Raw genomic sequence first — 69,207 nt, 5'->3', positions numbered from 1 at the left:
CAGATTCGTTATGGTCTTTCACAAATCGATCTTAAACGCATGGAATTTATGAAAGAGTAAAAAGCACCCAATGCCCAAATCGAAGAAAGAGACCAGTACCCAAATCCAATAATAAAAACCTTGAAATTTGAATGGAACGACTGAACTTCAGTAACCCAGATTAGAAAGTTGCTTTTTTTACTCCTCTGAAAAGATTTGTAACAGTATACTCCAAATACTTCAACAGAGAAATCCCCAGAACGACATGGAACTTGGGAGTTTAGATTTTAATAAATGTATGCGCAGCAGCCGAAAATCTCTGAGTAAAACAGGAAGGTCTAGATGCGAGAACAGCAGGAGGAGCAGGAGGGTTTTTGGAAAAATAGATTAAAAAGTAAACTCTCTATAATTGCTTCACGACTAAATGCTTCACTGAAACAGAGCTATAATTATTAACAAGAAACGCACAGACACGCATATTCACAAAATGATCCCTTCCCACCTTCCTCTTCTGCTTCTCCTCCCCTTTGAAACTATAATAAATTAAAAATTGTAGATGGGTGTTTAGATTTCAGAATCAAAACAGAGCTTGCATGAATCCAAGAATCTGCTTCATTTTCTTCTTCTTCTTTCTCTCTCTCTGTAACCTAAGCTCTTCTCTTCTAAGCCCACTTCTCTCTCTCTCTCTCCAAAGTAGATTCTTTCAATTTGCCCACGTCTTAAGTGTCAAGCTACCGCCAACTGGAATTAAATTAATCGCTCTCCTTCCCTCCAAGCATGGCTAGTAAAACCAGAGGTTCCTCTCGTCTTCTCACACAGGAAAAGAAATGAAACTGAACATGGGGATTTACCATATAGTTTACCATTTTGAATCCTGCCTTCTGAATGAAAAACAAGAGTTCATCATGCCTGGTTCTCTGTCTGTCGTAGCTCTCCAAAGGTTGAAGACGCAGTGCATCTCTCCGATGGTTCGTTTGGTCCATTAGCATAGGTTTGAGTCGCCTGAACCGTTTGGGTTAGGTGAAAAATTGATTTAGTCTCACTTAAGTTGGTGTTTGAAACACATGTTCATAATGAACAGTGGATATTTAATCTAAACATTAAAATTAAAATCTAACCGTTGGCTGCTTGGAGCAGTAGCACGTAGGCACCGCTCCCAAGCAAGATCCATGAAAAAACCGCATGAGACATAAACATAAAAAAGCTATCATTTCGATAGGGAATTAATGGTTTCAAAATATCCAGCTACTTTAACCTAGTTCAATTATGGATGTTCCAAAAATAATTATTGTCAAAGACAAATACTTCTAGAACCTCACAATTTGAAAATAAATAAGAAGTCATTTACTCAATCGTATTAAGTCAGATCCGGATACTTTCATTCCTCCCATCCCGGGATCCTTTCCGGTATTCTTCACACTAGAGTCACGGATATTACCTACCGGACTCACCAACCCTATTGGTCATCCACAAATAGTAGACGGGAAGCTCTCACGTCCTCTCACGGATATGACTCACCGGTCTCGAGCATCCGTGAGCCCAAGTCTAGCTATTTGCAACCCTACCAATAAATGGCCCCTTTTGGGTATCCGTAGCATGGTTTATGTCCTCTCATGGGTTGGTTACTAGTCTTGAGCGCTCATCAAATCATACACTACTACGGGTCGTTTGGTCTTAATGCCCTTCTGATTCGGGTCTGACATGACAAGGACATCCTAGCCACACAATTAGACAATCCTATGTATGTCATCCAATAACCCGGGAAAGTGTCGATGGGCACCTTCGGAGAACATCCCATACTATTCCCTCCGATGCCCAAGAACAGAAGTGTCAATAGGACACTCCCCAATCCCAGATTATACTTGAACAACCACATGCTTAAGTCCATTATACCATACACAATTGATACATCATCATAATAGAAGTTAAATCATAACATCGCAATGATTCATCATATATATAAGTAACAAATATGACTAATCATTATAACAAAGATATATGAAAGCACAATACTACTGTTCTAAAACATGTATAGCAGTCCTATGATATTCAAAAGTAATAAAGAGACTATGTTCACTAGGTTATGAACATCAAGATATAATCTCATAGCCTATGTATTTATGGCGATAACCGTCCTTACCTTACGCTGTGATGATGATGATCCAAAGGTCACACAAGAATGATCCAATGATGGTAATAAGACCCTAGACAAACATAAATGAAAGATTAGAGAAGAAATCGGGAAAATCAGAGGTCGAACGGGTCAAAACGGCGAAGGACACAGATCAGCAGCATGCTTGGTCGATGGGATCGACCAAGATAGTCTCCGGGCTGCATAGTGGATTTTGGGATTTTGGTCCGAAATCGATCTTCTAGGGCTTGGATCGATCCGAAACTTGGAGGGATGATTAATAACAGTATAAGAACACTACAAATCAAGAAATTAATACAATCTAAAGGTCTAATTAGAAAACCCCAAATTGGACTACTAAGTTCTATAGACAATAATCAAAGCATGGATTGAAATCAAATGCATTTGCATTGGAAAGGCATGAATTAGCTAAGGGAACTAATAGGAATTGGGTTAGAATCATATGCTAGTAATAAACATAGACATAGTACACTATATACTTCAGTTTAGGACAAGAATGCATGAAGTTAAGAAGAGAATCAAAGGAATGCATATGGAAGGCTTGAAATGAGAGCATAGCATCAATGGAAATGGGAGAGGATCATAGGTTAAGCAAGAGTGAATATTTGGAGTGATGGTTGCAAGGTTGCAGCATCAACTCCAAGGTTACAACAACAATAAAATGAATAGAAAATAATAGAATAGAGAGTGGGAGTGATGAATCATACCTTGTAGATGATGATGGAGACAAAGAACAATGATTGACAATGACTATAGTGGAATCTCCTTCACCAATATCAAGGAGGAGCTTTGGGGAACCTTCTCCACGTTCTCAGGTGTTGCAATGATTAGAATAGGGCTCGAAACACGAGGCTAGCATAAATAGGGTTGGAATATTCCAAAAAGCATCAAATTCTCGAATCTGGGCTGCCTTGGTCGATGCTCTTGGTCGATGGGATCGACCAAAGAGGTCAGAGAAAAATCAGTACTAGTTCAGCAACTTCGAACAAGGATTCGGAGGGCACATGGTCAAATTGAGTGAGGTTCTCTTCTACAAATCAATCAAGAAGTCTGGTTTCCGGGAATACCTTCGGATTGTGCACGGGAGTTCATTAGGTACTTCAACTAGTTCACCCCTCTTCGATGCGCAGATTTTCACTGAACACTGACAATGTACTCAAGTAAGGGGCATCATCGTCAATGTCCATGGGCTCAGACTCCGACACTAGATCATCAACTAGTAGGGTCCACAAGTCTCTTCTACCACCGCTTTGGGTCTTTGGACTTACAAACATCAAGGGTTCCGAGTCAAGGTAAGGATAGGGCTGGATTTCACATAATTGATCTCCTTTCACTCCATTCTCCTCCCTCAACTTTTGGAATGGATTAGATCCATCTCCTTTATGTTGGTGCTGAACTAATTATGATTGGTTCTATTCTTTATCTATGATTTTGAGAAGATCCTGTCCAAAAATGAATCCTTGCATTCGAATAAATGATGGATCTAATCAAGGGAGATGAATTGAGTTATGGATCTGTATTAATTTTAGGTTACTAATTTGCGCCTTTGTTATAGACTTATTAAGATTGAAATTTGGACTAAAATCATCCCAAAATTGGATTGAAATTGGATGGTTGGAAGTCAGAATTTCAGATCTTACAGACTATCTATAATAGGGGCGGTCGCTTGACCCAAGCGACTGGCTGGGTCCACAGTGGCTATGTGAAATTTGTTTTTGCTTTGATTTAACTCATGTCCTTAATATATTCTTGTAACCTTATGTTTAGGTTTTCTCTGAGTTTACTGGAAGTCTTGTGATTGAGGTTTATTTACACTCTAGTAAGTTTTTACATAATTACAGGTAAGGAGTTTATATGCAATGACATGTTATATGATGAATCAATTGTTTCTTACATTGTTCATTAATCATGTAACTTGTTGTAGTTGTATAAGTCATTGTTATATTGTTGAATACTTGTTGTATGTCATGTTTCAATATACTTTATCACTTTATGATATTGAACAAATGATTATGTTATGATGGTGAATGATGTGATGTAGTTGTGATGTAGTTGTGATGGAAAGGTATCCAATTGGGTATCCATTGCTTGGGATATCAAAGGGCTGTGGTATAGGACACATGTTCACTGATGCCCCCAGCACTATTATGACTGTTGGATGACATACCTAGGGAGTCTAGATTGCACGGCTAGGTACAGTACATGCTACTACCCTTTTGGTAGGGGAATCGAAGCCGAATGACCCATGATAATGGTGATGTGACTCTGTTTCATCCTACAGTAGTAACCAGTCTGTGCGGAGACTCAGTGGTCCATTGTTGATCATGCAATGATAGAGTTGCATATGTTAGGGTTGGGTTCATGGACTTCCAAGGAGCAGCCAAGGAGCAGCCAGGGAGTCGTGAGGGGTCATGAGAGCATCCGCCCAATAATATGTGGATGACCATAGGGTTAGGAAGTGGAGTCCAACAGTGGTTGCCAGTCTGTGAGGGTTCTCATTTCGATGTTGCAAAGAATACGAAACCGAGTTAGTTGGTGCCACAGGGGAAGTATCTGGACTTCATGTAGTATGTTACCAGTATGACCTTGCATTGGATTAGAAACCCCGACATGCACCAGTACTCATGCCAATGGTCGTGGTAAGAGAGTATTGACTTAAACCCCAGCCATAGACGACTGATGAGGACTTAACCCCTTTACCCAAGATCCCAATAGAGGTAACCAGTCTGTGAGGGATCAGAGTGACTAGACCTACCTAGATGAGGGCTGGTGTTATATCTTAAAGCATGTCAACTGTCTAGAGACTTGCATAGTTAGATCTTAGTAGCATTCATATTATTGCATATCATTCATTTCATATATGCATTGTTGATTGTGCTAACATATGTATGAGAAATGTGTTATCTTTACTGAGTTTGTCATAACTCATTTCTTTATTTGTTTGTTATATTATACTGTACATATGGTAGTACGTCGTAAAAAATCGGAGAAGTTCTATATGGGTCCAACTTCATCTATGAAGAGGATGTGGTTAGTGGGAAACGGAGATGTGGTCCATGAAGCCTCCTGCAGATGCTTGGAGTGCGCTTATAGCACCCATTGATGGCCGGAGAAGGCAGATCGTCAGGCATTTTGAGAAGTCCCTGGAGAAGAACTGGGGAATTCCCTATCTGGTTGTTTTAGAAGAGAAGTCCATAGCTTTAGAAAAGTCTACTGGAAAGAAAATAATTTAGTTTATTTTATTGCTTCCACTGAACTCGATATTTCTTTTGGGAACTTGATTACTTTGATTTGATTCTTTCTTTGATTCATTCTTGGAGTATTTGGACTCTTGTAATTCTTTTTGATTAATTATGTGAACTTGCTCTTGCTATTGATTATCTATTTCTTGCATTTATTATTATTGATGGGTAAGACCGTGGATCCTATGACGGATCGCACCCACGGGTTGTCGGGCATAACCGAGACTAATGGGTGGGGTGTGACAGAGGTGGTATTAGAGCCCTGATTTTACAAAGTCAATAATAGTTAATACAAGTACTATATGAACAATCTGAGTTAGATTCAGAAGTGACTCAAAATATTAGAAGTGAATAATAGGTATAATCTTTCGCTAGAAATGAACTAACAAAGTAAATGAATTTCTGTTTTTACATAACTTACTATAAATGAAGTGAAACATATTCTCACATTATGATTATCAAGAAGGGCATAAAAGACAATAAGTGAAAGTGCAACAAGCATTGCTTTATTTCATTAATAAGAAAAACCTTACATAATCTAAAGCATGACTCACGCTTTACAAGTCAAAATATGTAGGGAATGAACATGTGTGAAATAAAAATGACAATAACTATATCTAAATCCTTAAAGTTAGTTTGTATTGAGTGTAAAAAAAAAAAAAAAAAAAAAAAAGAAAAGAAAGAAAGAAAGAAAAGAAAAAGAAGCAAGCAAATCTAAAACTAAACTACTCCTGTGGTGGTGGTGGTAGTAGCCTCAGCTGGCGAAGAATATCTAAGCACTTTGACAACTGGTCCCTCACTACTACTTGATGCTGCTCTAGGTGTTCCACTCGAATGATCAGATCTGTAGCCCAAGTAGGTGTGGAAGTCTATGGCCCCTTTGGTGTACCCTGAGCCCATATGGACCCCCTACCTCGAACTGAGATGGTGGTAGTGAGTCTCCATGATCATCATCATCGAACTCTGCATCCATATCCTCTGGCTCTGACTCAGCTGGCATCTCCGGTGAGTTAGGTCTGTCTAATAAATGCATATGAGCTACCAACCTGTGACCTGTAGTGCCACTGAAGCCGACTGGTAAGGCCTCCTCACCCTTGAAGTTGACCCCGAAGTGCTTGAAGATCCGAGTCAACAGTCTCCCATATGCAAGGTTTGCTCCCCCCGGATGTGTCACTCTGTAGACCAAGGCATTCTGGATGATGTATGCCAAGTCTATTTGATAGCGTGAATACACAAAGTAAGTCATCAAAGCCTGCATAAGGGATATCTCACTTTAATGTCTTGCCTTAGGTAGCAAGTTCCTGGCAATAATCCTAGAGATGATTCGGCAAGATGGAAGCAGCTCGGTCACTAACTCACTCCGCTGCACTACTAGTAGCATATGGAAGAATAGATGAAAGCTCTCTCCTCCCAGTGGATGACATCATCAGACTCTGCCCCCGGCTCGAACCATCTCCGATCGCTATGAATGTATGGAATGTTAAGAATGTGAGCAAGATATCGAGTAGGGAAGCGTATGTTAGTAGTCTTCACCCTACTCTCGATGATGAGCCTAGTATCATTCTCCCCCACTGGCTCTTCATGAAAGGTCAGGTTGTTGTAGAACAACCTAACAAGCTTTGGGTAGGCAGGATCATTCAATGAAAGCATACTATCCCAACCTACCGCCGCAAATCTCTTTGCAATCTGAAACTGCTCAAGCTCAGAAGTCACAATAGGTCAACCCAACTCAACCCGGCGGTGATTGAAGTGACCAAAATAGATCTCCTAAGCCTTTGGTGATCTAAAGTAGTCTGGGTGTACTGGATCAAAGGCGTCACTTGGACCATGTCCATGACCTTGGCCGCGAATAAGAACTCTCCTACCTCCGCGAGCAGCCATCTAAAATAAAAATATGATTTTTGGGTGAAAAAGAGAGAAAAAGAGAGTTAGAATATGTCTATGAGTTACCCATAAGTGTAAAAATTCATAGTGAAAAGTAGATCTATGCCTAGACATGTTCTATAGAAGAAAAGAAGTGGTTAGCACCAAATAAAACTTAGAAAAATTTGTACATTGGTAAAACTCTCATCCAAACCATAGAAAATAGGGTTTTGAGAGAAGATTACCGGTGTAGCATAAATGGAAGGCGTGGGTAGTAGTTTCGAAGTCAACGGAGTCCCCAAATATTCTTCCTTGACCCAAGAATCAAATCCCCAGAGCTCTCTTGGTGTTTTGTGAAGTGAAATGGGACCCAAAACCCATATCTAAAGACGTTTTCATCGTGAAATAGGGGGCGGTCGCTTGTATCTGTCAATTGACCTAAGCGACCGGCCTAGTTTCTGTTGCTCAATTTTGTGGATTTTGGCCATGTTTTGATGATTTTTTATTTTTGTGCTAAATACAACTTTTGTATACTGATGTCTCTAAGGTTCGTTTGGGTTGTATGCTAATGCAGCATGGGAAGGTAGTAGCTTATGCATCTAGACAGGTGAAGAACTATGAGCATAGCAATCCTACTCATGATTTGGAATTGGCTACAGTAAATTCTGCTCTAAAGATATGGTGTCACTATTTGTATGGTGAGAACATAGCAATTTTCACTGACCACGAAAGAAAATACATCATATAATGGAAAATATAATTCTCCTAGAGAGGTTTGTTATATGTTTATTGTTTAATGTACTAGTGGGCCTTGTAGTTGTTACAAGATAAATCACCAGCACTTCCTTCCCCAAGTGGGTATTCTAATAGATAATTGGCCATTGAAAACCTTCTTCAAGAGCTAGCAGATGAAACCCAGTTTCCCAAATAAGTGAGAACTGAGTTCCCAATTGCAAATTTCTATCTAAAATTGTATTTTTACGGAACAATTTAGGTAGAGAAGGAATTGAAGCTCACAAGTTGTTCGAAATAAGGACTAAAGAGAATTAAAAGATGCTTCCTAGAACCAATACCCATATTAGCAGCTGGGTTTCACCAACTCCAAAGCTGTTTAGGGTGAACGTTAATGGCAGACAAGAATATTAACTTTATTGTTAATTCATTGAAGAAATCAAATATAGCAGCAAGCAATGCTAAACATGCACGTTGATGTAGTGAAGGCGCATATAAATTAGTTTAGGCATATCTCAAATTTAAAAGAAAAAAATTCCGTCATATCATAGCAGAGAAACTAAACGAGGTTCTGTGCAGAAATGGGGAAGAAAATTCTTCCCGGTTTTGAAAACAAACCGGTTTCTTCTAGTTCAGACCAACTCGGAAGTTATGTTAAGTTCAACTCGGTCCTTCGGTGGCCATAGGGACCAGCGCTTCTGTGACTGACCAGAAAAAGTGAGGGTGCGTAGTACGCTCCCAAGTTCCCGCCATACCTGAGCAACTGAAAGGCTTTCCACATTTCCTTGTATTTCCGTCTCAATTTCCCGCCACCAGTCAAATCTTATATTCTCATTTCGTTCGCCACAACTCGCAAGGCTACTGCTTCGATCTTCTGAAGCGACTTTTCTCATCTCAGCTTCCACAGTTCCACTTACACCAGAAAAAAGCTCCTCTCTGCTTACTGTCATCTGAATGGCTCCTTCACGTCGCCTCAGCAATGGCCGATCTCCTCTGGTTAATCAACAACGCCAAATCACCAATTTCTTCTCCCCCACCAAGACCTCCACTTCTCCTTCTTCGACCTCTCCTGCTATATCTAAGCAAAACCCTAAGCCTGACCCTGCTAACCCTAAACCTAGCCCTTCTCCTACCACTACTCCACAGACGAAGGAGAAGAAACCCCTTTTAATCATTGGTCCTTCTACTAATCTTTCCCCTCCTATGCCTCCGCCAGAGGTGGTGACGACGCCTGATTCCGGGAAAAGATTGTATGGTGATGAGGTTGTCGGAAAGAAACTCAAGGTTTATTGGCCATTGGACAAGTGCTGGTATGAAGGTTGTGTTAAGTCATTCGATATGCTATCTTGTAAACATTTGGTTCAGTATGAAGATGCTGAGGAGGAGGAATTGGATCTTCAGAAAGAAAAGATTGAGTGGGTAGAGGAAGTGCCAAGAAGCTTTCGCCGGTTGCGCCGAAACTCAGTTCCAGAAAATGTAGTATTGGATGCGGAGGAGAATTCGGAACGGATAAGCGTAGGGGAGGATTCTACCGATGAAGATTGGGGGAAGAATGCAGGGAAGGAGATGGTTGAAGATGATTCAGAAGAGATGGATTTTGTTGAAGAAGAAGAAGAAGATGGAGAAGTAAAGAGCTTGATAGTATCACACAGCAGGACTTTGGGGTCAACAAAGAGAAAAATGCTTAAACCGGAAAAGTTGGGTTCTGGTAAGAAGATTAAGGGTGGTGGGAATGTACAGAATAGTGCATCAAAACATTCTTTGGACGACAAGGGAACTAAATTAGCGGAGCCTGTGAATCGTAAGTGGGTTTGATTTGGTTAGGATTATTGGGATTAAGTTAGACCATCTTGGAGTTGATGTAACTGTAAATAAGGGTTTGCTTTAGGTCTATTCAAAACAATATTGACATAAGTTCTGATATGAATAATTTTAGCTTTCATACCCCTAAATTTGTTCATGGGCAGTACATGTCGTTTCATTGCTTATGGTCTATGATGACAGTTTAGTGGGCTTGTTGCATGTGCCATCTTTCTCCTGGTTCGGTGTTTTAACCCAGTTGTGTTTCAATGACTGGTGCTATATAATCAAAAACCATGATTAAGGCCAGTTGCTTCCCACTTGTATGTGTTAACTTGATTGTCTCATGTTGCACCTCCTTAACTTCTATGGTGAGGAGAAAACTCTTAAGGAGTCCCGAACAGTTCATTCTCTGAAGATGATATAGAGATTCTTGTACAATATCAGACTAGAGAAGTAGATTTGGTATCCCAGCTTAGCTGGGAGAAAGCTGCTCCTACTATTGAGAAAACAAAATTAAATTATGAAGAGATATTAGAAAATTTTAGCTTAAAAATTAGTGCATATCTTTTATACCTTGAGCTGAGAAGTCACTGAATTCCTATTCAGATATCTCTACTTGAATTAATGCATCCAATTAATTTGGTCATCCAAGTAACAAAATTTAATCTCTATGCTGTTGTTTTTTTGTACTTGCCATCCTACAAAGCAAAAGATCAAAAAATGTATGGTGTTAAGGATCATAAAATGTGGTTCACTTTTGTTTGCGATGCACAGAGTTTTACACATAGCATAATGAAAATACCTGCCTTCATGTTTTGGAGAGCCCTTTTGACATTGATAGAATGGGTGCACTTGCCCTCCGTTATTGGTCCACTTAATATGTAAATGTATCCATCCTTTTGGCATTGATGGAATGTGTGCACTCGGCATCCATCATTGGTCCATGTAATCGTCTTTCTCTGTGACTGATTTTTAAATGTTTTACTGCAGGGGAACACATGCCTGATATCATTGACAACAAGTTAATAGGTGACGTTGCAGATCGATTTGGTGCAAGGGAGGCAGAAAAATTTCACTTCCTAGGGAAGTAAGTTTTATTTATCTTAACTATCCTTCCTGCGCCCCTTCCATGTTCTAAGGCTCTTAGATTCCTTATCTTTTCCCCCCTTTTTGATATTTAATGTTTTCGTATTCTCATTTTTATGAAGGTTTTGAAATGGTAGTTAGACATCATTACTAGTCTATCAATTTAGCCCTAGGTTGCTTTGGTATTGCGGTAGCTTGAGGGCCATCAGTAGCAGTTATATCATTTGCTACCTGTCTGCAGAGGACGCCGAGATGCTAAAAGGAGACTTCCGGGGGATGTAAATTATGATCCAAGGACTCTTTACTTGCCTCCTGATTTCTTGAAAGGTTTATCAGGTGGACAGGTAATTGATTTCCATAGATTTTTTGTGGTTCTTTTTAAATTTTTTTCTTCTAGTGGGGGAGGAGGGTGAGGGGATGGCGGGATTTTTGCTTTCTATTTTAATTTACCGTTTAACTTGTAGAGGCAATGGTGGGAGTTCAAGTCAATGCATATGGACAAAGTTCTTTTTTTCAAGGTATTGCTGTGCTTCAAGCCTTCATGTAGCTTGAATTGGATATGTTGTTTAGTCTTAACATAAATTCTATTAAAATGGCAGTTATCTCTTAACTTTTCATCATTTTGGACCAGATGGGCAAATTTTATGAATTGTTTGAAATGGATGCACATATAGGAGCAAAAGAACTTGATTTGCAGTACATGAAGGTACACATGAGCATGATGACATGTCTTATTTGTTTCTGATGGTTTTCCCCAATGATCTCTTGGAGATGACAGTAATGTCTGGTAATTAGCTATTTATAGATGCTTTTCTATTTACAAATGTATTTGTTTTATTTGCTTCCATATGAAATATGACTCCAAAGACTCCCCCAGCTCTTTCTGTTTGGCTCTATCACTTTCATGTTGTACTTCTTTCCCTCCCTTTAGAAACAAATTCTGGTTAATGATTGGAAGTAGGGGTTTGGAATGAATTGTATGTAATTTAAAACCATCTAATGTTTTCAGCCCCCCCCCCCCCCCCCCCCCCCCAAAAAAAAAAAAAAAAAAAACCCACCTAATGTAGGTCTAGAACCAGAATAGTCATCCCAGGCAATATTGAACAGAAAACCAAAGGGATTACCAAAGGTAACATATGGGATTCTCAAAGAAACAGTGGGATCTCAAAAGGGATCTTTACTTCTGTCTTGAGAACTGATGTTGATTTGGTTACTGGAGATGTGACGTAGAATCTCTAAGAAATCAATAGATAATCTGTTGAGAAGGAATCCCAAAAAAGTTTAGCACCCTTGAACTCAATTTGACTGAATCTATGTAACCCAGGTTCTGGGCCATTCTTTGGGATCCTCTTAAATTGAATCAGCTATCAAATACATATCATTTTGAAGTTTTATTTCAAATTTTGGTAACCCATGGGGGAATGGAACGAAGAAAACTAGGTTATGGGATGGACTTTGGGAATTTTAGTACCTTGAATGTGGGGATAAGATTGGGAATTTGGGATTAGGGTTTTAGTTATAGCCAAGATGGGAAGGGTTTAGGAAGAAAATGGGGAAAGTTTAGGTTAATAAAAATTTGGATGGCTCGGAGAAAATCGTATCTTGGTTATGGAAGGGTTAGGTAGAATTAGGGTTTTAACAAAACCCAAGATGAATGAGATGGGAGACCAAGGCTTTAGTTAGATACATGGGATAGATTAGGGTTTTAACAATTTAGGAAAAGGGTTGGGAAAAGTTAGGATTTTAACAAAACCTGAACGGGAAGAGCTTGAGAGGTTTGTGGTGATGTGACCACGAGTCTTACCCCTGGCCGAAACCCTAAGTGGCACCCACTTGATAGCTTTTAGAAACCTCCATAGGCTGGCCGAACCCCTAGGAGGGGGTATTTTGGGCATTTTCAGCCCTATTTTATTGCTGGAATCAATTCCAGATTTAGTCCTAGAGTTCAATCTGGTTAATGCTTCTTAACTTGAGTTAGTAGTTAGTAGTTGAGTATCCTAAGGAGTTCTTTTTCAAGTGAACTTCCTTAGAGTTTTATCTAATCTTTCATTTTCAGCATGTGCGTTTTAGATATTTAGATTCTATTTCTAGGTTCAAGATTATGTGGTGGGGTCCTAATCTATAAAGGAATGCCACTTAAACTCTAGTTCTTTTAGTAGGCTATAAATAGCCTATTCTATCTTTGTAGATCTTCAAGTCTGATCGAATAAAATTAAAGTATTTGCAAGACATTGGGTCGTGGTTCTCTTCGGGCGGGTGAATGGCAGATTTTGAAGCATTCATCCCCTACAATCATGGTGGGAGATCTCGCGAGATATCTCAGTTTTTTCATAAACCGAGATCTGATAGAGATCGAGATCTACGAAATGGGATATCTTGCTCGAGATCTCACCATATCTCGCTATATCTCGCCCCAGATCTCGCCGTATCTCGCTGGAACTCTCAATTTTTGTCCTTTTTTGGGATTTTAGCCAAATTTTTACTTGCAACTACTTTTAGCATGTCTACAACATCAAAGGAAGCTCAATCATTCTCTACTTGTTTTATGAACTTATGCGTTGATGACTTATATAGAACTTCTAACAGTTGTATAATTTTATCATTCTATTCTCGAAAGTCAAGATTGTAATACTCATATGGATGGAATCTTGATGACATTTAAGTTATTTGCTGTATTTGATACACTTGCCTTCTTATTTATATGCCTTAATGGTTTTATATTACATGTTATATGACCTTGCATTCTCTAATTCTATAGCATTTCGGTTTCACATTATGGGTAGATTTAGAAATCATACTTAGGGCTGTTTTATCACAAATCCAAGGCCACTAGTGTGTTCAAAAGGTCTTAAATAGGGTAAATAACGAGTCTTAGCCCAACTGGGACCGTAAAATCCACCGAGATGGGCTACCGAGTTGACACCCAAAAAATGGCATATCTCAACCGAGATCTTGCCGAGATGGTCGAGATCTCGCTCGAGATCGAGATCTTCTACCATGCCTACAATCAGCAAGCATTCTTAAGTTCCAGCAGCTATTACACTATCACAGCAGCTCTCACCAAGTAAGTAAACACCCAGCCACTTTCCCCCCCTTCTGTACCCACACAAGGATCCCCTCTCCCCCTTGCTGCCACAACAGAGGAGCAGCCCCCGCACCCCCCTGCAACACCTCTTAGCCCCTGCCCCTGCCCCTCACCCCTCACCCCTACAACCCTCCCCAGTCTAATCCCCACTTCCCCTAGCATCTGCAAGCTTCCCCACGGCAGCACTAAACCCCCACTCCCTGCAATTTCCAATTCCTCAGCCCCTTGACCTTCTCCCTATAGGATCGTGCCAACCCCTAGGCCATAGTCCTACTGTTAGTTCCCTAAATAAACCATATTTCCCTAGGTCTGAAAAATTCCTGCAATTCATCTTCTTCCCTAAATTTCTGCAATTCATTTTCAACATCTAGAACTAACTCTAATCAATCTAAACCCTCACCAACACTCTAAATCCTTTAGGAATAAGTCTGAAAGTACAAAACTTAACAGTCCCTTTCCCCCATCCACCTGAAACCCTAAACCCTAATTTTCAAACTTAAAATTCAGATCTGGAATCAACATTACAGCAAGGTTTCAAGTCCTAAAACCCTCTCCCCTTTCACCCTAACCTAAACCTTTTAGAATATTAGTTTTCTTTGCTGGAAGATTCTGGGCAGCCCTTAGTTTTAGGGAAAATTCCACAAAATCCTAACCCTAAAACTGGGTTTACATCATGTGGTTAAGGGGAAAAGGATAGGGAAGCTTGCGGTTGGTCTGGGAATGGTATGGAGGCTTTCTTGGCTTTCATGATCTTTCTTTCTTGGGGGTGGTTGCACAAGGGTTAGGGGAGGGAATGAGAATAGGGAAGGGCCTGGGTTTTCACTTACTTTTTGATGGAGTGGACTGGTTCACTCTGAGTTTGCTGTGGGTGCTCTCACAAGGTTGCTGCTACAAGAAGAAGAAGCTTTAACACCCTCAGCTGTGGGGATCCCTCTTGGAACCCACTACTCCAATTCCTTTAATGCTCAAATTTTATTAATCCTGTCTAATTTTCATACAAGGTATGGGGGCTTTTATATAGCCTCTTACATAGAAGGAAGACACTTGGACTTGGATTCTAACTAACAAACTTGGATTCTAATTTAGGAAACCAATTTGGATTGGAAATCCCTTCACAACTCAGCAATTAATCAACAACTAACTAACAACTTGGAAAAATGGTCCTTTTAAGGACCCGCAAAGTAATCCAAAGTAGAAGGAATCTACTATAAAATTGATTCTAACTAGGTCTCCGACATAAACAAAAACTCTTTATTAACTTGACCATGACGAAATCATCTTAAAAGTTTGAAATAGGTTTTGGCTCTTGACACCACAAGGGAACTAATTGGACCCATGAGACCCCAAGGAGGGGGTGTGAAAATGACCAAAATATCCCTTGGGTCATTTGGTGCCCTTGCTACTGCATGCCAGACGGCTGTTTTGGGCCCAAATTTCGGGCTATCTTTGTCCTGCTGACCTTGGTTACGTCAGGGAGGAAGGTGCAGTTGGCCATCCAAGCCCAGGCATCTCACCCTGGGTCCCTATGACATCCTATCTCAGAATTTTCTCAAAGACTGAAGCCAATGTTTCATTAATCAGTTCGTGTACAATACTGGCCTACCTTACAAGGTTGTATGGAAGACTCAAGAATACACTTGAGATACTAAAAGGAAGGCCTAACCTTACCCTTAACTAATAAGGTAACCTATATTGACTAGGAAAGTGTAATAATAAAGGATATTTACTCAAACAGGACACTTAACTAAACTAATGAAGTAAGTCCCTTTTTCCTTCTTGTTTATTATACTAGTTAATTAAACCCATGGATCAAAAGCCCAAAATACATGTAACCCAACCCAAGGGTTATTTCTTTTGAAATAAAACTTCTAAGTATCTTATCTAGATCACTGTGATAATTGAATAAAGTTGGCACAGGACATGGTATTGATGTGCTGCTTAGGAATAAGAGTTCCTTAGTCACCTTTGGCGCCTTTTTGGTGTTTACCTTGCATCCAGGCCCCTCCAATGCCTTTGGTTGCCAAGAGACCGTGATAACTATGCTCTGGTCCCACCCTAAGAAATGTTGCCCGATATAAGGAGCAATCTGGTAACTAACCAGGAATTACAACAGACCACTTTGTGGGTTAGTAGAACAAGGATATGAGTGAGATTTGTAATTATTGAACAGGAATGAAGAGGGGTAAAAGTAGGAGGGGTTGGTAACTTGGTGGAGAAAAGAAGAAATAGTGCTTAGAAAACAACCTATGATTTGAGGTTGTCTTCAACCTTTCAAGTCCTTAACCTGCAGTGAGTAAGTACTGTGAGTTGATTTAAAAAAAACTGAAAGATTTCTCCTCATCTGATCATTTGAACGTTGTGAGATTTCTGTATTAGATTGCTGATCTGATGGACTCTAAAACTCAAGGAATGATACTTAGAAACAAATCTTTGGAGATTAGAAAACCAATTCTGAAACTAACTCAGGTGGACCAGATTGTGGGGTTTAGGATGCCTATTGAAAAAGGACTGCTGCCAAGCTATTGAACTGTAGTAACCAGTGATAGTGTGCTGGAAATCAAGTTTTTCAAGTGCAGCAGTTGCAAGTTGCAGGAAATAAAAAGAATGGTAATAGAAAGAAAATGTAGTATAAAGAACAGAGAATCAGAAGAGGGATTAAAGCAAGGAAAAGGGGAAGAGAGTGCAACGTGAGTTAGAATTGCACAGGAAGGGGAATTTTTTTTTTGGGGGGGGGGGGGGGGGGGGGGGGTGAGGGGACTCCACTGTCAACTGCCTGTTCTCTGGCCTTACAGGATTCAACTAAACAAATAAACTCAATTTCTTCCAATCTTCCTTTACGTAGAAGTTACTTATATTTATAAATGAACACAGAGAGTGTAGTAAAATCATTTCCTAGGTCCTAGTTTCTACCAACTTACCCAACTTCCTACCAAAATAACACAGAATTAAAATAATCTAAATACCCAACTCAACTGCTATAGCATCTAAAGTATGTTAATTTAACTAAAGTTTGACCTTTTGCTTGTTTCACATGCTTGTATTCCTCCTTCCTGATTATCTTTTGAATTACGTTTCCAGGGAGAGCAACCCCATTGCGGATTTCCAGAAAAAAACTTCGGAATGAATCTGGAGAAATTGGCTAGAAAGGTTTGTGTGGATAGCTTTCCTACTTTTGCATTTTGTTCTATTATTTTCCTATGGACACATTCTTATTAAGAATTTTCCTGGAGACCTAGCATTGCTTTTCAATTTGATGGGACAACTTTGTGGACTAAATTGTACTACTGGGGGAGTGCTTTTACTTGAGCTGTTTTGACAGAGCAGGGTTATCGAGTTCTTGTCATAGAGCAAACCGAAACGCCTGAACAGCTGGAACTCCGTCGCAAGGAAAAGGGTTCTAAAGATAAGGTCAGTTCATGGGGTTTTCTTTTCTTCATATTTTATCGTAAGGAATCTATAGATGCTTCCATGCACTGACCTTTCTCCAAAACATAAGTCGGCCATGCAGGTATATCTACGGTGTCCAATTAAAAGGTCTGTTACCCCCCCCCCCCCCAAAAAAAAAAAAAAAAAAATCACTATATCAGTTGATACATTATCTGAAGGTCACGGTTATTCATGATGTAAAGAATGTTGGATCACTATATGAGGTGATACATTATTCTAAGGTCACCATTATCCATCATTTAGAAAATGTTTAATCTGGATCATGTTTTGGTCGTGAATGGACCTTTGTGCAACGGTAATTGAGGTTCATTGTGATCCAGTAGCCAGAAGACAGCCTTTTGGCAAAGTGGGTGAGGCTAATGTATAGAGGACCCTCCGGACACCCTACAGTGCCTGGAACCTAGTGCACTGGCCATGCCTGTTGTATATGTCTTGGTTGTGCAGAAAGTGTCCATAATTGGATAATTAGGATCACCTGCACAGTTCTGCTGCTCCTTACCAGTAGATTCAATGGCATGTGTAGGCCCAAAGCCCCTAAGTAGCTTTTTCCTCAATCACCTATTAGTATCACTCCTAAGTTACTTCAAATTTGTTCATTTCTTATTTAATCTTTTTGGTTTTTGTTATTCATCCATCTCAATGCTGTTTGTCTTGATACTCATATTTCATTTATATGTGTCTTCATCATGTGCAATATGACCATAAGAAAGTTGAATGAAAAATCAGTTCAGCCAAACCATTTAGTTGGGCCTGGTTGAGTTGAGTTGTTTCTTTGTGAGCATTTTTTCTACTGCAACTGTAGGGGCTCAATTTATTTTTATAGTTGATTCATGACCTAGTGTTGAAATATCTTGCTTGTGAGAAAGTTAATGTTCTGTCGTCTTTAAAGGTTGTGAAACGTGAAATTTGTGCTGTGGTTACAAAAGGAACACTGACTGAAGGAGAGATGCTCTCAAACAGCCCTGATGCTTCTTACCTGATGGCAGTGACTGAAAGCCAAACTTTGGGGAACAAAGAGGGAATAGTTATTGGTGTCTGTTTGGTTGATGTTTCGACAAGCAGGATTATGATTGGACAGGTAGGCATTCTTCAGTTTTCTCTCATGTATTCCTTTTCTTACTCTTTTTCTATGACATATGGCATTCTTAACATGGAGTGGCAATATACTTATATGGTTCTGGAAACAAGAACTGCAGTGATGAGGTATGCTTGCCTGAAATAACAGATGCTATCTAAACCAGAATAATACTGAACCAGAGTCCTACATTTGACGGAGGTGAAACTAGTATAGAATAGATTCCCTGATGGGGATGACCATGGTCAAAAATGTCAATGCAAGATGATGGTGGGAGAACAAGCAAGGGCAGAAAATACAAACTATAAGTTCAAACTAAAATGAGCTCACAAGTGGCTTGTCGGATAAACACCAAACTTGGATTCAGCGTAGAGGGAAGGAAATCTAACAACAGATTAAAAGTTGAAGGTTTACCCATCATGGGTTAGAGAGAAGTGATTGTCTGAAGCAGGTTTTAAGGTATCTGCTGATATGATATGATACGGGCTGATGTGGTACGATATGACTGATGCATCTTGATAACATTGATACTTTCTATATGGGGTTCAGTTTCTGCATTATATGTATTGATAAGTACCGTCCTATACATGCTTAGTATAACTCAATACATGTCAATACTATTGATTCATTCTATCTAAAACCATTTTTACTCACATATTCATTGCAACTCCTGTGCTCATCGGGAAATGAAGAAAAGCTCGCAACCAAGAGTCTAAATGTTGCATTTAATCTTGGTTTCACAATTTTAGACTACAAAACTAATTAAGGAGCTCCAGAATATCATCTTATGCATGATTGGAGCTTGTGACTAAGCTGCTAGGCAGACGTTGTCAATCCTTCTTTTCTGTCGCCTTGCATAACGTAATGAAGACAGACTGTCACAAGGCCTAAGAGAGAGAAAGAAAAGCCAGTGACGGTAGAGGTTGAAGTCACTAGAGGCATTCTACTTCCCGGTTATTTTACCAGCCAGCCTATGGCACCTGAGCATCTGCACGATGTTCTTATATGATCCAACGACATTCTGTTGTACAGCTACATAATAGTACAATTCGTGCTGTACTACTTACCCAAGGATTTATGGTTCCCTTTGTTTGAATAAATGCTGCCTATTAGTTAGTTTACATTACAAAGTCAACCGTGAACTACAGCGCGCGCGCTTATTTCCCCTTTTGTAGGCTATAAACTATCACAGCATGTAAGAAATGTCCTCTTTTATAACAATATCAATTTAATGAACTAGTTTGGTTATACGTTAATCTTCATCTTGGTGTTTTTGCATGATACTTGTTATATGTTGTTTTTTGTTCCAAATGTGTATTTTTTTTTTATCATTTCCATGCGTTTTTTGCCCCATTCAATACATACTCTGATACGGTATGATATGACACGTCTCTTAAAAACACAGGATCGACACGATGCTCGATACCAATATTTCAAACCTTAGTCTGAAGTTCTCTGGAGAGAATGGATGGAAGAGAATTCGTATGATACTAAACTTAGATAAAACCTGCAGAATATTATGTGGAATTAAGCAACAGTATAATAACAGTGAAACACAAAAGAGAGATCAGAGTGGTCCAGAATAGGACTTGGTTTGACAAGGAAGCTTGCTGGAGAACTCTGCAGAACAATAAAGAAGGATCTGATTTGGTTGCACTTGCTTAATTAGAGAGCTACTCCTTTCTCTTTGTCTTTTTTTGGGGGGGGTGGGGAAGGGTTACGAGAACTGCTATTAGCATCACTACTAAAGAGAAACATTTAATTGAGCAATAACCAATATCTTTTGGGAGCATTGTGCCCCCCTTCTCCCTTTTATTACTATGATAGCAAATGAAGCAGCCACCTGAAATATACTCTAGTCGCTACTACGCTGCCAAGCAAACACTGAGATGGAATCTTTCTTGGAAGTATCCTTGGCTATAAGTAAAATAGAAATTAAAAAAACTATAAATATGGACAATATCCTTCTAGGGGATCGATCTATATTACATGCAACAAAAGAAATAAGGAAACTAGAACATTACATGTAATTAGAAACGAACTCCTTGTGGAATGGGTCCATTACAATTGGAAATTCAAAATCACTTGTTCAATGACAATATAATCCATTGGGGGACTTTTATTTGAGCACAACTTATTGATCTTGATTTCCAACTTGGCCCAAAAAGTGTACCAAAACCAAATCCTAAAAGTTCTTTTCCAAGGGACATGAATTGTATCATAACGATTAAACACCATTTGCACTATTGAGATAGTGTTAAGGCATGTCCCTCAATCCAATCTGATGTTCCAACACTTAGATTTTATAAGGTGGCTCTCATTTAGCTATGTAAACTTGTAAAGTATAATTTTTAATTGAATCTTGTTACCATATGTGTATTCGTTAACACATATTTTGGTTTGGATGGTTTTGTTTGTTACTTTCAATGAAGAAATGTTTGTATGTCTCTTCGTAGACAGGATGTGCTTTGACTAATTATCTTTTCTTTTCCAGTTTGGGGATGATTCAGAGCGCGGTTCCTTATCTTGTGTACTGTCTGAGCTAAGGCCTGTTGAAATTATAAAGCCTGCTAATTTTCTTAGTCCTGAGACTGAGACAGTTTTAATGAAACACACAAGGAGCCCCCTAGTCAACAATTTGGTGCCGATCGTGGAATTCTGGGATAGTGAGAAAACCATTGTAGAAGTCAGAAATACTTACAAGCAACTTAATGATCAAACAACATTGGGATCTGGTTCTGATGGTGTAGAGGCATCAGATTGTTTACCAGTTGTGTTATCTGAGTTAGTGAGTGCAGGCGAGAATGGGAGCTGTGCAATTTCTGCTTTTGGAGGGTGTGTTTTCTATCTTAGGCAGGCTTTTCTGGATGAGTCATTGCTTAGATTTGCGAAGTTTGAGCTACTTCCATGCTCTGGTTTTGGTGGTATTCTTCAAAAACCATATATGGTACTTGATGCAACTGCCCTTGAGAATCTTGAGATGTTTGAAAACAACCGAAATGGAGGTTCCTCAGGGTAACTTCTCTGTTCTTATGAATAATATTTCCCTCTCTCCCTCTCTCACACACTCCCTCTTGTATGACCTTCTAAGATGATTTTAATTGTCATGTAGGACACTTTATGCACAAATTAACCACTGTGTTACTGCATTTGGAAAACGGTTGCTCAAACATTGGCTTGCAAGGCCGCTGTATGATGCTGGCTCAATTAGGGATCGCCAGGATGCCATAGCAGGCCTAAAGGTGAGTTGCATAAAAATGCTTTTCTTTCAACTATTTAAGCCATGGTGAATGAGCCTTTTGCAACAAATGCTCGCAGTCCTAAAATTCTCGTTGACCCCTTCCTGTATAATCCACGATATGAAACTGATAAGCTTGAGCATAGCTATGGGTTCCTTCTACAAAAATTTATACAAAATGTGATGCTGGAAATGTTTTACTTTTTTTCTTCTTCTTATTACTATGTTAGGCTCCCATATAGAGACCATGCTGCTAGTGTGTTGGCCTGCATAGTTTGTTAGATCGCTCCTTCATGTAATTTTAGAGCGTTTAACCAAATTCTGTCCTGATTTTATGAATGAGGTACGATAATTTGTTTGATGTCTCATGCTTCAATGAATGACTTTTACCTACTTGTGAAAATTATGGCCTGGTATTTATATGAGTATTTGGATTGGATATTTGCATGATTTTCACAAACTAATGATTTTTTAACCTTGACGGTGCCTCCAAATGCCTCTTAAAAATTGTTAGACTCTTGATTTATGCTCATTTTATCTGTGTGTCGATGGGTAATAATTTACTGACTGTGATATCTGCTAGTTTTAGAATTTCCTGTTCAGTTATTGGATTTAGAATTTTGTAGAGCTTTAATGCTTGATATAACTGTACTAAATGAGTTACGCTATGCCGTGCAGGGAGTCAATTTGCCGTCTACGCTTGAATTTCGTAAAGAATTGTCTAAACTTCCAGATATGGAAAGGTTACTAGCACGCCTATTTGCTAGCAGGTAAATGGAGCAGAAAGACTGAAGGTCTTATTTGGACGGGCACCTAATTGAGTGGTTCAGTTAACCAGTTGCTCTAGATGGAAGAAATGAGTGGAGGCAAAATCAATTTACTCTCAAAATGGAATTGCGACTTTTTTGAAATATTGTTTTGATACAGTTAAATTTGTCCAAATGAGTCAATGGGGGTCCTAGAAGAGTTTATTTTGGCCCATGGTTGGATCCTACAGGACTTAGGCTTGTTGTTTTTGATTTTGTTAATGTAATGGGCCTTATTTATTGTTAGTACATGGGATTAGAGTTACGAAGATATAATTTTTACTGCTCTTGATCCATTCAAGCTGTTATTCAAAGAGTCTCTGCAACAACTATAAATTTACAACGTCCCTAGTCCCGTACTTTTCTTTCTAAACTGTAATTCCCGTTTTTAAATTATTGTTTTCTATAAACCCTAGCCACTAAAATCCTTCCACAGGCGTATTTCACTGGTAGAAACATTCAAATACAGACCGCAACCCTCCCACACCGACCCACTTGATCCACGTTACTGCTCATTTCTCTGTTAAAACCCTAGATTCCATCAACCTTAGCCTCAATTGGAAACTCAATTTTCTGCCCAATCTTAACCACCGGTCCAGATTTTCTATACAGCCCATAGGCTCCTCATCACTCAGACGAAGCCCCACCCAAATTCAATCTCAAACATTAGTTTCACCCAGATTCTTTTCCAAAACTCGAAACCCTGACCCTTGTTTGCTGAAAACTTAAAGTTCAGCATTTTGTAAATTTTCCATGGAAGTGTAAGTCTCATTGCTAGCCTACCCATCATCTAGTTGACTAGATATAACCTCCAAACACATATAATAACCTAGCCCTAGACAGTGGCACATGCCCTGCGTTGACCTACTTGAACTTGACTGCCTCATAGTAGATCCTGGATATCGGATCCTAGTTGGTGTCTACCAATCTAGTACTAGATCAGGTACTTTGGTCCAAATGAACTGAGTGGGGAGTGGATTCTATAATTGCTACTGCACTGAATATCAAATCTCAGTGGTAGCACATAAAAGGTCACAGTTGAATCCATTTGCATTAAGCCTAAACAGCAGTAATATTTTTTATAGATATATTTTCAGTAAGACGAGATATAAGTTGATGATGCCATTTTCTGATTATTTTTCTTCTTCTTTGGGATCATCATTTGAATTCGACGCAGTGAAGCTAATGGAAGGAATGCCAATAAAGTAATTCTTTATGAAGATGCAGCAAAGAAACAACTTCAAGAGTTCCTTGCTACTCTTCGTGGTTGTGAAGTGATGATAGAAGCATGCTCTTCTCTTAGTGTTGTATTGGAAAATGTCAAGTCTAGAGTACTCCATCATCTGTTAACACCTGGTATAGACATTTCTGTAGTCTTTATTTTTGGTATTTCTTCGATTGTGTATTTGTATCTTATGGTATTTGTCATTAAATGACAGGTAAAGGTCTTCCTGACCTGTATTCAGATCTAAAGCATTACAAAGATGCTTTTGATTGGGCAGAAGCTGATTGTTCTGGACGCATTATACCTCATGAAGGAGTTGATATGGAATATGATTCTGCTTGCAAGCAAATTAAGGATATTGAATCTTGTTTGACAAAGCACTTGAAAGAACAACGTAAAATACTTGGGGATGGTTCAGTAAGTACTGCTGGAGTAAAATGCATAATCTTATTACTGGGGTTCATGTGGCTCCAATGATAATATACCTCTGGTTCTTGTTATAGGTCGATTATGTTACAGTTGGAAAAGACTCATATCTTCTTGAGGTACCTGAGAGCTTGCGAGGGAATGTCCCTCGGGATTATGAGTTACGTTCATCCAAAAAGGTACCAGAATGTTAAGTGTGGATATGCCTTCTGCTTACTGGAAGACTTCTTTTTGTACTCCCATCTAGTAGAACAAAGTGGTAGACTTCCCTTGCTTTATATGTCCTTAAGCTAGGGATTGGAAATTTTCACCTGAATTTGGAACTGTAACTATGCAGCTGTCATTGTTTGGAAATGGTTGGGAATTATCTGGGTATTTGCCTCTGAATGTACTCAAATGCTTGTTCTATGTTACTTATTGTTTATTAAATGGGATCTCATGAAGATTCTGGTGAGATGTAACATGGGCATAAAGCATGTTTTGGTTGTTGGACTACTACTCTCAGTAGCTCGACATTTGTAAGGGAAGTGAGTCCAAGTGCAGAAGTTTTTTTTGGCATGGGTGAGTAAGGGAAATAAATCTTAATAGTTTTTAGGTTGTAGTTTGTAAGGGAAATGAATTGGTAATATCTCACTTTTTTTGTGATCCCAAGAATATCTTGGATTTCTTGGTCCTCTATGATTGCATGGGTCCCCCAAAACAGGGTTTTGATTTAACCATAAGAAAGTGCACCAGCTCGGCGAGATCTGGGTCCGATCTAGATATTTTGGCTGGCCAGGTTGGTTATCTAATCTGAGTTCTCAAACTATGAGTCTCTTGGTCTGTAGCTTAGAAGAGGGTTATTTGGTAGAGATGATTTAGGGATTGGTTGCATTTGAAGCTTTGGAAGGACCTAGCTTCTTGTCAACCTCTTCAATTTGGTCGTAGGACATTTGGATTTAATGTTGAAGTTACATAGTTACATATGCCGTATTTTTGTTTCTCTGTTAAATTAAAATGATATTTATTCTACCAATAGTCGTATGATTCTTTTCAAAACTATTGTGCTACTTGAAGCCATTGCACTTGTCTTTTGAAACTTCCATATTATAAACAATGTTTGGAGTTAGTGGGAAGCAAGAACATGTCTTTTGGTTGCCTCTTTGTTTCACATGATATTAGCCTCGTAAGGTACACTCATTTTTGCTCACTGTTACAAGAAAAAACTGAAATCTTCTCTGATTCACTGTGACTCAAGGATAACTTGCCATATTGTGTTTGCCGCTCTAAACAAATTTTCTTCTTCCTTATTATATGACTAATTTAATTTTAAGTGTGCATTCATGCTTATTCTTGCTGTCATTTAAATCTCAAGTGGTTTTCATTAGTTAATTTCTGTTTGTTGATATGTTTGTGTATTTGTGGGTCCAAAATGTGCACACCAACATTGGAAATGCAGGGATTCTTCAGGTACTGGACTCCAAAAATTAAGAAATTACTGGGAGAGCTTTCTCAAGCCGAAACTGAGAAGGATACTAAATTGAGAAGCATCCTACAGCAGCTAATTGGAAAATTCTGTGTGCATCATATACAGTGGAGGCAGTTGATTTCTGTAATTGCAGGTATCTCTATCCTGTCTTGCACATTCTGCAGTCCCAACCTGTTCTTACATTCATTTGGTATTCTCTTTGCTGACCATATAGCTACATCTGGTACAGTTTTGTAATAGGCAATTAGAATACTTTCTGTGTGTTTGTTGCAAGGCCTTGATCCTCAAATTTTGTATTGTTTTTCTAGTTCAGGTACTTCCTTGAGGCTTTGAAAAAAAATAAAAATAATAATCTCTGACCGTCACTATCTGCGTTCTCAGACCAGGGTTTCCCCTATTAATTTAACAATTCTATTTCAGAAAATTACAAGTTTGATGTGATGTTGAGAATGGAAAGTAATGTCTTGCATTTAAAATTCAATATTTCACTTTTACTGCTTTATTATATTGTTGCATCACGGTTTTTATCCCACATCGGTTGTTTCTGAAAGTTAATATATATTTTAAATTCTCCTGTTATACAACAGTTGTCTTGGCTGTATGGACAAGGAAGGTATATGTCACATAGGTGCTGTCTCTTTAGTGCTGGAGACTTTTGGTTTTATTTCCTTTTATCCCCATGCTTTTATGGCATGGAATTGTGTCACATGATGCTTTTGGTATTGCAACCTGTTGATTGCAGGTTTGAGACTCAGAAATAGCCTCTCCTTTATGCAGGGGGTAACTCTGCTAGAGTTCTGTTCCAGACCCTTCAACAGTTGGAGCCTCATGAACTGGGATGCTCTTTTTATTTCATTTTGGGATTATAAAAATAAAATAATATCTTGACCATGGTTTAGAGTATGAGTGTTGGTTATTATGTCATTTTGGTTTTTTAACAGACATATTATACCATATTGGAGAATATGTATTGAGCTCAATTGATATACCTAGGAATGGTCAATATACATGAAATACATTTTTGGAATAAAAAGCAATATAAATGGGCAATATTTAACAAATATAATGTATAAACACTAAATGAAGAGTAATGTACTACCAGGCAAGTGCATTAAATTGAAATCGTTATAAAGACTAGGTTTCTTACATGTAGTATCCTGTAGTCAGGAAAAGTGTTTGATTATGTTTTTGCTTTCCTTCATTCATTTTTGAATTTGAAGTGTAAAAATCAAGATTAAATTCAAGATTTTAGACTTTTGATTTGAAGTTCCCCTCCTCCATTTTTCTGCCAGAACAGTAGTTGTATTGAGTGATATAATCCATATTGAAGGAACTAGAAGAGCTAAGGGTAGACCTAAGATAACCTTAGGAGAAGTGGTGAGAAAGGATATGTATAGCTTAGGCCTTGTATCTAGCATGGCCTCGAACAGAATTGATTGGAGGGCAAAAATCCATGTAGCCGACCCCATTTAGTTGGGACAAGGCTTATTGTTGTTGTTGTAACAGTAGTTGTATTGAGTCTGATATAATTTTTTTTGCTTTCTCTCTCTCTCTCTCTCACTTGTCAGTGGTATCAATGGTTTCAGTATGTATCAATATTATCAAGCCATATCGGTTGATACATCTTTATTTCCAATAATGCACCCTCAAATCCATCTATCAATCATATCAAGGTATTGATGGCCAATGTGATCTGATACAATATAATTACATATACTTCTAAAAAGAGACGGATACTACTGATACGATTAGGTCTGATGTCATAAATGCTGATATTAACAGTATGTTCTTGTGAGGAAGGGAATCTACTGATTGAGTAGTCAGAGATATGGTATAATTTTTCGTGACTCCATTTCCTTTTTGTTGATGTACTTAGAAGATATATGTAGCTTGAAGTTTAGATGCACCAATTAAAAGAAATAACTGCTGATGCGGAAACCGGTTGTCCCTATCTACTTATCTTGGATGACTGACGTTGTATTGGCATTTTGTACAGAACTGGATGTTTTGATTAGTCTAGCTGTTGCAAGTGACTATTATGAAGGAAATGTTTGCCGGCCAGTTATTTTAGCTTCATCATGTTCAAGTCAGTCTCCAAGCTTGTCTGCAAAGAGTTTGGGACATCCTGTTCTTAGAAGTGATACTCTAGGCAAGGGTACATTTGTACCTAATGATGTTACTATTGGTGGTTCTGAACATGCTAGCTTTATCCTTCTCACGGGTCCTAACATGGGTGGAAAGTCAACTCTTCTTCGTCAAGTCTGCATGGCTGTGATATTGGCACAAGTAATGTTCTTTGATCTTCTGGAACAAAAGCAGAAATGGATTTCTCTGCATGAATCTGTATGGTTTATGTATCATCAATCATTTTCATACTTGGTTGTTCTATGACAGCTGGGAGCAGATGTCCCTGCAGAAAGCTTTCAACTGTCTCCTGCTGATCGAATCTTTGTTCGAATGGGTGCTAAAGACCATATTATGGCAGGACAAAGTACATTCTTTACAGAACTTTCAGAAACTGCTTCTATGCTGGTAAGTTTTGGAGGAACACATTTTTTAAAACCTATGGCTTTTGCTTTTTTTTTTTTTTTTTGGGGGGGGGGGTTGCTTCCTTGTTTGATTGGTCTGGCGTTGGTTCACTTACATTAAAAAAAAGAAGAAATTATGAGATTATGAGATATGTTAACGGAAACACTATTTGTAAGTATGATACATGCAGCTCCTATTGAACCAGGGTGCTTATTTTAATCCATCTTTAATGGATGGGTAGTTTTCTTTATAGCTTATTCAAGATGGCCCACCAAATGTTCATGTCCAAAATTTCAGGTGGGTCAAGATTTACACTACAAGGACACAACTTTTATCTTCATTTCAAAAATAGAGTTAGCAGTATATATTTAGTAGACCTATATGTCACAAACTTAGTAGGTGTAATCCAAGGGTGATTCCTCTGTTTTTTATCCATTGGGAAAGATGTAACATTGTTCTTATGTTATTGTTTTCCAATTTATGCAAGATGGAAATGCTTCTTTAAAAGACAAATTTACTGAAATAGAGTCTCCATTTCCGCATGGAATCAACTCTTCAATGGTCTCAACAATTGGATAAAAAAGAGGATTCAAATAGATTCAAAATGAGACAAACAAGGTGAAATGGAGATGGCTCAATAAATGAAATACCTAAGCATTTTCTTTCAGCTCTTTCAGAATTATCAAACTTGAGTTATGAGTACAAATGGTTTTTCTTTTCTTTTTCAGGAAGGAAGAATTAAAATAATAACTCAAAGCATTGTGGGCTCCTAATACTCTTCTCCTTTTTATACGTAACATAATCCTTATATATTACATAAATTATTTTTTCCTTGATTGCTTTTTGCATGTACCCCTCACATCTGTGTCTCGGATAGAATAAGTCTCTTAAAATCTCCCTTTTGATTTGATGACTGATATAATTACTTTACAAAACCCCCATTTTGTTATTGCTTGGATGAAAAATAATAATTAAAAAATAGTAAGAAATTTCTCATTTTGTTCAGTGTTATGAGCATCTTTTCCATTGATTACCACAGTCATCAGCAACCCGAGATTCACTAGTAGCATTGGATGAACTTGGACGTGGAACTTCAACTTCAGATGGGCAAGCCATTGCGTGAGTGTCATTGCTTGAGAACGTTCCTGAAATGCATTCATTTGTTTATTTTCATGGCCTCCTTCAAGTCCTCTCTTTTTTGATGCTTCTGTTTAGTTGTTTGTGAGCCCTGTCAGGAAATATCATGCTTATTCAAGCTATCCATCTCAGGGAATCGGTTCTGGAGCATTTCATCCATGGGGTAAATTGTAGAGGACTATTTTCCACTCATTATCATCGTTTGTCAGTGGACTATCAGAAAGATCCCAAGGTACTCCGCTACTTCTTGTTTTGCATAGTTGGTTATCTACTTGCATAGATGATATTAATGTCTGGGTGCATGCTGTCACACATTGCAATGTTTCAATGTTTGGAATGCATCTAATATCCCAAAGGGTTCAGAATATGGATCTATTCATAGCCTATTTCAGGGAATTAGATCTATAGTACAACTTTTGATAGGTCACTGTGTCTTGCTGGTAACATATGGGAACTAACATCCTCTTAGAGAGGGAATGACCATTAGTCCTAAGCTTGGTGTTGCTATGCAGTTTTAAATAGACTGTGTGGTCCCTCTCAAGTGAAGTCTGGTATTCTTTGATAATTTGGTGATGTTCTTTCTTTCTGCTGTGCGGGTTGTTATAATTGTAGGCCATGTCATGGTAAAGTGAGTTCTAGATTGTGACATGGCACCAAACTTTTATATGACCTCTAAGTTTGTGATTGTGGCTTGTGGATGACAACATACCAGAGATTATGATGTAGAGGGAACCCTAGGGACTAGGGATCCTACAAGGGCAGGTTAGGTGTACTCTAGGTGGGAGTAAGCCTTCATAAGAAAATTTCAAAGAGGAGAATTGCAGCAGCAAATAAAAGATTGACATGCAACTTGTAAGAAATCAGAATCTATAACCAGCCAACAGTAGAAAGCTCGAAGAAGAGAAAGCAAGAGATAAGAGAAGGAACAAAGTCACAGGTTTTTCCAGAAAAAGAAAATAGTCAACAGCAACTCACTAAACAATCTTCATGTTGAACGAACCATCCAACACTATGAATAATAGGTAGCAGTGAAGAGGAACCATATCCATTAGTATAGCAGCAACAATTAACATCAAGGGCATTATCCAAATAATGCCAGTATGGGGAAAATGCACCTCCTTCAAACTTGAAAGGCCAATTGTTGAGTAAGAGGGGGGGGGGGGGGTCAGGGGGGAGAAAAGAAGACCCGGGATTGAGAGGCCAGCCAGTTTAATCGGGAAATAGAGTAGGCAAAATAAGAGGAGTTGAGGCAGGAGGAGATCTTGGAGAATCCATAGCTGTATAAGAATCAAATGAGGAGTCCACTGCTAATCTCAAGGGAATCACGGGATGGTAGGAACACTCAGAGCTAGGGGTAGATAGGACTGGCCGCAGGTAAAATTGCAGCTCCAACATCTGCACTAGTAGGTAAAAAGTGCAGCTCCAATGTGCGTGCAAGTTGGTAGAAAATCCGGCTCCAATCTTTGCACAAGTTGGTAACAATGCTGCTTCAACATCTGCACAAGTAGGTAAAAATTGCAGCTCGAATGCTACACAAGAAATTTCATAGAAGTGTAGCTCCAATGACTACACAAAAGCCGAAGGCACTCCAACAATTCGACTCACTATTGACCCAAAAGATCTAGACAAAATCTCTTGCAGTAGACATCTTCAATCTCCAATCAGGGAAGACCAAAGAGATGGCAGAGGAGCCACTGAATGGGCCTAAGATAAAACCCAGGAAGGGTAATAGAGAAAGCCAAGCGAACCATTTTCCCAAATTTCGGTACAGCAAATTAGAAATTATAGAAGCAAATCAACCACTGTATCAAACCAGCAAACCAGAAGAATGCGAAGAAACCAGCAGTTAATACCTCATGAGAGAACTTTCTCATTCGGCTCACAATCAGCCAGATATTTAGGCGGCGAATCACAATCCAATACCATCTTGAATGTAAAAGACAATCAGCGGAATCAGCAAAGTATCGTTGAAAAAGAAAGCCCCGAAAGAAGAGCTCAGATATGTAGGCCAGATCTGGAACTCAAATAGGCATGTCTTCAACCACTGGACTGATGTGGAAACCAGTAGCAGATTAAATACTAAAAAGAAAAATCTTTCAGTTCAGAATCTTGATACGGCAAGTCAAAATCCAAATGGACAAACAACACATAAGAGCAGCCTTTGGGTCTGTAAGTTAGGATGAATCGATATCAGCCACTGTTCAATGTATAACTTCTTCGACCTTCTTCAAAACCCTAGTTCTTCTTATATGAACTAGGGTTTCACCACAAACAGAGGACCTTGAGACGACTCTCAAACTGGCAGGTGAAAAATAGAAACCCAGGAATCAGATTAATGCTCTGATACCATGTTAAAAATCAGGATTCTATAAATCTGCCAGTAATAGGAAGATCGAAGAAGATAAAGCAAGAGAGAACAGAAGGAAGAGAGTTGTAGTTTTTTTTTTTTTTTTCCAGAAAAAGAAGATCCCTGCAATTGTGTATGTCCCAACCACAGGTCTAGATTTTATAATTTTTTAGAATAATAAAAAATGATAGACATGCCCCTTATTGAACTGGCGGCAGAGCATACATGGTAAACAAAAAGGAAAAATCAGACAACCTAATGCGACACTAGGACAAAAGTACCCCTAGTGTTTCTACTATTTCTTAACACAGCTAAGGCAAAATAAAAGAGTAACACTCAATAACAGCCTAAACTAACATGCTAAGCCAAAATTGAATGGGGACACATGGGGCGGGGATCATAGCAAACTCCTAGTTGAGTGCAAATTTATCAAAAGTTCCAGAAGTGTATTTGCTGTCCTAGTCCAGAAGATCCTACAATTAATAATAAAAATCAGCAAATAACAATGTGAGAGGATCCTAGAATTTAATGCAAATAAATCTACTGCAAGAAGGGAGAGAAACAAGCTGCCTTAAGGTAGAAAAGTTAAATCTTTTAAACAGCAGCATGTGCAAGTTACCTAATCAAAACAGGGGCAGGGGTTTGGAAACAAAACAGAGAAATAAGGACCTGCTGGCCCTGGTATGGCTACATAACAGCAGTTAGAAAGATAACTGAAGAAGGAAACAAAGGGCGTGGTTAAAGGAACCACAACAACCAGGTGGGATTTTGGCTGTGAGAATAAGTAGAAAAAATTGCGGCAGACATTGTTGAACAGAAAAGAAAAGAGAGAAAAAAAGAAAGGGAAGAGGAGGGAGCAAGGAGCTGCCCCAAAGAATGCAGGGGATGTGCTTCTGCCAGGAAAAAGGCTTGGGAAATGGAGAAGAAGAGAAGAAGACGGACACCGGGGGGCTGTTGACAGGGAGAAGAAAAAAAATGAAAGGAAAAGAAAAGAAGGAAGAGGGTGGGTGGGTGGTTGGGGCAGCAAAGACTGCCGGACATTAGAGGAGAGGGCATAGGATTTAGTTTCACGGAAAGAAGAGAGAGGAGGAAGGAGGGAATGTCTTTTGCAGAGAAAAACCTTCACTTTTCATTCATTGTTTTCCATTACGAGTATAGTTCTTATAAGAAAATTCAAAATAAAAAACCTAAATAATCTTCCTACTAATATTCTAATACTAGGTTCAAACTGGAAATCCAAAACAGGTAAAGTTAAACAATCCATGCTATCAGCCCGAAGCCCATTTAATGTTAGGTAAGCCAAATAAGAACCCAAATGAACCAAATAAAACCCAAAAAAGACAAAATAAACGCAAATAAAAGACTATTAACCCAATAAAAGACATAAGCCATATTATTAGCAGTGCTTCTAGTCAAACGAATGGAATACGATAGTCTCTGAACTCGTTGTCTATCCATACAGTTGCTGCGGTAGGCTGACCTCTACACTGGTGCCGCTGGTAAACTTGAAATTGTCGCTCCATAAGAATAATGTCCTCATCAGATTAAGAGAAAACTGATGGGGCCATTGCATCTCTTTTCTTGTGAATCGAATGATCATAGGCATCCAATGGTTAGTTTTGATCTTGTCATTACATTGATTTTTACCTGACGAATCATTTTCTGTGACCTTTATTTATGAATTCATTTCCCTGGCATTTGATCTATGGTCATCTACATTTTTCCATTTCATACTCATCTGTTATGAATTTCTGAAATTCTTTCTGTTACCTTTGCTCTTCCAATTTTCTAGGTCTTCCTTTGCCATATGGCATGTCGAGTTGGAAAAAGAGATGGAGTTGAAGAAGTGACTTTTCTTTACAGGCTAGCCCCTGGAGCATGCCCTAAAAGTTATGGTGTCAATGTTGCACGGTTGGCAGGTTAGTCTCTTCATTATATTATGTTTTTCTTTAGGACAGAAACCAATTACTAACCCAGTGGTACTGAACCTGGTAACCTAATTGAGTTGGTAATGCAATTCTAGTCACCTAAAATCACTAGGTCACTGAAATCCAAGGAACAATTACAGAATTAGGACCCAGTATAAGAGAAGTTTGATATTAGAAATTCAAGGGCCCTGACTTGGTTAAAAGAATGGTTAGCTGCCTTATTCCAAGTGATGACTGTCCTTATAAATCCAGATGGAATTTGACGGTTGGATTGGAAGGTATGAAGATTTCTGACTTGAAGTAGGAAACTAAAATTCTGCACTAAATGCAGCATCCAATGGCTGATCTTTTAAGCTGCTTTCTATCTTTTTATTTTATTTTATTTTTATTGTTTTATTTTATTATTTTTTTAGGTGGGGGTGGTGGGGAAGGATGGTGTTAGGTGGGCCGTGGGGTGGGAGAATGCCAATGAGGCACTTCAAAATTTCCACCCCAGCCTTTCCTTATTCCCACCATATTGATGGAAGTTTGAATAATATTCATGGTGAACTAACTTTCCCTCAACATTTCCACCCACCTACATGTGGATGTCATATTCCCAACACTCCCACCTCCCTTCACCTCTAGATGAACAAAGCCTTAATGACTTCAAACAGAATCTCAGGTGGAGTTTATGTAATGTAACAGTAGCAATATGAAAGCTTATAGTGCTCTTAATTCAGAACTTGAAAATAGAACATCTGAAGTTATAAACTTATAATTTTTATTTCAGGTGGAAAACCTGACAATTGAAACAGGAAAACTGGGTTTCCAGAACTGTAATAAATTAGAAATTAAGGACTTTAAGACTAGAACAGAAACTGAAAGATACAAGGGAAAAAGATACGAAAAGAAACCTGCAAACTACAGGTAAGGAACAGAAAAGAAGCTGGGAAATCTCAGGAAGAGATGAGAGAAGATAAATCATGGGGAGGAGAGAGAAAACAGAAAACTGGTAACAACCAATGATTCAATATTAACTTCAATCCATTTATCAAAATTCAGGTAGGAGTGGAATCCTACTTATAAAGACCAAATAAACTAATTTTAGGACTCAATCTGATAAGCAACTTTACTTGAACAAATATTTGGTCTAGAATACAGAGAAAAAATAAACTTTCAAGACCCAATTAGACAACTTATTTGCATTTTTTAGGCTTCATTGAAGGATGATGAGCTGGCTCCAATTCTGGTCATCTTTATGATTTATGTATATGTGATACAACATCCTCAATGCTTTAAAACTTTGAATGCCACTGTAGAGCTGAATTCTTGAATTCATCTCTCCCCCCCCCCCCCAAAAAAAAAAAAAGGAAAAAAAAAGAAAAAGCAAAAGAATGAAAAACTTACCCTGGAAATCTCTGTTTGTGGACTGGCACAAGTTATTTTTGGCAAAAAGTTGCCCAAATGTAAATATTGTGTTAGTTGAGAAGTTTTAGTAGTAGGATTGGAATCCTGCAACTGAATGGTAACTCCTGTACCTGAACTGATTAACATGTGACCAAGTCTTAGCTTTGGTAGACTCCAGGACCTAAATTGCTAGCCAAGCTCAATCTAAGAACTAGAAGGTTCAGTCATGTTCAGAGTGAACCAATGCAATTTGAAAAGGATTGAGGAGTTGGAGGTCACTGAAAGTTCATTTGATAGTGTCATCCACCAATGGCTGGATTAGACTGATGCAGTGGTTTAGCCAATCCATCCTGGCTCATCTTGATGCTTCAGCTTTATATCCTTGTTTTGCAGCCCAACTGTGTCAGTCATACATATAACTGTAAGAGATACTCTATAGACTGGATGGACTGCACAAGTTTTTGATAATTATTGATTGAGGTTTATCTGTTTGGGATGGTTGGTTGTGGTCTATGATAGGATGCTCAATCAAACACCGAACACCAGCAAATAGCAATGATAAAATCCTGCAGCTGCCAATGCCTTCGATCAATCTCTGAGTTAAACACCAGCTCTTTGACAGCACAACCTTAATGCTTTCACTCCCACACACACACACACTGCAAATGAATAGTATTAACTGGAAATATGAAGGGAAACACTTCAGTTCATTCAACACTAAAAACGACAATCAAAACTGTAATACAATGCTTCTCAGATCCGTGAATACCCTAGTCAAGTTGCCCCTACCCTGGGAGTCCTCTCCTGCAAGCAAGCTTGCCCTTACAAAACATTATTCAATCCCCCCTTTCTCTCTCTCTCTCTCTCTCTCCCTCTCCCCTAATGTAGCCCAAAACTAATCCTAACAAACTAACACCCCTTTTCCACGTAGGACAGCATGGGAGTGGCTGCTCCCAAATAGGATGTTTCCATCTGTCTCTATAGCTCAGCCTGTCCCCCACATGTTTTGACGGGTTTGATTCTCTACAATCCCTCTACTATACCCCTATGGTGTAATCTCCCCCCCCCCCCCCCCCCCACTTTCCTTATTGTTTTGCTCCCAAATAGTCTAGTGTCCTAAAAGTCTACTGCACATTGCCATCAAAAAGTGTTAGGTGGGAAACCAGGCTTTTAAGTCAAAGCCTCAGATGGGTCCGTGTAAACCTGCGCCTGACCTTAATGAATAAGGCTGTTGTTCCATACCTCTCCTCAATCCTATAAATTGCATTATGGGCAGTTCCATTGCTGTTGCTATTCTTAAATATTTGATGATATCCAGTTGTGCATGATACCTGTGACATGTTTCATATTTTCTCCTCCGGTTTAGCAGTAATGGACATGCTGGTTAGCTGCATGGGAGTGCTTCATTGATCAATCTTATGATAAACTTGCTTTTGAGTTTCTGCTGTCTACTTGGTTGAAATGTACCAACTCAGAAAGTTTTCTACATAAAAATTGGTTTCCAGTTTCTGACCCCTGTGAGGATTTCAGGTCTTCCTGATCCAGTACTTCGGAAAGCTGTAGCCATGTCAATAGAGTTTGAAGCAACGTACGGGAAACACAGGCAAGAATCTGAGTACAACTCATCAGGAGGAGGTCCTGATGAACAGATGTCTGTTTTTCTCCAAGACTTGAGCTGCATTATTGCAAATTTAGGTTGCCGTGAAATGTCTGAGAGCATTGGCGTTGGACAGCTCACTGACCTTCAGCAGAGGGCAAGATTACTTCTGCAGGGGAATTGAATCATGTGTTTACTTCTAAATCGCATTGATTTGCTTCTTTGTATTTCAAGAGCTTTCTTCATTTTCTTGGGTATAACACAAGGTTCTTTCCATAGCCTACGCTGCCAAGCAGATGCTAATTTTGTTTCCAGAAGTGCATTTCATACTACTTTACAGCATTTTGCTGGCTTTGCCCAGGCCAATAGGGGATTGTTTTGGACATTGATATTTCTACCTTATCTTGGTAAGGCAGGCTGCTATCCTTTAATTTGTGGTCAGTGCTTGGATTGTATCCTTGTAGAGATGAACTTTGACATTTTTTTCTCTTGGATTGTATCCTTGTAGCGATGAGCTTTGACATCTTTTATCTTTTTCTTACCCTCTCTGTGATTGTTGTTCGGTGCAGAGGAAGTTATCGTTTGTAAATTATAGAGTTGAAAAATTAGGACTGCGTCCATGTATGCACAATGTGTCACAAGGTATGTTTTTTTCTCCAGAATACAACACTGGTTTGATCAAATGTTTCTGATATGAATCTTTGTGATTCTACTTCAACTCCTGTCCCTTTCAACATGTATATGAAGGAGCATCGGACAAACCTGGTATGTTATTGGGTGCCTTTCTATTCAGTTGAGAACCATGCAATTGAGCAGGCTAGTTTGGGCATCTTGATATTTACAGTGTGGAACAATTGGCTGACTTGGTCTTATTGTAATGTAAATATAATATTATATTGACTCTTACCATTCTCATGTAAGTTCAGCACGAAGACAGATCAGCGGATTGTAAATGAATTCTTTTGGGTGATAGGCATTTTCTAGGTAGAATTAAAATCATCACCTCTTTAATGTGATGTCTTTCCCTGGCAATTGAGCTTCCCTTAGATTTAATTCAAACAGTACTACAAAAAGAACGTAAGACAAAATGATTTTTGAGACAAACTTATCTCTTAGCAGCTGGCATCATATCTCGAATACTGGTTAGATAAAATGTTACTTGATTTTCTATACCTGCATTCCACGACTAATGTTGAGATCATGGATTTTTTTTTTCTTAACACATTATTTTTGCATGTTCCTTCTAGACATTTAGAAATTGATTCCGGAATGGATATAGACCAGCAATAGCATTTGGTATCATAGATTTAGTTGGATACCCACACTGGTAAATGCAAAATGAAAAATCTTTCTAACAAGAAACTACTTCTGAAACAACTTTGTAAAGCATAATTTTTATGTATAACTTCATTTTAAGGACATTTGGTGTTAGTTTTATTTTTTGAAGCATGCAACTTGGCTAGTATTACAAAAGTAGTATTTCTCTCAGTATGAACCCATGGAATCGAGAATTAGGTGATTGGAACTTAAGTATGCGTTTGGTAACGTTTCCGTTCTGAGAAACCAGTTCTTATGATAAACCGTTTTTTAATGTTTGTGTGCTAAAATACCGTTCTTTACTTAAAGAAGGGCGTTTGATAATCCGTTCTGAAAATATTTTTAAAACACTAAATAGAATATGTAAGTGTTTTTTTTTTTTTCAGTTGAAAAATAAGTTGGTGCTTGATAAACTTGTTCTAAGGCTTCAATTTGAACTAATTTTATCACTTTCGTTTCTGTTCTTTAGTAAAAACATATTTTTTATGTTCTACAAAAAGCGTTCTTTAGAATACTTTTCTGACTGGTCTGTTCTTAAAGAACAGAAAAACGAACCGTTTTATCAAACGCCTCTAACTCGTTCTTTTGTTCTCAAAGAACAGAAGAACGCCAGAAACGTTTTTTAAGAACGTTATCAAACGCGCCCTAAGTGTTTGTTCTGATGGACCAATTTTTATGCAAAACCATTTTTTAATGTTTTGTGCTAAAAGAACGTTCTTTGCTAGGAAATGGGTGTTTGATAAATCTGTGATGAAAATATTTCTAAAACACTATTAGAATAAGTTGGTGTTTGTTAAACTCATTCTAAGGTTTCAATTGGGACCAATTTTATCACTTCCGTTGTTGTTCTTTGGTAAAAAAAAAAAATTTGATGTTCTGTCGTTCTTCTGACACTTTTCTGACTGGCTCATTCTTAAAGAACAAAAGAATGAATTGTTCTAACAAATGCTTTTAACCTGTTCTTCTATTTCCAGAGAACAAAAGAATGCCAAAAATGCTTTTAAGAACACTACCAAATGCACCCTAAAATTCCTTTGATGCTGTTCAAGGGATCAGCAAGAATATGCTTCATGGCCCTAATGTATGTTTTAACAACTATTCACCTCCACTCCAAAGGGAATAAAAGCGAAATTTTCGATCTTAAAACTTGTAATCCTGAGCTAGTCCCCACCTCAACTTAAAGGGGAAGAAGCTGTAAAAATCAGAAATGTTGCCCAAATTTGAAAGCTTTGCCACTATGATTAGTATTTGTAGAGATGAATTATATTTTGCTTTGAACGGAATGGTACAAGAGAGCATTAAAATAATGCGTATGATACAAAAATAAATGACACTACAAATCATCAAGCATTCACGAATGCACTTGGACATAGACAGTACGATTTAAGTGTTCATCTTCGTTATTGTCAACATCTTCATCTACTAGGAGGCTTGAACGATCACCAAGTTCCTGATTCATCAACAAAAAAAATCTATAAGCTCCTGAAGAAATTAGTTTTTATGTTTTTTTTTTTTTTTTTGGTAGGAAGCTTTTATATTCTTCAAAAGAAACATTCTAACAAGGAGGAATATTAAATACAGTTTAGGCATAAAAGCCCATACATAAAGGGTGTGATTTTTTTTTTCTGGGTAAGAAGGATATGAATTTGGGATTTAATAATTTGTAACCCAAAACTGAATTCAAAACTGACTTTAATTAATTGGATTGTATCAAATTGAACTAAATTGGATTGGATTGGATTTGGATAAACTGAATTAAAACAATTTAGATTACTGTTCAAACTTTTCCCGGTCAAAATTATTGTTTAAAGATTGCTAGCAAAAAGTTGACCAGGAATTCTAATGCTCGGTTTTTCTTTTTCGATTTATTTAGTTTTGAAAGAACTGGGTTTGTAGGTGCAGCAAGAATTCCTACAGCACGGCTATTGGATTGTGTTAGGAAGTGATAAATTTCAACTTTGTTAATAAAGTAATGACTGAAAATAGTGATTCTCTAACAGATGATTACATATGAAGATGAAAATTGTTCTGTCTGTTTTGTGAATACAATCTTAAAAATATATGAATCTTTGAAATTGGATGATGCAGAAACTAACCTGACCCGGACGTCTCAGTCTTTGAATGGCTGTAATTGTTTGCATCACTATATATAGAGGAACAATGATTCCAGCAGCCCTAAGAACAAATAGCTGAAATGGGAAGAGAAAGGCCAGAAAGAAAATAGAAGACCATTAATTACACAAAGTGGGAGATTAACTTAATAAGAGTCTAAAAGTCTCCATCTACATCATATCAATTATCACCCAACTCCCCACTTAATAGTAGAAAAAACCAAACCATTTGGAAAGCATGTCCCATTAAAAAGTGCTCATAAAGATATAGACTTACAGTTAGAACTGGGAATCCATGATGGTCTGTTTCACCAGCAACCAATGCAAGGAAGTGTCTCAAAAGCAAAAAGATTCCAAACTGCAATATCATTAAGGGTTGAAATTAGTAGAGGATCTAGCTAACTGCTGCCGGCAAAGTAATCATCTGCTGACCAACCCACTAGAGGCTGGGTGGGTAAATCTAACATTATATACATATATATATATTTTCTCCTTTTTACCTTCCAAAGATGAAAGATCCCCCTCTTCACTCATTTTCAATAGTACCCATTGGAACAGATGTCACACCTGAACTTAAAGCGTGTCTTTACATACCAACAATACCAACAGGTGATGGTGATGGTGATGCATTCTCCATCTCCATTGTATTTTTTTAATCTCAACAAACCAAAACCATTCTGGATTTCTAAGTCATTAAGGTACAAGTCATGTGCCTAATGGGGTTTATTCTACTCTATGAATGCTAGCATATAGCTTAGTTTCAAAGTTTTTGATGCACTGATCTATTATTTGATCACTCATTACCTTGTTCTCCTGTGTGAAATTTGACCTTCAAAAAGGTTTCAGATACCAAAGGAAAGGAGCATTGGATCTGTTTACCAAAATTATAGTTGGGAGGCTAAAGAAGAGAACTAAAACCAAAACTTGCGGAAGGTAACGTGCAGGCAACCGGCCCTGGAGGTGGAAATCTATGTAGGGTCCACACGTTGCTTAGGGTGGGCCCCACTGGAATTGATGGCCCCTTGTTCGTTCTAACTTCTAAACACCTTTATGTGTATGTGAAAGAAAGGAAGAAAGAAAGAAAAGCTGCTTTCTTTCTTTTTTGTTTTTTCTAATCTCATTCTCATTTGCCACGTGGGTATCGGATAAAGTGACAGTTGGCATTTGGCATAATTTGAATTTGAATTAAAGGGTCTGATAATTTTGGTTGCAAGAAAGAGAAGTGAGACGTTACCACGAGGACCACAAGTCGGCGACGAGACGCGCTTCTCTCGTCGGCGGCAGAACAGTCGGAGATATCTTGTTCGGCGGCAGCGTTCGCCATTAATCCTGGATTCTCAAGCTCCTGCTCTTGTCTCCGAAGTGGATTTCGAACCTCCAAGCTTCCTCTGTTGCATTTTTTTTAAAATTTTTCACAATGTTAGTTATCTATCAATAATTGTGAGTCAAATCGGTTTTCGTGTTCTTGGACAACGCGGTTTTACCTGACTGTAATCCCTATGTCCGGCGTTTTAGCCTTTTTGGGCGGTGCCGTGTATCCAGGTTCGAATTTCTGCAAGTTTTTGGGGGAAAAGGATTCAAACTTTGCGAGCTAAATCTTCATATAATATTTAAGTTCGAAATACAGAGAATCATCGGTAGCTTGAGAAAACAATACACGAAAAATTTCGATTCTTTCAGCAAAAATACAGTTGGAAAAAGCTTAAAAGAAGAGAATTTTTATTGGAGGAAACAGTAATAGAGCAATTCAAAACAGAATTATATATCTGGAAACTTCGATCATAGCAGGAAAACAAAATTCCACCAAGAATTGGAATCAGCCGTTCCGTTTTTGCTCTGTTTACTAGTGAATTGAGGTTGAGGCAAACCTGGAGACAGATTTCACAAGTTGTATCACCCTTCTCGTTACACCATCTCTGTATGCATTCTCTGTGTGCAAACTGAAAGTAATCAAAACAGACAAACGGTCATGAATTTGACGAAGAAAGAAGAAGAAGAAGAAGCCTTAAAATGAAGATAAGAACAAATTCTCCACCTTTACGGTTCCAGAACAAGAACAAGGAGCTTCCAATAGCTTAGAGCTCCCAACTTCTTCATCATGACAGATTCTACACTGAGCAAATGAAGAAGAGCAGATTGAATCCTCCACAAACAATACCACTTCGTCTCCCATTTCAGTTTCCTTTGTTGTCTCCCTTTCTCTGTCTCTCTCTTTTTATCTGGTGAGTGGTTCACAACTTGATTTCCAAGAAAGCAAAGGAGATAGAATTCTAGAATTCAGAATTCTAAATTCACAGCAAGCTACCAGATTGTGGGTTCTAGATTGGAAAATACGTCAAGCTATATAGAACTAATAGAAAGCCAAAAAAACTTAAACAACGGCAGGAGGTGGGAACTGGTTCTTAAAGACACGAAGTAGTCCAGTCTTCACTACCCATTTTGACATTTGACCCATAAAATAATTTCAAAACTCCTCTCCATGGCAAGAGAAGACTCGTCAATCATAAGCCAAGATTAATTAGTAAAGAAGGGAAAGATTAGGAGCAACGAAAGCCTCTTTAGTCTTGATCACCTCCAAATCAAAATTTACTAAATGCCATCTTTGTCTAAGGAAACTAACCCGTGGTGGTTTTTTTCCTTCCTTACTCTTCCCATTTTTTTTTTCTTTGGAATTTAAGATTCATTTGAGCCAACTTAGGTAGATCTCAACTACGATGATTCAAACTCTAATCTCTTATGTGGAAGTATTGTTCTTAGGTAGGGTGTAGATGGATTACTGTCCACCTCTGAATTCGTTTAGGGTAATTCCAAATCCATTCGATTACTATATATGATGCAGATATGGTAATATTCCTTTCCTACGGATAATCCATTTCACAAAATTATCCCATTAGGTTACTTACTTGGATTTGTTTTTTTTGTTTTCATAATTTTTTTACTTGAAATATGTGATTATTTTTTTAAAATAACTATCAAAGTTGCTCAATTCTTGAATTTCAAACCTAACAGTCACAAATAATATGGTAAAGATATCAACAACTAGTCAAAAACTTGTATTCAATTTGTATTGATACTAATTTGGAAGAAAATAAAATAGCTATCCGATTATCATCCGAATCCGACTGAATCTGTCCGAAAATCAATAGGATACTATCTGAATCTCTCCGAATATGATATTACTAATATTTAATCTGAATTTGATCCGTTTACACCTCTACTCTTAGGAGTCTAATCTTATAGACAAACCCAGAAGATGAGATCTTAGGGTACAGGATGCAACCTAGTAAAGTTCTTCCCCATTTCAACTCATAAAATCTTAGGTTTTCTTCTTTGCAAGGAGGAGATAATTGTTTTTTTTTTTTTTGAATATATAATTTTTATAAATTGGGGATGTGGGTATTACATAATATTACCATTAGGTATAATTGAATCCACAACTTCTTCATTAAGAGGCGTTGGTCTTATTGATTGAGCAATCCTGCGATGGTAAGGAAAAAATAATTGTTGGGAGTTGGAATCTTTTATATGGGAGAGGTAGAGAGGATTGCATTCTCTTACACTCTTTCACCATTTAAGAAAAGTAATCTACACTTGTTTCACTTTGTCAATACTTCGAAGTGTTTTTTTCCTTCTTTATCAATAGTGAAAGAGTATGAGAAAGACATGATCCTCTACCAACTGTTGGTAAATATCTTCACTTCTATTTTTTTGGCCAAAAAAGATTGAACATATATCCTACTCATCAAGCTGCTCATCTTCATTTCCTTTTATATGGAAGTTTTTCTTGTTTTATTTATAAGTTACATTGTAAGTTTTCTTTTTCTTTTTGATGACAGGACAACTTACGACTTAAGATCAACAGGAAAAAGGAAAAGAAAAAAGAAAAAGAAAGTCTTAGAGTGAAAACCTTCCATTATTGGTGTTTATCCATAAATCTATCATCATTCATTATTATTATTATTCCATATTCAAGTATTATTCAAATAAATAAATAACACAAAATAAGTCTTATCCAAATGCAATAAGCCCAATGATAATTATAGAGAGGCATTCTACTTTTTCCACAATATCCAAAAGGGGAGAGATTCTTACTCAAGATAAGAAATACAGTTTGTTACTCCCATTGATGGTTAATGAAATTACATCATTCAATTTCTCATTAAACTCATAAATATTTTGAAAAAACACTGATTTTTATTTTTCAAAAGATTCTTATTCAAGATAAGAAACATGATTGTTATTAAACCAATCTTTGATTTCCCATCGAATTCACACGTAGCCTCTAGGGTTTCCATATTTTTGAGAATATCTTCTTATATTCCATTTGATTGGCCATTAGCAAAGACAACAAAAAAACATTCTTACAATCCAAACAACAGCCAATCTTTTTTCCCACTGCAATCTCTATATTTATCCTTAATTTTTGTGTAAATCAATTTCTATCCATTCCCATCAAAGAAAACAAAGTCCCTTTTATGTAACCCATCAATCAAAATATCAAATCCTTGTATTCCATTATCTTTTAGTGCTCTATTAATGTGTTGAAACCTTATCTTTAAACTAACTAAGATTCTATGATTCAGAAGTTTCCTTCTAAGGTCTGGTGGTTGATTACGTTGGATGTCATTCTCTATAGAAAATTCTACAGACGTCGGCACTTAATAGTTATAATACAGATAAGATAAACTTAATTTTTGAAAGAAAAATAAGAAATCACATCGAAAGAGACTGATTTGACCGATATGAAAATTTTCCATCCGATACAGTGCATAATCCAAGCCGGAAAGATTCTTTTGAGAAATAATTAGTTAGATAAAGAGATGGGAGATCTGATGGATTATTTATTGGGTGACTAATGGATGTTTCTGGATGATTCCTTCCTCTATAAGTTTGGATTTCTTCCAGGTTTGCAATGCACTGCTGTGTAACATCTGTGTTTATTCCTTTCGCTCTCGCCAGCTCTCCTATTGTGTTGTCCTTGTAAGCTTCTTTGTTCTTATCGCTATGTCTGCTTCTTATGCCGCGTTTGTTTTTAAATTTATAGTTTATTTTTAGATTCTTTCCAACTTTCCTGCTGTTCTTGAACATTGCTTGCTTCATAGTCTACAAATTTTAAAAAAATGCCTTAATCTGATATTTCACCAGAAAAAAAAAAGAGTGAAAATGGAAAAGGACCCTCCCTGTAAAGTAAGTTACTGTTCTGACCTAACTCAAGAGGGTGCCTCCCTTGATTTCAGTGTGCGCTAAAGGTTAAGCTGATTTATGAATCACTGCATCTGTGAACTCCCCATCTGTTTTTAACATTAAACAAAATGGCACGCAGTGTTGTACTGTTGTTGACATTTTTATACGCCTTAGCACAGTAGCATCCTATATAGAAGTAGTAAGTATAAGTTATGGTTTCGAACTTTCACCTTTATCATTGAAAAAACTTTAGTCCTATGCATTAAATAGTCCTACAACCCCATCTCGACCACTAGATGGCAAAATTTCATTGAATTGTAATGAACGGTTTGATCTTGACAAAAATTTCGCCATCCGACTGTCGAGATTGTCATAGGACTGAAGGACATCCCCCCCTTACCGTACCTTTCCCTTCCCTTTTGGGCCTGTGGGCCCCTAGTCACTACGACTAATTGAAATGATCTCAAGAAAGAAAGAAAAAATAGGGAAAAGAAAAGAACACAAAATGCCTAGTGTGTCAAAGAAGTTTTATATTAGAAATAATTCCTCTTGCTCTATGTACTATAGCTTAATTACTAATGAAATTCTATTTTTTGTGAAATTATTATTGTTTTCTCTTCTTATCAATGTTAAGAGGATTTTGAGATTGGATATACAATGTCTATTTTGCCTTTCATTAGAAATAAGAAATCAAAAGATGATATTATCTTTATTTAAGAAAACCACATTATATATCAATTTTAAAACTTATGTTCTTGTCATGTTAGATTTCAAAGAGTAGGATTTTAATACGATGAATATATATTAAGAATCTTAGGATTATTTTGAGGTTCTTAGAGAAATACAAAGATGCTAAGTCATCAATTAACTAACGGAGCTTAATGACAAGAGGGTATTAGTAGTTTTAGGCAAACCCTAAAGTTAGATCAATAATTTCAAAAAGTATAAGGAATAAAAGTAATTAAGCTATAGCATAAGGAGACATTAGTAAATATTCCTTTATATTAATATAAGTGATGAATTTTTAGACATTTTTTTTTCCGTTGAAAAACCTTCTTTATTAAATGGCTAAGCAGAGGAAACATAAGTATATAACGCTTGATTCCAAGGAGTGGATAAAGGCCATTCAGTCGTTATCGTTGCTGTCTGGGCCCTCCTTGCTAGTTGGTTTGCTACAATATTAGACCTTCTAGAAATATAAAGAAATTTACAATCCAAAAAACAAATTTGAAGGTGCCAAATATCAGCTATAGATGATGGGTTGAATATCATGGGTTGGGGGAGAATTTCTCTGTCTTAGGATATTGATAAGTTCCCATGCATCCAACTCAGCTTGCACATAGTCCACACCTTTAGCAAATGTGTATGACAGATCGGATTGCAATGCAAGAGCTCCGGCCATCAAAACTGAGGAAGCATTTTCGGGAACAGAAACCACAAAGATGGGTGCCCCATGATAATTTCTAAGTATAAAGCCCAGTCATGTACTTCCAGTAGTTGAAATATATGATGCATCTGAGTTTAACTTTGTAAATGGACTAGTAGGTGAGCTCCATACCTTGTGGGCTTCTTCTATATCATTTGTATAACCACCCCTATGGAGCATAGAAAGTTTATGAGCTTTCTGTAAAGTCCTTTGCAGCTTTGAAAGCTTGTTGTCCAACTTGTATAGGTGTTTTAGTATTGTTTTGAAACACTAATTTATTTCTAGTATCCCATATACCCCAACAAGTATAAAAGCCTATACTTACCCGTAAGGCATCCTCTTGCTTTGATCCACTATAAGCTGAAAGTATCATGTGAGTCCACCTTACTAGATCAAAAGAGTCTTCCTCTAGTAGCTTGTAGCCCAACATGCTTGCGAACCAAGTGCCTCTAGTAAACTCGCATTTAAAAATAGATGTTTTGTGGTTTCTACTTCCTTTCTACAACGGCAGAACATCAGATCAATGTTGAAATTCCTCCTTTTCATAGCTTCACATGTTGCCAAGCCTACTATTAGCATCCTCCATATGAAAAACTTGACCTTTGGTGCACACTTTGACCGCCATATGCCTTTTCATGTCGTCTCAGATAGCATTGCTCATGAGTGTTGATGAGAGGAGGAAGTATGTGCTCTTCTAAGGTCTCTTTCATTACATAAGGCTTGGTAAACCGATTTAACAGAGAGGCATCTGTTTCTTGAAATCACCCAAATCAATGAATCTTTTGAAGGAAATAGACCCAACTGTACTTTTTGAATTGTGGCCACGTCCATTGGTTGAAACCATTGGTTAAGAAACTCATCTTTCCATCTTTTTGAAACTGGATCTGTTAGTTCAAAAACCCACCTAAGTGTACAATTTGGCACTTTACTTCCTTGTAACTTGTAACTTGTAACCTGGGTTCATTGGTAACCATTGGGATTGCCAAATTTCAATGCACTGTCCAGTTTGAACTCTCCACACCAAATGTCTTTTTAATACTCTTTGTCCTTCTATAATCCCTTTCCAAGCCCATGAATCTTGTGGCATCACCGTAGCTTCCAAGAAAGAGCAATGAGGGTGATGGACTGATTTGAAGAATTTATCCCAAAGAGGCTCTGGGTTACTCCACAATCTATTAGCCACTTTAGTTAAGAGAGCCAAATTTTGCAAATGCGTATCTTTAAAACCAAGGCCGCCATTCCACTTACTTCGACAAATCCTCTCCAAGATACCCAGTGGGTCTTACTTTTCTCACCAAATCCACCCCAAAAGAAATTTGCCGATACCCTTTTAATGTTGTCATGCAATGATTTAGGTAACTTAAAATGAGAGCTAGCATATTGTGGTAAGACAAAAATCACTGATTTAAGAAGCACATCCTTACTTGCATGTGAAAGTAATTTGACCTTCCAACCTTCTAGTTTTTTAGAGACTCTCTCCATCACCTCTTTGAAAGATTGCTTCTTAGAAGCTCCAATCTCTGATGGCAAACCAAGGTATCTAGTTGGGCCGACTAAATAAAATATTTTGAGTACTCTTGAAAACCACCTTTTGAACTTGACATTGGTGTTGGGGCTAAAAAATGAATTTGATTTATTCAAATTGATTGCTTGCCCACTCGCCTTGCCATATAGGTCCAACCATGCCTTCAAGTTACACACTTCCCACAACTTGAACTCCAAGAAGAGATGACAATCATCTACAAACAATAAATGAGCTATTGATGGGACTCTATTTTTTTCCTTAATGCCTTTAACCAATTTTGCTTTTTCCGCAACTTGGATGGTTGCACTAAGACCTTAAGCGCACAAGATAAAGAGAGCTGATGATAATGGATTGCCTTGTCTGACGCCTCAAGATGGGATGATTTGATGACTGATGCTACCATTTGAACAAAAGTTTATATGATCTTGAGGTAATGCAACTCATCACTAGGGATACCCATTGAGGAGAGAAACCCATCTTCAATAAAATAGCTGGACATAATCTCATTCTACTTGGTCATAAGCTTTCTTCATGTCCAGCTTCACGGCCAAGAGTTACTTTTTCCCTTTTTTTCTTCGCTTGATATAATGAAATACGGCATGGTCTAAGAAAACATTATCTGATATCAACCGGGAAGGAATGAATGCTGATTGGAATGGAGAGACCAACTGATCAATAAATTGTTGCAATTTGCTAGCAAAAATCTTAGAGATGAGTTTGGCCACCACACCTCCCAAGCTAATGGGCCTATACTGATCTGCAAACTCATGATGTTCAATCTTGGGTAAAAGACAGGTGTAAGAGACATTAAGGTCAGCATTCATAATATCAGTGTCAAAGAAATCCAATACAAAGTTCACAAAATTCTAAATGAACCGAGTCCCATAATTTTTGAAAGAAAAAAGGAGGCAAACCATCACGTCTAGGCACCTTCAAAGGTCCCATGGAGAAGAGAGCATCTTTAATCTCATCAACAGATGGCAAGGAACACAGGGCTTCATTCATGGAATTAGTGACTACAAGTTGTATAAACTGTAGAGCTTGTTGAAGTGTTAGTTGATCAACCCTTTCCGATGTGAATGCCATAACAAAACGCTTATGCAAGATATTCTCAATGGCTGTAGCTTCAGATGTCCATATACCCCCCTTGTTTTTCAATCTTAGAATTTTGTTGAATTGTCTTCTTTGAAGGGTACAAGCATGAAAGAAAGAAGTATTAGCATCACCCCCCTTAAGCCAAGCATTTTTAGATTTTTGTACCCATATTTCTTCCTCTCTTCTTAATTCCTCTTCTAAAGGAGTTGTAAGTTGTTGCACCCTTTCTTCAGAATAGGAGTCATCTTGAGTGGACTGAATAAGACCTAACTTATCTTTCATCTTCTTAATATTCGTTTGGAGATACCCAAAAGTCGGCCTATTCTAGTGTTTATATCCAACTTTACAATTTTTCATTTTTTGCCCCAATCTACTTGCATAATTTCCTTTGCATACCTACTACCAAGCACTGATACCCACACTTTGTCCCTCCGGATGTCTAAACCAAGTGCTTAAGAAACAAAAAGGCCTTTCTCTTGTACATTTGCCTCCATCAAAATCAACCAATATAGGATTGTGATCTGATCCAAAACCTAGCTTTGTAAATACCATGGCATCATTGTAGAGAATTCTCCATTGGCTATTCGAGAGTGCTCAGTCAAGATGCACCCTAATATTAGCTGAACCTTTCCGTCTATTTATCCAAGTAAAGAGTGATCCTTACACCCCAAATCCATTAGTTCGCATTCATTTAACATATTCTGAAAGCTTGAACAATCATATGAAAGATCCATTGTCCCTCCCTTTTTTTCTCTCCATGAAAAATGGAAATTAAAATCACCTACCAAAAAGCCATGGATCTGATCTACTATCACCGATCAAAGACAATTGTTGCATACATTCTTCCTTTTATGTCTCTTTGGGTCTCCATAGACAAAGGAAACAAAGAAAGGATCTTCATTCATCACAACCATCTGAGTATCAATAACCCAATCATTAGTGTGCTTAATCTGAATTTGACCACAATCCTTCCACATCAATGTCAACCCACCTCTCTTCCCTTTAGGTTCAACATGGAAAAAATCAAACATGTTCCAATTTTAACAATTTTCTCCATCTCTGTACTAGTCAATTTTGTCTCCATCAAATATTTAATATCAGGTGTATCCTCTCTACCATAATTCCTCAGAGCTCTTTTCTTAAAGGGGCGCCCCAACTCCTGAACATTCCAACTTAGTATGTCAATTGCTGCCCATGGGGTAGGTCTCATGTCTACCTCCTCGGTGCTGTTGGTTAAAAGGCTGGTTTTGATCAACTGGAGTAATATTCAAGGGGACCTGAGGAGCTAAAGTGGAGGAACAGGGATGCTTGGATTGCTTAATGGCCAACGGCTTCTGTTTAGGAGGTTTGGGTGGTGGAGGAGGAGAAGTAGGTGGTTGGGCTGAAACGGTTGATAGCAGAGAGGGGTTTTGTAATGGCATATTAATGGCGGATCCAAAAGTTGGGTTAAATTGGAGATAAGGATTGGGAACAAGTGTGGGAGTGGCTAGAGGCGGGCCTGGATGGGTAATAAAGGCTAATGGTGTGGGGTATGGGCTAGAAAAGGGATAAATTGGTGGATTTGGGTTAAGGTAAGGGTATGGGTTCGATGTGTTAAATATTTGGTTTGGGCTAGGGGTAGGAATAGGTGAAGTTTGATGATTGTTAATGGGTCGTGGGCTTGGAAGGTCAGAGAGTGAGAAACCCGTTAATTGAGGAATAAGTTGGAGGATAGTTTGAGTCAATTCAGGCCATTGAATGAGGTGGTTCTGCAGATGGTGTAAGGCAGGGTCAATCTGTTGGGGTGAGTGATATGGGTAAAGTTGAGGGGAGGACAACTGTCTGGGTAAGAAAAGGTTATGGGGGTACGGTGGGTAGAGGTTTGAAAATGATGGATGAAATATTGGGGAACAATAATAAGGATTATTTGTTGAGGTTGTCGAACAAAAAACGCAAAGATGAGACAGAGGCATACCAAAATGTTGGGAATGGGATCCGTTGGAATCGATTTGTGTTCCAATGATTAATAGCGCTGGTATCAAGGCATTATTTGGGGCCATTACTGATATGTTAGATGAGCTAGCATGGACGTGCATGGGAATATACTGAGCAAAGGACATGGTCATACATACCTGCAGCTGCACACTGTGGACGTTGGCATCAATTTAGTGTTGGTCGGATGAGAGGTATTGGAAGAGGCATGGCTAGCTTCTTCTCTGAGACTGATGACAACCTCAGGCGAGAACCACAGAGGACTTCTCCAAGTGACAAGCACTTGGAGGGGTGCCTCGTATCTGTGAACTAAAATGACAGTGTTTAAAGTCCTCCTAGTGACCACCCAATGAACAAGCATGTTCTTCTTGATGTTTTGCTTCAGCTGCAAATAATATTTCGCTTCGACTATTATCATGTCCCAAATAATAGCAGTAGCCTCAACAAGTAGGAAGGCGTTCATATTTGATCAAAACAGTATGATGTTCTCCATTATGCCGGAACAGAGGAAGCGTCACCCGCAACCTAGAATGAACACTGATTGTAGTCTTGATCCTCAAGTAATGGATTTATTATGCAAAATGGGACCCTTTAATCTCCATTCCTTTAATTGGGCTTCCAAACATCTGTGCCATCTTCAAACCTAATAACCTTTAAAATTTCGACTTGGATGCCATGCATTTGAATCCAAACTTCAAAAGTATCAAACTACTAATCGCGACTTGCTCTCCAGCGCTCTAAAACTAACAAATTACCTTTGGTGGATCATGGTCCTTCCTCAAGCACATTTTCACATCGATAAGTTCTTGAAAATGGAACAAAAAGGTGTGCTCATCAGTGATTGGGATAACTGTAACATTACCTTGAGTATTCCATCCTTTCAAGAGAGCTTTTGTCACTGTTTGTTGCCGATATCGTTTATTTTTCCATGACTCTGCCAACCAGAGTATATTCAAGAGAGCAAAGGGTTCATTGTTCTTATTCATCGTTGACAAAAAATCCTTTTGCCTGATCCAGAGGTTGAGGAGGTGGGGGGAGGGGGCCTGGGGGTTCGTGGAGGAGAGTGGCTAGGAGCAAATGAACTAGCCATTAGAATTATCGCCAAAGCGATATGTGAGATGGGCTACTGTGAGTAATCACGCCCACAATAGTGGAGAGAAAGCACCCCGTTCAATTTTAAGGCAGTTTGTGTCTATGCATATCGGAGCATATGGTCTTCACATCAAATGATAAATTGAACAGTATTCTTAATGATAGTTATCTCTACTTTTAGTTGATAATGCTTAGATCTCCATTGAATTTTTTACATGCACCCCCTCACTTTGCATCCAAACTAGTCCCTCCCAATGAATTTTTTACATGCACCCCCTCTCTAGGGATTTTTACAACCAAATAGGTATAAATCTCACATATTCATGAATCCAAAGATTTGAAATCTCTGGATTCATGTAACCAAACAGGCCCTTAGTGATTGGAAGTTAAAAATATCACGTCAAAATGACTAAAATACTCCCAACCTTCCATTTTATTTTCAAAGTCAACCATACATAGATGTGATGAAGGGAGAATCTCTTCACCCATCTTCCTTCCTCTGAATGCCTCACAGAAGTATTTCACAGGTGTTGAGGTGATCCATGGAGACCACCAACGGAGCTTCGCATTTCTTACCCAATATATGGCAACACCTTCCCTATCCACTCCAGCTGCAATCCCTAGTCCAAGGCCAAAACACTGTTTTCCTTTGTGCATAAAGATCAGAGAGGCAAGATTTTCTGAAATATAAAGCTTTCAAAATTCAAATTGACAAATCATTGAGTTGTTAGTAGTCCATAACCGTTGAACAAAGATGGTACGAACCAATGAATTCTCTCAAATATAAACCATCTTTTTCTTCTTCTCTGTCTTATCTATAGCTGAGTTAAGTAGATTGATGAAATACTTTTCTCCTATGTTTTAGTAGACAGTTTGAAATAGTCACCAAAACAGATACTAAATGTTGTTGGGTTTGTACGTTTTGTATTGTGTGTACATATAATTATAGTTTAATTGTATTTATATTTGGACGGTTTTGGGTGAATTGCTTGTGTACGGTAGAGTTGTAATTGTGTTGAGATAAGGTTTTAAGTTTTCTTATAATTAATCTTGGATGACCTAGGAAACAAAAGAAAAGAGAGGCAAGGCAAAGGGTAATACTTAGTAAGGTGTAAGAATGGTGACATTTTCAAGTAGTAAAATCCTTTGCTCTTCTAGTGGATATAAGCAATCTTGCTGAACCATGTTAAATTCTTTAACTATGTTTTACTTGTGTTCTTTTCGTGATTGTGCATTTGTTCCCTACAAATGTAACGACCAAGGCATTAACGGGGTATGAATCAATAGAGATAAAAGGAGAAATATCAAACCTGGAAACTGAAGTTCTGAAATTCCACGAGCAGATTTTCATGGTAAACCTGGAAACTGAAGTACCTGGTAACTGAAGTTCTGAAATTTCATTTATTCCTAGTTTGCTAAACTAGCCAACACGTAATCATTAAAGCATCAAAGACCCAGTAAGGGCAGCAACATTCCATATATGTGGATTTGGATTCAAAAAATATCAATTGGTGATCTTGCACTAGATACATTCGTATGTGAACCCAATGGTCCCCTACCCAAAGGTGAATAACCCAACTGCAGTTAAAGAACAAATGCTTAATGGTTTCCTCGTGTATTCCACAAAACCTACAATTAGCATCAACATTAGACCATCTCCTAGTTATAGAACTAAGTGGAATGGTTTCATTTAGAGTCTCCAGAAGGAAACTTTGTGCTTGGGTAAACCTTTAAAAGCCTCCAAAAACTAACCCCCATTTTTTGGATTTTGCTGGGGGTGTTGTGTAATTAACACGCAACACCTTCAGCGAATGGTTGAGATTGAGATCTTGACCGAGATTTCAAATGTGACTATCCATTTTCAAAAATTGTGTTACCACACTTTTTCAGAGACTATTAATTGTGCATCATTAAAGTCGAGCCCCCATTTTTCAATGAGTTCAGTTGGGGATGATTGGACATGCTACCAACTATCCATTTGGTCGAAAAGATCCCAATTTTGGCAGTGTAAAGTGCTAAATATCATTCATCAATTTTATAGGAACTCTGGAGATTACTATGCAAGAATAGGAAATGTCTAGAAGAACAGTATTATCCCAATGATCTGCATGAGTGCAAGATGAACCAAGGATCCGCCCAGAATTAAAAAGTATCATAACGAGTGGTTTTAAGCAACGAGTGGTCGGGATTTAAAACCCGACAATGTGGCGACCATCCAATAGCTGCAGGACGGTCCTACACATTAATTACGCAGGACCCAAACAACTCCCATCTAACTTTGAAAGAAACCTTGTGAATGGAAAATTCAAATGGTACACCCTGGAAAGAAATAACTCAATGTTTGGGTCCATTGCTGGAATGCCAACAACACGGAGATTTGCTTTCTAGTAATATCATACACATTCCTACTAAACCACCTACCTTCTTTTTGATAATTGACTTGTCAAAAAAGATAGAAAGAAGAAACAAGCAAACCTTGTCCATTTAGCATTTCAAATTTATATTGTGAGTTCATCATACAATATGGCTAATGCGGTCATTTCAAAATTCTTGGCCTCAAATAACAGTTCCAACATGATGGCTAGGTTTGGTTGTAAAGAATCAATTTCAATGCACAACGCTCCTACATTTACTTGGTTCTCTACGTGCAAGAAAGTTACTAACAAATGTCTCTTAATTAGGATACAAGAAAAACACTTGTTGATCTTTAGGACTTGTTATACACTAACAACCTTGAACTACATAATACTTACACGAAAAAAATAATAAATTGCATTGACGACTTATGAGAATTATTGATGTTTGGCACTTTTTGTTCACTCAAATCTGCCATTAGCTATGGACGGTAAAATTCTACAAATTCTTACCCGATTGATTGATTTATAGATTTCACTAACGTATGAGATTTCTTGTCAAACTGAGCTTTCTGGCCCTGAGACTTTTCCAGTCAAACCCCAATGCAAGTTGGCTAGTCGATGGGCAGCCTCAACTTAATTTCTTCTTTTTACACTTCAATGGTGTTGAGGACAGATGTTAATAGTGTTTTGCAACAAGACATGCGAAGGAATTTCTTGTTTGGTTCAATGAGCATGTAAGTGAAAATGTTTCAATTTCCTATTTGATTCAATGAGCATGTAAGTGACATTGACGGTCCAAGTTAGTTAATAGACTTTCCAATGTTCTTTAATCTCTTTATCTCCTTGAACCTTTAACCCTTCAGTTGTAAATAGACTTTTCAATGTTCTTTTAGATGCAGAGAGTCTCATATGAGTTTCTTTAACTTCTCTATTACTAGTCATAGTAATACTTGTACGCCAAAATGGCTACAAAATTACCCCTATTAATTGAAGTTGCAGAGACAAGCTGGCCCTTGAACTAATCTAACCTTCTTCATCCCTCTACCTGTTCACAGAACAAATCTAGCTAGTTTATGATTTTAAGAATCATCCTAATACTGATTCTTTATCTTAAACATACAAAATTCGATTTCCACAATTGGAGGGGCAATGCAAGAAAAGGCAGAATCTGGTGGCTCATGCTTTGAACAGCCACAAAGGTTTGTTTCAGTTTAGAGTTACAAATTAACCATGATACCAAATAATAGGTGTTAGAGTTGACTCACTAATTTGTGATTACAGGTTATGGAAGCTGTGTAAACTTCAGCAGATAGGTATGTGGATCAAGTTTGCTTATTTATATGTATTAGATTGAAGCAAGAGCTTATTGTTAATTAATTGTTCTAACTCAACTTTTGTTTTGTATACTTTACAGGTTAACATCTTTAGCTAAATCGGTCTCTAGAAACAGCTTGAGATGGTGGGAATTGTTTGGGGGTATTGCTGTTTTATTTTGGCCGATATATGGGTGGGTTCTATAGACATTTGGCTTCTTATTTGGGGTTCATTTGATGTTAATGGGCTTACATTTTTTTTTCCTTTTGGAATTTTGAATTTAGTAAACTCAAGACATTTGAATTATTATTTTGCAAACTGAGAGCTATGTATTTGTTTTTGGATTATAAATTATTTCATTGGGTGTGGTGTTGTACAACATTTGTTGGCTTCTTTCCTTATTAAGTTTCTAAAATGACAAATAGCATTGTATAAAATTATCAGGTGGATGAATGGATTAAAAATAGGATTGCAGATTCATAATTATGATTATTGTTTTTTTTTAAAATATATAAATATTTTTCGCGACGGTTCCAAATCGTCGCTAAAAAGAGTTAGTAGTTTTAGTTTTTATAAGACAATCCACACTAATATCGATACCAATAGACGACATGTGGATACATTTGTAAAATAAAATCTATAGCTACATCTTTATTGGGGATGGATAAAGCTAGTTCAGGATGCAAAGGTCCGGGCCTCTCGGGAATACAACATTCAAAATTCTTGGAGCGATAAACATTATATTGTAAGGTTTAACAATGAGACTTTTATTTCTGGTTTCTCGGCCATCCCCGCCCCACGTCCTTGCCTGGATCAACTAGGTCTGGCCTGTCGGGATGGTTGTGTCGTGACTTCTTCCGTCTTATCTTGGCAGAAAGGGGTTCGTTAGCGAGATTTCGTCACTTCGGTGATCATCTCTTGATCTGCGGGGCCGGTCTCCTTGGAATAACGGGGTGGACAAGCACTCATCCGGAGTAGAATTGACAGAGCATTTGCAAATTCCCTATGGAGAACTCAACATGGTGATGCTACTGTTACGGTTAAAACTTCGCTTGGATCAGACCATTTTCCTATTATTATCGATTCCATTGGCAGTGCTAAAGCTGGAATGCGCCCCTTCCGTTTCGAGAACATGTGGTTCAGACACCCCACTTGCAAAGCTACCGCCTACACAGCTTGGTCCTCCCAATCTGTTGGTACCCCGGAGGAGATCCTTCTGATCAAACAAAATCACTGCAAAGAAGCTTTTAGAAAATGGAATCTGGAAACATTTGGTATAGTTCAAACAACTATTTCTTCCCTAATCTCTGTTTTGGATTATTTACACTCCCTACCCCAATCCGATGCAGTACAGGAACGTCTGAAAGGCATCGAACAAGAACTAGAGGAACAGCTGGTAAGAGAGGAGACTATGTGGCTACAAAAATCCAGATTAGACTGGTTACAAGCAGGTGATCAGAATACTAGTTTTTTCCACTCTACCACATTACAACGACGGTATAGGAACAAAATTGCAAGACTCAAGCTGCCGACTGGGGGATGGACTGAATCTGAAGAGGAGATTACGACAGAGGTTTTACGACATTTTTCCTGTGCTTTCACCTCCGAAGGGACCAACACTCACTCAATGCAATCTGTTTTGGATCACCTTCACCCCATGGTGTCGGCAGCTGACAATCAAATGTTGTCAAAAATCCCTGATCCGCAAGAAATCAACCAGGCTCTCTTTGCTATGAAACCTTCCAAATCTCCAGGCCCCGACGGTTTTCCACCGGTTTCTTTCAGCGATTCGGGGATCTCGTTCAGCATGACTCCTTCGGTGGTTCAAGAAGCATTCAAAAATTCCAGCATCGCCCAACCTCAATCAACGTTTGTGTGCCTGATCCCCACCCCAAATTCAGCATCCTGAAAAAGTCGAACATTACCGTCCAATCAGCCTCTGTAATGTGGCTTTCAAAGTGATCACGAAGGTCATGGCCGATCGCCTTAAATCACTACTGGATCCCCTGATTTCAGAATGCCAATCTGCTTTTGTTCCCAATCGTTCCATATCTGACAACATTCTCTCAGCGCACGAGCGGTTCATTTTCTAAGAGGAAAGAAGAAAGGAAAACAAAAATTTATTGGCCTCAAACTTGATATGCGAAGCATATGACCGCCTCGAGTGGTGTTTTATTGAGGGGTGTCAGAACGGGTTTCTGCGAGCAATGGATCAAGTTGATTATGACCAGCATCAACACGACTACCTACAAATTTCTGATTAATGGCGCATTGAAGGGCACATAGCTCCTACTCGAGGAATTCGTAGGAGATCCACTCTCCCCCTTCATATTTATTCTCTCACCCAAAGCTGTCAGATCCCTCAAAGCTCGCGAAACGGAAGAGAAGATACGGGGGATGCGGATCGAAATAGGGGTATCCCACTCACCCATTTACTCTTCGCGATGACTCTAATCTTTTCCAAACTCAACTTAGAAAAGGTAATCAATTTGAAACACTGCTTGGAGGAATATTGTCGCAGCGGACAAGCAATCAATCTACATAAATCTTCCTTGATGTTTAGTGCCAATACACCGCTTAAATTCGACGCGGTTTGCTCGTGTTGCAAATCAAACATGGCGCCCCTCCGTCCAAGTATCCGGGACTTCCAATCGCCGGAAGTGTGCAATCCCACTCGAATGACTTGAAAGAAAAAATCTCTAATAAACTCCAAGGATGGAAGAATAAATTGCTGTCACACGCTGGGAAAACCGTCCTCCTCAAATCTGTGGCATTTTCTATGTCCAACTATGCAGGTTCCCATTTTAAACTCCCGCAATCTTTTCATAAATTCAGTCAGCAGCAGGCTGCCAACTTCTTCTGGGGTGAGAAAGAGGGTAAACAGAAAATCCATTGGATAAGTTGGACAAGATTATGTAAATCCAAAGAGCGAGGAGGTTTGGGCTTCGGCACTCAAAGCTTCAAAACCCCCCCTTCTCACTAACGGCTTGGAAATTATATTCAAATCCCGATTCGCATTGGGCGAGCCGTGAGGGTATTTACTATAGTCACTCTGACTTTATGAAGGCACAAATTGGGTCAAACCCCTCATGGGCATGGCGAGGCATCTTACAAGGGAGGGAAATTCTTGAGGAGGGTCTCATATGGAGGGTGGGAGATGGACAGAAAATTAATATATGGAATGATCGTTGGATTCCCTCTCTCTTCACGGAAAAGTTCGATTCCAAAACCGGATGACTGCGAATTTGCATGGGTTCATGAACTTATTGATGCACCAACGTGTTGGAGCAACATGTCATCCAACAATTATTTCCCACCCGTGAGTACAGCCATTTTAGCCATCAACCTGGTCTTTTCTACGGGAAGATGAATGTTTTGGGGTGTTGCAAAGAATGGCATCTTCGGTGTTAAATCGACTTACCATCTACTCAATAACTTGCGAAAAAGGGAACTAGAACAACCGGCACTTCCGTCCAAGAAGACAAATCCCCGACAAGTTTGGAGAAACATCTGGGCTGCGACACCACACCAAAGCTGAAAGACTTCTTATGGAGATCCATGCTCGGGAGTGGCAACTTATTTCCCAAGAATTGGGGCGATCCATCTTGCTCATTTTGTGGTACCTCTGGAGACAATGGACCATATCATTCTAGAATGCCCAATAGCAAGTTGACCTGGTTTGGCTCATCCTCTCCTTTATACCCCCGCAATCACCCGCCGGGTGGTCGCGGTCGCGATAACACATCCGGGAAACCTAGAAGAAGGTGGTTTCTATCGCCGTTTGTGATATGCCGTGGTTGCTAGACGCTGAGTCTTCTCCCAAATTATGACTCCCCAGTGATCCGTGGAAGCTTATGAAGAATACATAGGCCGCCGCTTTCTCCACCTGCTCGCCTCACACGCGCAGGAGGTGGGATCCTCCTCCCGTGGGCTTTCAGCTAAACCCGTGCATCCCTTCATCCCCAATCAGACGGGTTGGTTTCATCATCCGTGATCATTCCTCCCTGGTGTTCGATCCTTTATCCTTCCACTCTCCTGATTGGAGAAGCTGCTTCGCATGGATGCTACTGCTATTGGTGAAGGCTTTGATCACTTGACTGTGGAAAGTCAATTCTGTTATCTCTACCTTCTACACCCGAGCCTATTCCTTCGATCCGTCGTGTTGATCTCCATCGGGTTGGGGCTCTGTTTCTTTTCTTACATTCCGGGCATCCCGTGCGTGCTCTTGCCGGTGCCCGTCTTCCCGTGTGCGTTTGGCCTTGCTCCTCTCCTTGGTTCGCTTTGTTTTCTTGTTCCTCGGCTTTGTCCGGCCCTCTTTTCGGTTGTGGTTACTCTCGTACCAAAAAAAAATCTTTATTGTGGATGAAATACCTACAAATAAATTTTCACACCTATAGCATTGTAACAGAAACATTCGTGGTTAATATACCAAAGCTATAGATTAGCCACGGATATGTCAGTCGCTACAATGTGTATACCAAGAAGTGAGATTCAAAACATTCGCAGCTAAAAGATATATATAGCCACGGAAATGTCTGGCGCTACAATGTGTGGTTAGAAGTTAGCTGGGAACATCCACAATTATATTTTTTTGTAGCTATAGGGTAGACGTTGTAACATCTGCGGTTATAGTTTCATAGCTAGAGGATATATAACTGTAGAATTATGTGTCGCTATAATATGTGTGGGTAGAAGTTAGATGTGGAAACATCTGTGGTTATATTTTTCGGAGCTATAGGATAGCCACGGAAATATCCATAGTTGTATTTTCTGCAGCTAAATGATTTATAACTGCGAAAATATTCATTGCTTCAATGTGTATAGCTAGAAGTTGGATGTGGAAACATTTGCAACTAATAATCCGTAGCTATAGACAGAAACACCCGTAACTAAAAAACCATAGCTATGGACAGCCTTGTACATGCAGTATTTTATGTGTAGCTACTACGTATGCGTCGGAGCTTGTTGCGACATATAGTAAACCACATGTAATCCGTAGCTATAGGCTATTACTACGGATTTATTTACATTTTACTACGGAAAATTCCGCAGTTATATGCGCTTTTTGTTGTAGTGTATACTTTCATAGTCATGGATTTATAAATGCCATATCACTTTCATGTAACCGTGGAATTCTAAGATACCTACTCACTTGGTACCTTTTTCTTTCGGCATTTTTTGGGTCAACTCACTAACTTACATGTATCCCATGCTTCATAAATATATATTATTTATTATTATTATTTTTGGGATTGGAGACTTCTATATATGGGGATGGGATACACAATAATGCCGCCGGATAGGTGCGAACCCAGGACCTCCCCGTGGGAGGTTGGGCCTTTAACCTCTTTACTAACCCACCATTGGCTTTATAAATCCATGACTATGAACATGTGCTACCTCCTATTATGACATACAAATGGAAGGCCCAACTTTAGGATCTTGAGGAACCAAGTGCAGAGGAGTTTTTTTTTTTATCCAGATTGGAAAAAATTCAAAGCAGATCTGGACATTTTGAGATTCTAATGGCTGACCGTTCTCGGCCATCCAAGCAGCCATGAAAACTTTGTGTTTCAACGTCAGAGGCATTGGCCAACCTCTGCGTTCAAGGAGCTTCATGCTTTAATCCTTTCTCATAGGCCTAGTATTCTCTTTAACAGTCGCGTTATCTCCCTCAAAGATCAGATTATATTTTTGTTTGAAACTAAATCTTCTTCCGTTAACTATCAGGTTATGGCATCTAGACTAGGTATTAGTAACTTTTGTCTTGTTCCTCCTTGTAATAGTGCTGGAGGTTTGTTGTTATGTTGGGATGGCTCTGTCAATCTTTCTGTCTTATGGAAGTCCAGTTGGTGCATTCATGTAATAGTTGAAAAAGGAATTCTAAAATGGACATCAACTTTTTTGTTTTTGAGCTCTTATTCACACATTAGACATTATCAATGGCTAACCCTTGAAAATCTATCAAACTTTATTGAAGGAGAATGATGTATTGGTGGTGATTGGAACTCTTACCTAAAGTTTCAAGATAAAATAGGAGGACTACCTCTTCGTTCAAGACAATTCAAGCATTTTCAATCATTTGTGGCAGCTGCGGGTCTTTTACCTTTTAAATCATTTGGCTATCGTCAAAAAGGTCTCTCAAGGATTGAAGGAGTACTTGATAGATTCATGTGTAATGGTGAGTGATTGGCTACTTTTCCTGAGTCTCATGTATTACATTTAAAATTCACCTTTTCAAATCATGTTACCATTCTTTTTTCAACAGAAGTTAGTAAGGAACAGTCACAGACCTTTTCGGTATGAACACTTTTGGGCATTGGAACCTACTTATCAGTCTTTGGTAAATAATACTTGGCAGAAACCAGTGTTAGGCTCGGATTCTTTAATCTTCATGAAACCCTTGGAAGCTATGCCAATTGAATTCAAGCCATGGAACAAAACCGTGGTTTAAAATCTGGATCGTAAAGAACAATCTCTTCGGCATAAAGTGGATTCTCATTATCAAACTAGCTTGCCTCTTAGATATCTTTCATGGGAAACTAAAAACAATCATTTGCAAGCTCAGCTCAGGTTAGTCCAACAAACAAAAGGAGTTGAAATGGCATAAAAAAAATCTAGACTAAATTGAATCTTTTTGGGGATAAAAATAATAAGTTCTTTCACCTCACAACACTCAAAAGAAGGGTTCGTAGTTGAATTAGAGGGCTTACTCACCAAGGTATCTGCTTTTTAACTGAGCACGACCAGATTGAGAAAGCTTCTGTACACTGCTTCCAATCAATTTTCACATCCACCAATTCTTCACTGCCTTTGGATTATTTTGAAGTTATTGAAGGTAGAGCAGCGGCCGATGAATTTAATGCTCTTATTTCTCCAGTCTCTGGTGCAGAAATTCAAAGAGCTGTGTTTAGTCTCAAAGCTCTCTCTGCTCCAGGTCCAGATGGGTTTCCTTCAGCACTGAGGTGATCAAAGCAGTGTCTTCTTTCTTTAAAACAGGTCACTTTGCCCACTCTTTTAATAAGACTTATATTAGTCTTATCCCAAAGGTTGATCATCCTAATTCAGTGGGAGATTTTCGGCCAATTAGCCTATGTAATGTGATATATAAAGTCATCTTTAAAGTTCTTGTTGAAAGATTGAAACCTTGGATGAATAAATTGGTTTCATTTTATCAAAATGGCTTCATTAAAGGATGGCACATCCAAGATAATATTCTTATTGCTCGTGAAGTTATGCATCGCATGAAACAACGTAGAAAAGCCAAGCCTGGTCTTATGGCTATTAAATTAGACATGAGTAAGGCGTATGACGAATTAGAATGGAACTTTGTACATCAAGCTTTGTTGGCTTATGGATTTCCTTCACATTGGATCAAGTGGATTATGTATTGCATCTCTACTACCCAATTGACGCTCCTACTTAATGACAATCCAACTGAAGTTTTTCACACCATCTCGCGGCCTACGCTGAGGTGATCCATTATCCTCTTACATTTTTGTTTTATGTGCAGAGTGCTCTCATCATACTTGGATTGGGCCCTTCGCACCAAAAGCATTAAAGGAGTATCTCTTTGCAAAGGAGGGAGAAAATTAAACTATTTGGTGTTTGTAGATGATCTAATTCTTTTTGGTATAGCTACATCACATGAAGCAGCTCAATTTCAGTCCATCATTCAAAAATATTGTTTGTATTCAGGGCAACAGATCAATTATAACAAAACTGGAGTTCATTTCAACCCTCAAACCTTAGCGTCAATGAAACAACTTCTCTCTACTAGATACCACATAACATTATCATCGGAATTAGATATATAATTGGGAATCCCCCTCATCAGTGGCAAGTTGAGAAGACAACACTATGAAGGCCTTATTCAACAAGTTTCAGATATATAGACTGCAGCAATGGAAGAGTAACGTGTTGAGCATTGTAGGTAAAGCTATCTTAATTCATGCATCCTCCTTCACAATGCCATATCATTACATGAGCTGTTTCAAGCTTCTCTCTTAGTCTCTTCAAGCATTAGAGACTCTGAATCACAATTTCTTTTGGGCTACTAAAGAAGGGTCATTGGTTCATATGGTCAACTGAACTACTATATGCTCGTCTAAAAGAGAAGGGGATTTAAATTTGAAAAATCTCCACAGGATGAACTTAGCATTATTGGCAGAAAGGCATGAGAACTATATCTTTATCCTTCTTCCCCTCTCTCTTTGGGGGTGGCTTATGAAGCAGAAATACCTGAAACATGATACCTTCAAAAATGCCACTATTAAACCTTCAAAAGTATTTTTTTTTTGTGATGCTACAGTAGCGGACATGTGATCATATCTTCCTGCATTATCCTCTACATAAGAACATTTGGGGCCTTATAGGCTTCAGCTAGAATTAAGGTGTCTCACTATGTGTTATACTGCAAAACTTCCTCAATGCATCAAAGAAAACTCAATGGAAGAGCTTCCCCCTCCTTCAATACTTTTGTAAATGCACTATGGCTTATTTGGAAAAACTTTAATGAAAAAGTTCATGGAGGTCAAGTGAAGTCAACTCATCAACTAGCTTTTGAGATCGTTTCAAAGCATCAGAGTATGCTTCTTACAACTTGGATAGCAGTGTTCGAAATCATTCAGTAGAAAAGGATAATATTAAATAGCATCAGTGGGTCAAAATAAATGTTGATGGTTCTTCCCAATTTGTAAATTCACATACTCTAGCAGGTTTTGGTGGTGTTGCTAGAGACTTTGTTGGTAGACTACTTTTTTGCTTCTTTGATGGCTTTGGATCTAATACCGCCAAATAGCTGAAGCTCTCACTATTAGAAAGGCCCTCCAGTGGGCTATTCATGAAAACCTTCTTAAGTTGATCATTGAAAGTGAAAATTTTAGGTATTATCACGACCCTACAACATAAAACCTCATTCACGCCTTGGCGGATTAAAACCATAATTGCAGATATTAGACATCATGTGCAGCAAATTAATCAGGTTACTTTCACTCATACTTTGAGCGAAGCAAACTATGATGCAGATCAATTGGCATCTCAAGCAACAAAATCTCAGTCCTCTTTTTTTTCCTCATGTGGCTCATCCATGTATCTTACAGCATTTGTCTTTTGATTATCTCCAATGTACTTCCTATCGAGGTTTCCTCATTAAATAAGCTAGTAAATACGCACGTCCAGTTCCACATGGCCTTTTTGCTTATATTTTAATTAGGTTGAAGATTATCAAATATTGATTTTTAATGGTAATGCATGGTTTGGCTTAAATAATCGTTAATTCTACTTTATTTTCATTTTCTGGATAGATATTCTTGTTTAAAGGAGAATATGAGATAATTAATTTACCTTGGGGGCTTCATCCGTAAAATAGTTTCAATGAGGGTTGTAGTTAATTTACAAATGTGAGCTTCTTGGCAAAAGATATAATTTTAATTCAACTAAGAAAAATATGTTAATTCAATTACCTTGGTATATAATGCCAAATATCTAACAACACAGGAAATACTTGACAATTTTTTTGTATAGGAAACTAATAGTAGGATATTGAAAATGACATACTTTGAAGATATAGCATATAGGAGGAACTCACAAAATTATACATATCGATTATCAACCAACGAAAGCCCTTCAAAAATAATTGAAATAGCTCTAATTCTATAATTTGAGATGGTGGCTTTCTTCTCACTTGGTTGATCACATCGACCCGATGCTAAATTAAGAATGAGATTCAAGAATATGAAATAATGAAAAATCCAATAGATGGGACTACCCGCGATTTAGAGTTGCTATAAATTAGCAATAAATACAAATTTTACTATAAATATTCGCACTGTTTTGATATTTATTATCTTTTTATTTTTAAATTCACAACCGTTTCATAAAAAAGAAATTTTGCATGGTTCCATGATGAAAGGGTATGTCGCTTGGGAAGTGTTTTGTCATGTGCGTACACAAAGCATCTTTTCAAATTTTTTTTTTGGTAAACAAAACATCTTTCCAATTAAAGTTGGATAAAGGTCTAATAATACTTTTTTGGTTTAAGAATGAAGACAAGATAAAGATGTAATAATAGCGGATTAACAACGTTGGCGGGCCCCTCGTGCCCAACGCACATAGCTGCCGCTGAAACCCAAAACCACAAACCGCCATGCATCATCAGTGGGAGTGGCCCCTTGGAAACTCGAACCCGGAATTTCTTCGAGCAGTTTCTCCGCGTTTTTCCTCGCCTACCCCTCACCGTATATAATCCTTGCAGTCTGTCTCGAGATCTTCATTCATCCGAGCGAAGTTTACTGTTGTTGTCTATTCTATTTCGTGTTTCAATCAATTCCGAGTTGTAACCTTGTTTCTTCGTCTGTAATTGAGTTCGATCATCATCCATGGCTGAAGCGGAACCGAGAGAACGCAGGATTGTGGTGGCGGTGGATGAAGGAGAAGAGAGCATGTATGCGCTATCATGGTGTCTCAAGAACATAATTTCCCGAGATTCTAAAGATACCCTTATTCTCTTTCATGCCAAAGTGACTTCCACTGTCTATCCTACTGTCGATGGAACAGGTATCTTTTAAGGAACCCAGATTCTTCTTTCTGATCGAGTTTTAGCTTTAGTGTTTTACTAATTTTTGCTTTTGGGTCTGGAGCTAAAAAAACTTGAACTTGAATCTTGCAGGCTATTTGTTTTCCGCCGATATAATGGAATCTATGGAGAAATACAGGAGGGACTTGGCCTCTTGTGTAATGGAGAAGGCCGAAAAACTCTGCGAGGGATTTCCTAATGTAAGCAGACTACCAGAATGAAAAAAAAATTCAGCATTTACCCAGATTGATTTAGAATTTAGAAGTAGAACAGAGCAGTCATTTTATAATTGTTTGGTAATGCAGATCAAGGTGCAGACTAGGGTGGAGCATGGGGATCCAAGGGATGTGATATGTGAAGCAGTTGAGAAGCTTGGTGCTGATCTGTTAGTTATGGGAACCCATGGTTATGGCCTCATCAAGAGGTTTGTTAGTTCATCTTGTTCATCAATCATGAATTTTCTTTAGAACATTTTTCTTTTAAAGTTGTGGATTTGCAGAGGCATTTTTAGTACTGACGCTTGATTGTGATTTGATAATCTTTGTAGGGCTTTCCTTGGAAGTGTGAGTAGCCACTGCGCTCAAAATGTCAAGTGCCCTATTTTGATAGTGAAGAAGCCCAAATCGGTGGGCACCAGTGTCTCAAAGTGATCGAAGTTTAGTCATCTGGGTAATTGTTCTAGGGAAGTGGGGAGTTACTGTAGTGGGTAAATACAGAGATTTGCAGGAGTTTATATTTTGTGTTTGATCTCTCCCCTAAGAGTTTAATCAATGCAATTGCTGATTGCTGATCATGTGTATGTGATATATGTTTTCCTGCCTCTGTTTATGAAAAATCTTAATTGAATTCGCGTTTGTCTCTTTCTCAATTTTCTATTCGTAAGCAGAGGTGATAAGTCTTCTCTTGAATCTCCCAATGAAGAGCGCCAGAAGTCAATTATTGTTTCTGGGTTAGAATATTAACGCATAGCTAAGCTTTGATTAAACATTAAACATTCATTGGGGGTGGGGGTGGGGGTGGGGGAGCAGAGAGTAGGACTCAATCTTGTTCTGTTTTTTTTTCCTTTTATCATTATTAATTCAGTCACGAGTCTGAGGGCCTACAGTTTTTTAGAATCAGATCTTTTTTTCTTTTTCATTATCAACCCAATCATAAGGTGGCTTATGATTTTTTTCCTGATGAGTTTGATCTTGAGAGCTTATGGTTTTTTTCTTGATGAGTTAGATCTTTTGTTCAGAAAAGCTGGGAAACTCAGAATTGTCCCCATTACAAAGATGAACAATCCAAAGGGGAAGGGTGGGGAAATATGCTTCAACCTGGAGACTTATTTTTGTCTTAAAGCTTCTATATAAGAGGCTGTTACCATTATGTCAAAAGCGTCATTATCGTCTAACTTATTCAGATGATTCTGGCCAAATTGTTTGGGTTGATGCATTGGTACATCTTTTATGTATTAAGAACCACTCAATCGGTGTAAATGGCCTATTTCACTGGGGCAAAATCTACCCCATTTTCCTATAACCTGTGTCTATTGTTTGATGAATCATGTTGATAATGACCTCCGTTGCCGTAATGATTTGATTCATAAATCAAATTCAATCCATGAGACTGGTTGAAGTGTCCATAACATAATCAAATAATGACATTTTAATGTGAATTGTAACAACTTGGACCCTCTTACTTTTGTTTTCAATAAAGAAGAATTCTCTGGTGACTAAAACGAGAAGCGCTCTTGTAATAAGAACAAGTTATTGACAAATAGGAATCCAAATTAGACTAGACAAGCCTTCCCCAAATGGATTGGATCCTCTTGGTCAAAATATCTACCAAACAATTGGATATGAAAATGTATCCATTCTTATGCTCTCACATAGCATCAGAAATTGTATGGATAACATTATAACTAATTTGGATAGGGATGTAAACACCTTTAACTAGGCTCTAGTGGTTAAGCAAGGTTGAAGGTTGCTAAAAATCCTTCATCTCTCGGGGCAACAATAATGAACACCAAGTATCCTTTCTCTGAGCCCAAAGTGGAACATCTTGGTTTTGGAGAAGCATTTTGGCTAGAAGGGATGTTCTTAAAATGGGCCTTTTGAGGAGGGTGGGGCATGTCTCCACCATTCAGATTTATCAGGATCTGTGATCCCACTTCCCTTTTCTGCCTACCCTAGCTAGTGGGACCCCTTTGGCTTCAAGTCTTATGGTGGTTCATGACTTAATAGATTGGATTAGAAGACAATGGAAGATCCCATTCTCAGATCCCTCTTCACCACTCAAGAAAGTCAAGCCACCCAGTCTCTCCCATCATATCAATAGAAGCCTTGGGTTCATGGGTTTGGAAACACTTGAGTGATAAATTTAGTGTGAAGGCAACTCACTCTGCTTTGATGCCCTCCTTAGGCGAAGAGCATGGGACCCCTTCAAATCAATCTGTTTGAGCTAAACTATGGAGAATGCAAACTTTTCCCAAGATAAAAATTTCCTTTGGGGGGTGGCCAATAATGCTTTGTCCACTCAAAAATCTTTCTTTGAAAGAAATGGTTGCACTCATCTCTGTCTTTTGTACTCATCATTTATTGAATCTACTAACACATATGTTGTTTCATTGCCCACATGCCAAATAAATTTGGAGGGCTTCTTCATTGAGACTAGATACATCCACTTTTAATGGTGATACCTTAA

At 38.3% G+C, this 69,207-nt stretch overlaps 3 protein-coding genes across 3 annotated transcripts; 2 read left to right on the top strand and 1 right to left on the bottom strand.

Annotated features, from left to right (window-relative positions):
- The first annotated feature begins 8,520 nt into the window (after positions 1-8,520).
- MSH6 (MUTS homolog 6) lies at positions 8,521-38,162 on the top strand. The gene is made up of 21 exons (XM_089161647.1): positions 8,521-9,769; positions 10,762-10,858; positions 11,099-11,201; positions 11,322-11,375; positions 11,489-11,563; positions 17,021-17,089; positions 17,267-17,350; positions 18,279-18,467; positions 20,959-21,479; positions 21,577-21,706; positions 22,381-22,472; positions 23,686-23,864; positions 23,948-24,150; positions 24,237-24,338; positions 25,598-25,760; positions 27,624-27,913; positions 28,022-28,159; positions 29,196-29,275; positions 29,426-29,525; positions 33,433-33,559; positions 36,488-38,162. The coding sequence occupies exons 1-21, from the start codon at positions 8,923-8,925 to the stop codon at positions 36,736-36,738; spliced, it is 3,894 nt and encodes a 1,297-aa protein (XP_089017773.1). The 5' UTR covers positions 8,521-8,922; the 3' UTR covers positions 36,739-38,162.
- Positions 38,163-38,527: 365 nt separating this feature from the next.
- Positions 38,528-42,405, bottom strand: LOC149011150 (uncharacterized). The gene is made up of 7 exons (XM_089164376.1): positions 42,018-42,405; positions 41,851-41,922; positions 41,467-41,534; positions 41,217-41,370; positions 40,260-40,340; positions 39,968-40,060; positions 38,528-39,321 (listed from the first exon to the last, which is right to left on the bottom strand). The coding sequence occupies exons 1-7, from the start codon at positions 42,153-42,155 to the stop codon at positions 39,223-39,225; spliced, it is 705 nt and encodes a 234-aa protein (XP_089020502.1). The 5' UTR covers positions 42,156-42,405; the 3' UTR covers positions 38,528-39,222.
- A 23,696-nt stretch (positions 42,406-66,101) lies between these two features.
- On the top strand, positions 66,102-67,361 carry LOC149011149 (Adenine nucleotide alpha hydrolases-like superfamily protein). The gene is made up of 4 exons (XM_089163238.1): positions 66,102-66,503; positions 66,616-66,722; positions 66,828-66,946; positions 67,070-67,361. Exons 1-4 carry the CDS (start codon positions 66,326-66,328, stop codon positions 67,170-67,172), a joined length of 507 nt encoding a protein of 168 aa, XP_089019364.1. The 5' UTR covers positions 66,102-66,325; the 3' UTR covers positions 67,173-67,361.
- The last annotated feature ends 1,846 nt before the right edge of the window (positions 67,362-69,207 follow it).

The sequence above is a fragment of the Hakea prostrata genome, chromosome 7, assembly GCF_041222555.1.
Source record: "Hakea prostrata isolate BN-2017 chromosome 7, UWA_Hpros_2, whole genome shotgun sequence".
Lineage (NCBI taxonomy): Eukaryota > Viridiplantae > Streptophyta > Magnoliopsida > Proteales > Proteaceae > Hakea > Hakea prostrata.
Note: the sequence above shows the minus strand (reverse complement) of the source record. Positions and strands in the feature narration are given on the sequence as shown.

Bases quoted from the DNA above. Each gene is read 5' to 3' on its own strand.
- LOC149011150 (XM_089164376.1), bottom strand. From the start codon at position 42,155: ATGGGAGACGAAGTGGTATTGTTTGTGGAGGATTCAATCTGCTCTTCT. The intron at 40,061-40,259 runs GTAAGTCTATAT...TTCCCATTTCAG, and splicing joins ATGGATTCCCAGTTCTAACT to CTATTTGTTCTTAGGGCTGC. The intron at 39,322-39,967 runs GTTAGTTTCTGC...TTGATGAATCAG, and splicing joins GACTGAGACGTCCGGGTCAG to GAACTTGGTGATCGTTCAAG.
- MSH6 (XM_089161647.1), top strand. From the start codon at position 8,923: ATGGCTCCTTCACGTCGCCTCAGCAATGGCCGATCTCCTCTGGTTAAT. The intron at 23,865-23,947 runs GTATAGACATTT...ATTAAATGACAG, and splicing joins CCATCATCTGTTAACACCTG to GTAAAGGTCTTCCTGACCTG. The intron at 29,276-29,425 runs GTGAGTGTCATT...TATCCATCTCAG, and splicing joins TCAGATGGGCAAGCCATTGC to GGAATCGGTTCTGGAGCATT.
- LOC149011149 (XM_089163238.1), top strand. From the start codon at position 66,326: ATGGCTGAAGCGGAACCGAGAGAACGCAGGATTGTGGTGGCGGTGGAT. The intron at 66,723-66,827 runs GTAAGCAGACTA...TTGGTAATGCAG, and splicing joins TCTGCGAGGGATTTCCTAAT to ATCAAGGTGCAGACTAGGGT. The intron at 66,947-67,069 runs GTTTGTTAGTTC...TAATCTTTGTAG, and splicing joins GGTTATGGCCTCATCAAGAG to GGCTTTCCTTGGAAGTGTGA.